This window comes from Trichoplax adhaerens, genomic scaffold (assembly GCF_000150275.1).
Source record: "Trichoplax adhaerens TRIADscaffold_2 genomic scaffold, whole genome shotgun sequence".
Lineage (NCBI taxonomy): Eukaryota > Metazoa > Placozoa > Uniplacotomia > Trichoplacea > Trichoplacidae > Trichoplax > Trichoplax adhaerens.
In genome coordinates, this window is record NW_002060944.1 from 3367762 (window position 1) to 3423947 (window position 56186).

Here is a 56186-nt window from a genome sequence, read left to right on the forward strand (position 1 = left end):
TAAAAAGAAAATATATCCAGCAATACCCAGTTCACTTTGCTGTCGCTTTCTTTTTATTCGCCTCCGCTTATTAATTATTCCAAGTGTGATAGACTTTCCGAAAATGCCTTAAAATTAAGTATAGTATACTGTATCATAAGCTTGGTACTACTTTCCAGTTCAAATGTACTACTGCATGCATCGCTATCATCATCTACTTGTAGAGTAGAAGTAAAAGTATGTTGTACCTGGGAAATCGTGCCATCGCTTTTCTTTCATTCGCCTCAACTGGTTATCCTAACTAAGATACACTATGCGAAAATAGCCTAAGCTACGTCTATAGCAAGGTTGGTATCTTACAAGTCAATAAAATTGTACGCGTACAATCATGATCTGCTTGTGAAGTAAATAAAAGTAGCACCGGCAAGCATGGACTACGGAAGAGAGAATACTGTATCATTTTACTTTGTTCATGTTAGCTTGCCATCTCAACTACTGCATTGTATAGTAGTATACGGCATGGATCATACTCGTCGAGATCTCGGATAGTGTATCCCGGCAGCAGATTGGCATCGTAATTGACCTAATTAGCTAGGCATCCATTGCAACCTTGAAACTTTGTTTAAGCCCATTCCTTCCCTATCATCCACCTGTAGATTAAACTATAGAATATAATACCTATTTAGGCAAATCCTATGCACTCATATACTATTGCGGTGGCCGTATGGATTCTAAGGATAATCAATTGATTCTAATATAATACTGATGCAACACAAATTAATTGTACTTACTGTAGACAACGTATCAAGCCGTAGCAGTCATAATATTTATTCATTCAAAATGGATTTACACTTGGTATAGAAAGATCGACTCATTAATTAATCCTATTATTAGTACGCTGAATTATTTGTCAAGATTCTAAATTCGTCTATTCTTGCATACAGCAGTAAGTTCATTCGATCAGAATGGGCTAATTAAGGATCTCCCTGGTCTGGTGAATCTTTGATTGGCTATCAGTATGGTTATTACGCAATTTGTCTTGACTTTATTCATTTAATTTCATATTTACTGATCTACCAGCCAGTAATTCAATTAATTTCATTATTATCAATTCACCATTGATGATGAATGATGAATACATACAGTATATTAACAATGAGTCGTTGAGGCTCAAGTCATGAAGACGGTCATTAAATGCAATCTATTGACTAGGATAGTGGATAATAATGCTGTAGTTTGGATGATGCTATAAATGAATAACTTAATACGATTGGAATTATACAAGGTGATGATCGACTTTCGACCAGATTTGTGTGTCCAAGTTATAGCACCTACACCAAGCTCGACCGCCATTAAAATACAGTACAATAGTCACTTTGTATGCGTGCCACTGTCATACTGTTACAGATGCCAATCGGGCTGACGTCAGTTTTCCATGGAAGATCAATCTCGGCCTGGAGTAGTCTATTTTATGAGCGCCGATGTGGCTACTCTCGCTATATCTATTCTTTCATAATCGAGGTATTTTGTGTACAGCAATACCCAAAATGAGAGCTCTTGCTCCCTCTTCAGAGTTGCTATACTAAAGATGACTATTTTCTATTTTATATCGGAAAAGTAAAAATGATCACGCTCAGCGATGATGAAGATGTTCATATTGAACACTATACAGAACTGTATACTATAGTCTATACTGTACGTCAGAAAGGCGGGGAACCTGACTGAGTTTTGTATCAAACTCGACGGATAACTATTGTACGCTACAGTGGCTACACTGTCACTGTAACACGTACTCCATGGTGTCAATACACTGTATAGCTTCAGATGCACTAAAACACTGAACCGTGACGATACAATGAACTTACTGCCTTAGTGAATTTCTACTCTACTCTACTACACTGTGCGCAGTCAAAACAAGTTCAAGGTAGAACGAAAGAGAATATTGATCCAGTGAAACTGGTGGGGAAAAATTGTCGGCCGCCTTGTTCATTAATTAATTAATGGTAGACACAGTCAACGCCCGAAGGAAACAGTGAGTAAAAATCGAGGATATAGGTATCATTTTGCACCAGTAGAAGATACAGTGGTCGCAAATGGACTTGTATCCAATCCATTTCTCTCTTTGTAGAATTAATCATATATCACTCAGTGTGTAGTCTGTCAACAACGAGTTGGCGTAGCGATGACTATACTATACTCTACAGTATAGTGCAAAATGTCGGCAATCAAGGGACTTCCTTCTTTGTACCTAGAATTAAACTTCTCTTCTTATCCTTGATAGGTTCTATACGACCAACAATGGTATTTGAAACACTCGTTGCCAACTTGTTGAACAAGTACTTGGGCGAATTTGTGGTCAACTTAGACAAATCTCAACTCAATATAGGAATCTGGGGAGGTTAGATTGATTCTTCAAGTCTACCGTCAATCATCTATTGCTAGTCAACACCAAAATAGAAACTACTTCTGTAGAGACAGTAGTCACTCCCAAAATAGGCCAAAGTATTTCTTCTTTCCGTTATGGATCGCTATGGGGAAAATCATAGCTGTACAAGAGTGAAAAATTGTTAAAATGCAATAAGAATGTCGTCAGTCATCTCCATTGCAAGAATTTCCTCACTCTTATGAAAGCCACTATTGATAGAATTGTATCGTATCACAGACTGTATGAAAGACTTAATCCATATTGTAAAGTTGATTTGATTTGAGGATGGTAATGCCCTTATTGACAACTAAAGCAGATATTTATATTACTTATTGTATACCAGTTGATTAATGCAAGTAGTACGTTGCAAGGTTGATAATGATCTAGAACAGTAGCTCTTCTTAACATGTAAAATAGCAGCATGTGACTAAAATGGAAGAAATATCTTGTCAACAACTTGCTGTATATGGATAGATGTGGAGGTTTTCTTAAATACAAAATACTGTACAGTAGGTGTCAAAGGTAGTTGTAGTGTGCAGTATAGCTGTGCATCTATCGACGCCATGCATTCTGCATACAACTGTAGATTACTCTCTTGATGATGCAGCCCCAATTTTTTTTTTTGGACCCTTATAGAATATCTTAGGCGTTTTGTACAGGATTATTCTTAAAGTAGTAGCCATTGACAAGCTTTAGTACTAAATCGATCGGTATTACTTTCCTATGTTATTTCATACTATCATCATGGGCGCTAGTAAACGGTACAATTTCTTCACTGAATAAATTCACGAATGCTGGCTGTATTTACCAATAATTATAAATCGTGGCATAGGTGTACCATGTACATACAGTCTTGATGATTTTTCTTACTAGTTCTAAAGAATGCTTTACCCCAATGTATTGAATCCTACCGACGTAATTCTATTTGTAGTAATCTTAAATTAAAGATGCTCAAGCATTGATATCACTACAGCGGCCTAATAATACTCTACGCTAGTAGGCTTAACGTACGTTTTATAAGTGGATGAATTCAATTAAAAAGAGAATCCCCAATTAATACTCTTTAAGGCGTTATACGACGTATTCTCATAATATCACAATTTTGGGGCACACTTACTATCCCATCACGTCTGAACCATTTATTCCTGATTTACTATTTTCGTATTTCGTATTTCACTTTCAAAATAATTCAGCAAATATCAGTCATTACTGCACAAAATACTATTTCCTCTTACAATCACGTAATAGTGTGCTATGACCTAGATGGCTAAGGTAAATAACATATATATTAATTATTTGCAGGCGATGTGGAATTGGAAAACTTGCAATTACGCGATGGAGCGCTTGTAAGTAATTTGTTAGATGGCAAGCTTTAGTTACGTATTACTTCACAGCACACCAACACTATTGAAGTATGCATCATCTACTGTACGTTGATGCACTTTTACATGGTAAAAGCTATCCCAGCAGGAAATCTAAACAATACCATAAATAGTTTTGATTATCATAAAAAAGAAACAGAACAATAATGCTTTTAGTTGGTACGATGTACCAAAATCTTACGATTGACTACAGCATTAAACTATGTGATTTATATCAATTAAAATGATTATGGCTATTACGAAATACAGAATAACCGGATGCAACACAGTGATTAGCACTTCTAGCGGTCAGAAATAATAGAAACTGATCTTACTTTTACAGTCGTTTCCTAAAATAGAAAAATTAATTTAGATTGCATTCTAAATACTAAATTCATCATTAACTTCGATGCCAATCATGTTATAATCTTGTCATGCAACTTTATAACGGTGCTATATGAATTATCAACAATAAAACAATCACTGTATAGCCTGATTAGGCCTAAATTCTGTGTATAATAGACAGTGCGTGATATCCACTATGCTCTGCTACTTAGTTGATACTGATATATGGTGCCGATATACATACAGTATGTCAAATTTTTAATCTCTACTGTAACCGTACTTACGTACGCGTATATCTTATAATAAATAGGATAAATTCAATTTGCCTATTCGTGTTCACAAGGGATTCTTACGTAAGTTTTGATAGATTTAATTATACCTCTTTCAGTTCTATGATAGCGTAAATTTGAAGATTTCATCGCCTATGGTTATAAAATGATCTTTATTTTAGTTAACTGCATTCTCTACTAGTATAGTATTATACATATCGCTATAAGAAATGACCTACTTATTATTTATTTATAATGGTCATTAGCTAATGGATTCTAATTTTTACTAATCTAGCTGTGTATAGTCGTACTCGGGTTTACGTCTTGTATTCTTTACTAACATTATTAAGCAAAATCTCTCGTGATATTTACTTTATGGCTCTCACAGATAAGTTGGTACTGAAAGTACCGTGGAAGAATTTATATTCTCAGGCTGCAACGGCTACTATTGATGGTCTTTATATACTCGCTGGGCCAAGAACTGGTAATGAATACAGCAGTCTAGCTATTACGATATTTTCTTTGCTGTTCAAAATACCCAAATTTCTATATACAACACCCATTTTTTTATCAAGATAAATTCCTACATACTTTTTTTAGATTTTGCATATGATAGCGAGCAAGAACGAAAAAATAAGCGTAAAGAAAAGCTTGCTCAACTTGAAAACCTAGAAAAAAGTCAAACTTCTAGTGAGTATACAGTATGCTATTCAAATTACCTTCAATATTACCTAATTCAATTTATAACCACTCTACCTGCAATATTTGGCAAAAATTAAAGCAGAACTACTAGATAAGTCTATTGGCGATATATTTTCACTATTAGCTGTAATTATTGTGTCCTAACGTTAAACTTAATATATTCGTATAATGTTGAAGGTCTAATGTACTAATACATATTATTAAATTAAATTAAATATAGAATCTGATGATAAAGAGTCCTTTGCTGAGAAGTTGGGTACTTTAGTTGTCAAAAATTTACAGGTATGCTCTTCGTAAGCTAGCATGACGCAATTATTACCATTTAAGAAACTATACACTGAATTCTTATGCTTTACTATCGACACTTTTTATCGCAGATCTTTATTCGTTCTGTACACATAAGATATGAAGATAATGTAAGAAAATTTATTATTACTGGCCGTAAAATTAAAATTTTTATTTGTTTCCAAGATTAATGCGCACTTCATACGTTATTATATTATAGATTAGCGACGTAGATGTTCCACTTGCTTTTGGAATCACTTTGGAAAATCTCTCTGCTGAGGTAAATTTTAATAATAAGATATCAAACGATAGAACCATCATCGTCTATATTATATATTTTACCTCTATGATCTATGTTTTAAAACAGAATCTTATAATTACACCTATTTTATTATACTGTACGCACATAATAGACAACAAATGATAATTGGAACCCTGCTTTTATGAACGATGATAATCCATTCATATTCAAGGTAATTAAATCTCGGTATGGTGCGATGACACTGTATAACCCGGTGATCACCCAGATTAGATATCATTTGTATATGAAAGGCAGTCTATACAAATTTACTTACGTGATGAAGGACTAAAATTGCAATTGTGCTTGTTTACAGTTTGTTCGATTGGATAATCTAGACATTTATTGGGATTTACATGCAAAGTCTTTTCAATCACTGAATGAATCGTCTTTTCTGGTAAAGGCATACACTATTGTGATTTATTTTGATGTAGCACTCAAAGTTAGATTTGTATAATTCCTTAAATGTGCTGCTACATCAACATACGAGTATTAAATAATAATATATATATGCTTGTAACATCGTGTAATTACTTAGAGCGAGATGAAAAACCGAATAATGCCAACAGGAAGTCTAGCTAGCGAAATTCAATACAGTTCGTATTTTATTTTGTATTTTTTCTGAAAATATGGACAAGTTTTCTATCTCTTATTAAGAAGTGTTTTTTATAATTACATAAAGTCATCCACCCAATTAATGCTCACTTAAAGCTGAAGATCAATTCTAAACCAAAAAAGAATGAAACCGTACCCAAAGTATGTTTAATTTTACCGGTTGTTTTCATTACAACTTAAAATTTGTTATCATTGACACAAATATCAAAAATAATAAGTAGAAGAGTTTATCACATACCTATATGCATATTAATTAGTCAAAATAATCTTTTTCTAAACGTAGATAACAAATTTATTGCACTGCTATTCTGTGGTTGTGTCTCTTACTAAGATGCAGGTATGTTAACAGTATGAAAGTAATATTATAACAGCAAAGTATGCTAGATTAAATATTGGATGGCTCTTATTTAAATTAGTACGAAAGTATATTGAAATGGCTACAGCTACAAGAGCTTTTAATGCAAAAACGAAAATACACTAAATACCGCCCAAATTACCCACTACACCGCAACGCATCAAAATGGTAAAAAACATGGAAAACGTTATGTTTTATGCCTTGCTAAATAACATTTATACTTTAACTACGTTTATTACTGCCTTGTGTATATTATTTTCATGGGAGTACAGGTGGAAATTTGCTTACAATTGCATTACAAATGAAGATTTACAGATAAGTTCAACTTATTCATGGAACAGAATCTTCGAATATAGGTATGTATATATATATCAAAGCCCTAGTACATTTTAGAAAGCTGCTATTTCGTTTTTACACATCTTAAGTTTGATAACATTCTCAAGTCTATTCATATATAATATCTTATACACTCTGTAGGCAGGCCAGAAAAGCTTACGAAAGAAAATATTTGGCGTCGTTATCGCAGAAGAAACCTCCCGAGAGTTTAGTGAAAGAGTTAGAGGTAAAATTCATGACACCTCCAAGATACCAATAAGATATACTCATATGGTAGACTTCGTTGAGTATGATGGCTTAATTCTAAGTCAATAACTATAAACTAATAATAACAGGAATTAGAGGATATCCTCGATATGGGCTGTATTGCAATTATTAGAAGAAAAATGGAAAGAAAGGTAACAAATCCTACAATATTGCGTTGAATATTATTGTAAAGTTAGGATACATTTTTTATAGTTATCGACCATGATTAAGTGTAATGTCATAACTGTCTAATTAGATGAATATATCGCGTGGAAGTAGTAAGCAAAAGAATTCTGGTTGGTTTTCGAGCATATTTGGTTCTTCAAGCAAAGATAATAAAGAGAAGAAGACGAATTCACTAGGTTAGCAGTGTAGATACTCTAGAAATTTTATGAGATATTCTTTTCTGATGTCATTCAACTGCTTTCACGGCTCAAAATATAATTATAGGATTATCAGATCAAGAATTACAGGAATTACGCCGAGCGATTGATTTCAACTCTAGTGAATCCACGGATCCTACATCGAAAGAGGTAGATATCGACACCGATTAATTAGTTTGTTGATACTGAGATTACTACTGTATTATCTTACTAACGAGTAATACGCAGCCAGATGACAATGTGCGACGCTATTAATCATTGAATGGAATCGTTTCTTATTTAAAACCTTTACAGTATATTGACTTTAAATTGACTCTAAGCCTCGAAAATTATAAAATGGACTTAAAAGACGGAAAAAGGTAGGACAAAATGATCATATCGATAAATAAATAGGATACTGTTCTGCTAACCCTTCTCGTCAGGAGCTAAGTAAAACTTTTAAAAAATTTGGCCCATTTAAAAGCTTGATTGCTTCCTATTACTGCATTTACAGAAATATTCTTAAAGTAGCCGTGACCGATATAGCTGCTGATGTGGCTAGGAGACCTGTTAAAAATGGAATTAGGTAAACCATTTGGAAGCCAAGCCTATCTACAAGTAGTTTGAAAACACTTTTAATACGTGCAAATATTTTCATCTAATGTTTCGTAAACATATTGGTTTCGTTAGTGTATGCGCTAGCCTTCAACATTTTAACGTTCTGGGATCCGAACGAAACGGTTTTGAGCCCTGTATTATCCAACCTCAGCCTGTTACCGATTCATCTACAGGTAATTGCAGTCTTGAAGCTAGATTTTGATAGCTTTAATCTGAAATTTATTTTTGAATTCTAGGTGGATGTTTTAGTGTCTTATTTGAAAAGTATCCATTAGAGAGTGTTGCAGACCAGAAGATTACCATTCAAGCGCCTTCCGTTGAAATCTGGTTCGATACTGTAAGATTAAATGAAATAAAACTGGTGTTTTCTTATCTAAAAATCTGCTAATAGTTAGATGATTTCTTTGCTGATAAACTTTATTACTTTCTGAAGATATCTGCCCTTGCCGTAAAAGAATTCTTCGTTAGACCACGAGATGTAGAAATTGAACAGTTCGTATTTGTAATAGATATACATATTTTTTAAATAGTGCACCTGCGATATACGATAGCACTATTTGTTAACGGTTATTATAAATTCATATCAGCCAATAGGTTATGAGTGATCATTTATCTATATCTTAATCTTCTACTGCAGGTTATCGCACGCAGCTAGCTATGCTATCCAAAAACTCAAAGATAATACCAAAAAGAGTATTACTGCTGCTGTAAAAGATAAAGCGGTAACGTCTATTTGCAATATATTTTATTGCATACCGCCAGCCACCTTGAGATAGCTATTCATTAATAATGAAATTTATCTAAACAATTACATCTTAATACTTACAATTATTATGTATCACTTTACAATATTCAGATTTTAGATATTGATGTAAAGATATCTTCAACTTATGTTGTTGTACCTTCCAATGTTGATCTTAGAAGGTAAGTAATCTAATTTTATATTTCGTAGATTAATTATGACTCATTTAGTCACATATTTAATTTTGGAATTCAGTCCTACTAACAATCTCTTGATCGCTGACCTTGGCTCACTACAAGTAAAGAGTGATTTATCACTTGTACATCAGGTAGACTCTTCATAGGTCTCTTTTTTAATTGTATAATCGTTCGTATCCTTACAATATTTTTATCCCATTAATTTCAAAGCCTGACAAGAACTGCGACAGATTCTCAGTTGGCATGCAGAATATTCAGATTTTGTTGGCGAATAAAGGTGATTATATTCGATTGTCCTACGAGATCTTGCGGTTAATACTGTTATTTCTTTTGAAGAGGATGACTGGAACAATATCCGTAAAGCTTCATTGGCAACAAAGTTGCATATACTATTTCCCTCAAATATAGCATTAACTATAGAGAAGTCGCTTCAGGAAGAATCTGCTGATATACCAGAGTAAGCAACAAAGTATAAATGCGACCCTATTGACTACATAACAATAACTAGCCGATTAATTGCTGCATTTGATTGATTATTTAATCATTATCGGATGTTACAGAGTGGAAATATCGGGCACTTTATCAAAATTAGCAGTATCAGTTTCAGATAAAAAGTTACTAACAATGTTAAAGGTACCTTTTTGGTTATAATGATGGCTTGTTCATATTTTAGTATTATACGGTATTGATCATCCTTAATTCCATCAAGCATTAATAATTATTGTATTTATTCAGCTCGCTGATAGCGTAAATGCCAGAATGCAACCAATTTTATCGGGAATGCCTGAGTCTAAGGTAAATGTCTATTTTAAAATGTTTCTTTCCTTAATTGCTGAAGATATGCTTTGTTATCGTACCTCTTAATTGACTGAAATTTTAACTCATGATAGTTCTTATTACAAAGGAATATGTTTTGTAAAATTCTGCCATCTAATTATTATGCTGTTAAAGGTAAAATTGTAATACTTATAAAAAATGCTTTAGAAAATATCACCTATAACATCCACAAAAAAGAAAGGTAATGCCTTAATACATGAACTTGGAAGCCATATTAAAGAAATCAAATCTTTTATGGAGGAAGACAAAGGTAGTCCGCAAATATAAGCGGTGCTATCACCAGCTATAAATTCCTAATGCTTTAATTAATTGTTAATTGTAATAGTTAGTGAAAACGAAGATGAATTTTATTCAGCTAGCGACTGTGAAGATAGTAGGTTAGTAGTTATTCGATCTTTGACTCTAAGTAAGGTGTGCTTATAATTTATCGTAAACTTTTCAATCGCATTAAATTTTTTAATTTTATTTACTGCAGTACTGAAATTTATCAAGATATAAATAAAACGAAAGTGCAGCTTCAGTTTGTAATTGAAGAGGTAATTTTATTAAATCTGTACCTCAACATTTAGTGAGTAACAGCGATGAAAAATATCACCACATCTGAAATAATATTGCTATTATGTGATTAAGATTACGTTAAAGTAACTATAAATCAACTTTGTATAGATACACTTAGACATATTTGAGACGAAAGAAGCAGTTGGTGAACTTCACGTTCTAGCGATACACTTTCAACAAATGGAAAGTGGTTTTACACTAAGAAAATACGATCTAAATGTGACTGGTGGATTAAAAGGATTTTCAATTATGGATCCGAACTTTAATGATGGTATGCAGAGCCATTCTTTAATTTAATATCATGTATTTAATAAAAGTATTACACTTATACGAAGACGTTGTCTCCGGTAGTGAGAACCGTGCAGGCCGTCTTTCGATATGACCAAATACAATCGTAATTATGAAATTTTTTCAGACAAAGGGTTACCGCTGCAGCTATTAGATGCATCAACGTGCACAGAAAATTCTAACCTCTTAAGTTTTAAATACATTAAGGTGAATTAAAAATTAATTTGTTTTTATGTAGGAATAAAATATACGATGTGATCTGCCACCCTAAATTTAGACTTATCTCCTATTCATTAATTAAAATTCAGCCTGCACTGCAAATTTTCTAAGAATACATCAATTTCTCTGATATTACCATTTTAGATTACGTCTCCTGCTTCGGAATTATACAAAAGAGATCAAATACGACAGTCTGTTGTCCTTGAACTTAATTGTGTAACTTCTAATTTACATTACGAAGAACTAGCCAGTGTTATCCACTTCTTTAACAATCTTGCTGAAGATAGGTAAAACTGATGGAAACGGGTATAAAAATATTCTTTTACGTAAACTGATGTTTGTATATTCAGCTCGCTTTTCCGACAATAATACTCATTATAGTCAAGAAATTATGGCTAAAAAAGGAAAAGAAATGGCCTATAATTCTAGCGAAAATGACACGAAATCGATAATTCCAAGTTAGTGCGATAGTATATTTATACTGTAAGATGCTGCTTTACAATGTTGGCCTTAATATTAGCAATTGTTCCTGAGATGCCTTACATAGTTTTACGTAACTAGACATGAAAACGAATACTTGAGTAGAATATTTTGGACAGCCTATTAAAACTGACAGATATCGTATTTATAATGTATTTGTAGGTGAAGATCAAGATATCATTAAAAAAACCGATCCATTTACTGAAACAGATTGCCGATTAAAAGTAAAAGCCAAACTACAACTGCTACAAGTTAATATTATAGGAAAGACAGGCATGATCGCTTCTATAAAAATTGCAGGTAAAATTATATCAATGATCGATTAATGATATTGCATAGAATTTAACTAAGTAAAGCAGACTTCGATTATTGGTTATCTAGACCACGATAGTAATAATAGTACTTTAAAAAATTAATTACTCCTTTGTTTCACCTATCTAATATATTTGCATGAATTAATTACGCTTATAATCGAAGATTTCAGCTGTAACATGGATGAAAGACTAGAAGCTACACGATTATACATCGGGTAATGACTTCTACTACTATTTTTTTAAAGATCTTTGGGTAGATTTTTAAAATGATTTGTCATATACTACCATAAAACAAATGCAATATATGATAAAATTTTACTCTACTTATAGCCTGGGCAATATACATGTTACCGACGAAATTTCAAAGCACCGATATCGCAAGGTACAACCTTTCATGATAAATGCCTTCAAGTCTGTAATCACAAAACTTACCAACATTCTTTATAGATTATTTCCATAGACGATGATGAGACGTTATTTGCTTTAAATTTAACGCTTTATAAACATGATCAAGAACAATACTTGAAACCTGAAACTGTAGATATTGATGTAACAACAACACTTGGTCAATCTAAAGTTGTTATTCTGCAAGGGTTCATTGTAGAAGTTGTGGTTAGTCTTTATATTACTTTAATATTTGATGGTATTACATAACGTTAAGCTTAAACCTCGCTTATTTTTGCATTTTTAAAAATACTAGAATTTTGTTAGTCACTTCCAATCGGCTATCTTGGCGCTAAAGGCCGCTAGAAAAAGGGCTCTCCAAACAGCCATGAAAACTGTAATCGACGAAAACTGTTTGCAAGATAATGTCTGTAATCTGGATTCTCAATCTACGTTTAATTTAATTGTTAGGTCAAGAATTTACGATCTCATGAAACCCGTCTTCGCTTAAATGTGTCAATGAAAGCGCCAATCTTGATTATTCCTCAATCATCGTCGAGTCATGATGCAGTCCTGATTGATCTTGGTCGTTTAACAATTAGGAATAGCTTTAAAATAGCGGATGATAGTAAAAATTACACTGACAGAATACCTATATTAGATGCTATGGAAATAAAGCTAACCGCTACAAAGTTATCCAGGTAGCAAAGCGTAAAATATTTGTATAAGCCACAACGTCTAAATTAATCGTAAAAATATTGATGCACTTAGTTTCTTGCGATCTTTTCATTAGTACCTGGCGCTTCAGTAACGAATATTGACAGTTACTTATTTTAACTTTTTGTTAGAGTATTCATGTCACTAGAGGGAGATTTTGATGTGCTTCACGAATGCAAAATTATTCCGCAAGCGGATTTAAAAATTTTAATTACTCGAAATCTATCTACCTCATGGTATGATGCTATAACTCCAATTACGATCAATGGTGAACTGGAAGAATTTGAGGTTTATAAGATTGTCAATTTCTTACTACTATATTGCCACTTCTCGCACAATATTTATAAGAAACTGGCTGTAGATCTTTCTAGGTGACAAAGATATTGCCTTAGCGCTTGCCATTCTGGAAAATAATGTAAAGGAAGGTGTATTTCATAAAGATCCTTCGCAAGCAGATCCCACTACTGATAACGAATCTGAAAGTTTTGATCAAATTGAGGGTGAAAAATATTGGTTTTGCATTTTACTTTTCTTACATGTATTAATCAAACTTTAATTTATTCAACAGACAAACCAGCGAAAGTCAATGAAATTGCATTAGACTTCAAAGCTACAAAAATAAATTTGACGTTATATAACGAAGTTAAAACCTTGGTAATCCAAAATATTCCTGAAAGATGACTGCTGTGTAGATTAGAGAGCTGTCATAGTTTTTCTTTACTTCATATTGTTTTGAGTAACACTACCGGTTATCTACCGTAAATTATGAACAATGCCGGTTCTATGGCGCAGTACGTTTATCATATTAATTCATTCTTTACCGAATATGAACTAATATTAGAATACTGGAGGACCGTCAGCATTTAAGCGATTATCAGAGTTTTGCTTGCTACGATTGGAATCATCTGGTTTTAGCTTACAGTTTACTGAGACTAAATCTGAAAGAATGTTAATACTCTCATTGAATAATTTTATGGTTGAAGATATGAGACCTGTACAATCAAACGGAGAAACAAGGTAAATGACAGAACAATAATTATTTCTTTCAATCTTCATCGTAAGATGGACTAAATTTTTTATTGTAATTATAGAATACTTGAGCGTTACAACGAGAAAACTGCAGCAAACGTCCCAGTTAAAGCATCAGATATGTTTAGGGTTACCTATATTAGTGATCGAGTAGAATGGACTAAAGGTAAGTCGTAACCAGTTTTTATGTGGTCCCAGAGAATTAAAAATTATCAACGCCTATAAAACATTATTTCTCTATTGTTTAAATCCTACAGTGGACGTTGTAGTTGATCATTTCTGTTTCCGGGTATGTGTCGATTTTATTATGAGCCTTAAATCGTATGCAGAGTCTCTTATCGACACTGCACTGAAATTACCACGAAAGCGATCTGCATCTGATATTGTGAAGCCCTCGGATGTAAAACCTACCAATATGGAATTTAAAGTCACTGTCATGATTGTAAAACCAGAGATAATGTTAGTGTCCGATCCCTTACGCAAAGATTCGCCATATGTTAAATGTTCTGTAAGTTGGAAATTGTAGTTAAGTTTATTTTTGTACAATAGATTTTTGACTATATAAAGTCTAATAATTCACCGAATTTATAAAAAAATTTAGAGTGAAATACAATTGAATCTGCTAAAAAATAATGAAAAGATACTTGTCGAAGCTGACATCAAAGATTCATATATGGTATCAGTTGCGTTTGGAGAAAAACGTCGACAGTATTCTATACAGGTTAAACCTGGTCTACTCTAAATTTTTTTTCTCTTTATTTCTTTACAACCTATATTTCACGTATAACCTATGTTTCCATCCTTAAAACAGGTCCTGCATCCATGCGATATAAAATGTAACGTTTTAATCCCATCAGATGGAAAAGGAAAAGAAATTAAAGTATCGACCGGAAAGATACTTTTTCATATATCCTCCTCGCTTATGCAAACGCTTATTGCAGTCTCAAAAGCTCTAAGACAAAATCAGGTTATTGGAAGTGGCATTGATTTCGAATATATATCATCCATAACTGAAATTGTTCAATCAATTTTACAGATTGAGGACGATGAGGTATCATTCCAAGAAGTTCCAGCTGATTTGTGGGAAGTAAAGAAAACTAACACAAATGATTTTGCTTATTTAATGTCAGGTACAGTATTTCGTATCGCGTAATAGAACTACACACAGACCGACTATAATGTTATTAGCGTAGCAATATTATATTTTATCAGTGATGATAATAGTATAATATTAGTAAATTTTATATTACTGTAACACATTAGAAGAAAAGACTGTTTGTCTAGTGCATGATATTGCCGATTCCAAAACATTGTCGTTTTGTCCTCTTACGCTGACGTTTATCTGAATATAGATGACGAAAAATCTCTCGTTTCTGTATCCAGCACAAATGATATTCAAACCTTAACAAATAAACCGGATGCCAGCCAAGTAAATGACGGTCTTAATTTTTCCGCGGTCTTTACAATTGAATGATGTGTTATAATGATTATTTCACTAACAGTTCGTATTCCAAAGTGAACAATTAAAAGTGGTTTTTGAGACATCCACTGAAGATGTTATTCTTCCACTTGTTTCGTGCTACATGACTGTAAACGCTTGTGCTAAAGACTGGGAAAATAATTTATGCTTCGACGCAGATTTAGCTCTTGAAAGTTACTACTATAACAATAGAGTTAGCGAGTGGGAACCACTAATCGAGCCTATAGAAGAAAATAGTGTCTTTAAACCGTGGACGTTGAAACTATCTGTAAGTACCTATTACAATTACATTAAGATTCTGGTAAAATAGTATGAACTAGTGTTTTTCCCTGGCTTCACTGCTGATTTTTTTTTAAATGACCAGGTTAGAAAGGGAGAAGCAAAAGCTGGTGTTGCTGATTCGACTGAAACGGATATGTATTCATATGAAACTGGTTCCCAATCTGAAATTAGTACTACAGAATCATTCTCTGGTATTGAAAATGATGCAAAGATGACTGTTACGTTATCTTCTACTAAGACTTTACAGTTCACGGTTACTAAAACCTGTTTATCTGTCCTGAAGACGCTAGCTGATGTAAGCTTGTTCATAAAATTCAATTCAGTTGAAGTAAATTAATACTTGAGTGATGTCTACGAGTATATTAGATAAGAAAACTTTATATTTATTTAGTGTACATTAAGCACACAAAGTGTATCACAAGTTACTGCATGCACAATGGTACGGTGTATTTATGAAACTATCACGATTAAAATAGGATCTAACAGGCTCAAAATCATGGGGAGCGTCTTTGGATGAAAATACCAGAAAACAAGCTGAAGGAATAGAATTAAGAAATCTGACGGGTTTCAATGCGACGATTACGCCTGGCTATGCATTTGATAGAAAATTTGAAAAATTTACTTTACTTGACAAAGGAAGCGAATTTCTATCACTTAGAGAATCATTTGTTAGAGTTGAAGGCGATAAAGTAATTAATCAAAGGACTGTTTATCTGCAACCAGAAAGAACAGTGTTCGCTGATAAAGTCATGCTTACTTGCAAGGTCATTTTAATGAAGATAATGCTACATATTTCAATATTTAACAGTAATAATAGGTCATAACTGAATAACTGTATATTTGTGGTAAATTATATAATTAGGTAAACAAGTATGCAGAATTATGCGACATCCCCGTAGCTAGGGCCGGTAAACAACTTTTTGGTATTAAACGGGTAAAAGATGGAATAATGTCCTTAGTACTAGATACGGAAGTTATTGGGAACCGAAAAATTGTTACAATCCGCTCTTCATTACAAGTAACTTATTTTGAAATTACTCTGAAAATTATACGGATAACGAGGTTGTTACGCCTCATTCTAACTGAAACAATGTGCGATTTAGGTTAAGAATTCTCTCGAATTTGCAATTCAATTATATTCGTCCGAAGATCGCCAACTTCACCACTTAGCGACTATTCATCCAAATGATATCGCAAGTGTTCCATTATCCGCTACATATGACAGTAAGCTATTCATAACACCTATAGTTGACGGCATTCTTTTCAATAGTCACAAAGAACCTGTAGACTGGAAAGTATTATATGCCATGAAAGCTCAAGATTCTAGTCGAAAAGCTAGTAAAGTTTATCTTTGCAAATCGGACAGTGGTCATCAATTTGTCTTTAAGGCAAGTAGTTTAACTCCTTAGTAAAATAGAAATGTACATATTGTAAGTGAATTCTTTACCGATCAGCCGCTGTAGGTCAATTAAATTTAGAGATAAACTGGTACAGTTAATCTAGTGCAGTCTCAAGCAATAATATTATAAAGCTATAGTTGTCAATGTATAGCTACGTTTTCAGTATATTATAATCTAGCACCTTTGCACAACGTTCACATTAAAGCAAGCCACTGCCAACAACGTTGTCTAATATGACCAGAGATATAGGCTATTCGAAGTTAACAACTTCATTTGTAGTACAATTACCATTGTTATGTTTACTGCGGCTTAAAATTGTATTACTTATGAGAGATACTAAGAGAAGGTCCTTTTTGTTACTTCATGTTCTGATGTATGCAAATTTGCGAGTAATAAACACTGTATAATGACTTGACTAATCATAGAGTCACCTGTAATTCTTAGGTCAAGATGCGTTCCGAAAATTATCATTCTGTTGATCGCATGAAACTTCCCGTTGAACGTTTACAAGATTCTACTCCACATTTCGTTCTTAATGTCACCCCTAGTATCGTATTGAGAAATGCACTGCCATATACTATTTCCTATCGATTAGAGGTTCGTATAGTGTATTAACTTCATTTTGATTTAATTCAAAAGCATGAATAAATCATTTCTACTGAAAGGGATCCGGCAAACATGAAGTACTTAAGGAGGGTAAGAAATGCTCTTTATACTCTGTGATCCCCACAGCAAAGCAAGTCATCCAAATTGAGGTATGATCAATCTTTATATATTGATTGTGATAATCTTCGTTCTCTGAACAATGAAGTTATGATAAACTCCAGAGGTTTTCATTTCAGTGTATATATATAGGGCATCTGAACTCAAATAGAATTTATATTTGTTACATACTACAATCCCTATTTTATATTTGTATACAGCTACTAGATTACCTAGGAATGAACTGGCATGGTAGCTTTGCAATAAATAATATCGTAATGGGTTCGACTGACAAACAAGGGCTAATACTGACTTCAAAGAACATTAAAGATAAGACTGTTGTAAGGCGATAATTAGATTTTATCTTCAAATCTGTAAACAATAGCTAGTTTATGCAATGTCTCGCCATATCTTTTCTTAGGAATTACAATTGATGCGCCTTTACGTGGAAAACTTAGAAATATCCATATCAGCCTCTCATTTAATGATAAATGATACGAATTTTCCTCTGTGCTACAAGGCAATAGCTAGATTTATTTGTGCATAATTCAGAGTATTCGATCTTTTGATACTTTCGTACTTAATATCAATAGCAATCGAAAATACTTTTACTAGTGTTATTATTATTATTTTTTAGGGAGTTGATGGGAGAACCGTTGTTGAGCATCCTCCTTCAGTCAATCCTATTATATTTTCAACAAATTCTAAAAACTTTTTTTCAAGTGGCAAGGTAACACTTCAGTAATTCGAATATCTGCACGTGTATCTTCTTGTAATTACTTTATAAAGCAACCAATTAACTGAGCCGTAGCAAGTTGGCTTTCAGAATTGTAATTACTATCTTTAACATTTTGAGCGACATTACTAGCGTTATTATATCTCTTGAAGTATGCGTGTTTGATATATTTTTTATGCTACACTGTATTATCATAAGCCATCTAGTGGTTGGACACAGGACGTGCACTACAACTTAACATATTTACTATTGGACATTAATAATCTAAAATTATTTTGATTGATGTTAGATATCCTGTAGTGTACCAGGCTTCACGAAATGGTCAGATGGATTTTCAATTGATGCAGTTGGTAATGCTGGTTGTATACAGTGTCATAATCTCAAGGACAAGAACTTATTTGAGATTGGCATAAGTTCATCTTTATCCAATTTCGGATTAACAAAATTTGTGAAGTTTTCTCCCTTCCATGTTATCTCTAACCAAACGAATGTAAGTCTTAATTCTACGTTCGCTTATATTGAAAAGCAATGGTAAAAGTTGGAGATGCAATCTGGCGAGTTTGATATTTAAGATGTTTTTATATCGCAGTATGCTATAACATGTATGGAAAGTGGTGTAAATAACCCATATTCAGTGATGGTTCCCGCAGGCAAGGTATGAAACGATATGGACGTAATGCACAATTATCATTTTTAGCAAGTTATCATTTGCCTATTCGTTAGCTGCCAAATCAGGCAAAAAGCTAACAGATATATATTACTGTATAGGTTATCCCGTTTTGGCCATCAAATGGAAAAGTAAAGATGCGAATTACAGCTGGCACTGGTCGAATTTATTCACCTCCTTTTAAGTTTAATGTAGACAACAGCTTTTTACTTAAATTAGACAACGAGGTAATAAACCCTTACATTATTATTTATACACCTCGAGGAAAACTTAATGATTATTCTTTAGTTTGCATTTCATTTATCTTGCATTTAATTTTCTATACCGTGATGAAAAAATTTCGTTAATAATTATAATGTTATTATTAGATTGGTGCTATCAACGCTAGCGTGCAGATCTTAGAGTCATCCAATATAATATCATTTTACCCATATACCAGTGGTTCTGTGCCTGCTCTACTTATTAACCGATTATCGAATTTGACCATTGAGTATCGGCAATCGTAAGTTGTTTGCGTTTATAATTCAAATGCCTTTAAATTGATTTAAAGTATTTAAAATTATTTCAGTCAGATTACAATAAATAGATTAAGAGTTTAAGGTATCAAAGTTTAAAAAATGCCATTCTAATTCTATCCTTAGCAATGAATCTTTAAACCATAAATTAGAACCTGGTACACATCGTTATTACGCGTTGGATTATCCCAGTGGGCCATCAAAGATATGTTGGTGGATTTCCGGACGAGAAAAAGAGACAGAAAGCAAGAAAGTCAATATTGTAGAGGTAATAGCTGAAGGCGAAAAATCTACCTTTTAAATAACTTCTGTCACATAAAATCACTTTCACCAGTCAGGTCATCCTTATTTGTTATTTTTATATTATAATTATTAGAATCAACTAGCTGATCATACAGTCAAAGGCCAAAAGATGTACTGTATATCCTTTTTGGATGGATTACAACGAGTTATACTTTTCACACCTGATGCCAGCATTGCCTCTAGAGCATTGAAGGCAAATTACATATTCTTCGTATTAGTACTGTTGTAGAATGTATGTTACAGATTCTCATCAATTATCTCTTACTAATAGGAAGTAAGGCTAGAACGTCGAGATATTGATGTACACATTAATGTCCATGGTATCGGTCTATCATTAGTCAACGATCGAATTGGTGTCGAAATAGCGTATATTTCCATGTCTTCGTAAGTACACGCACGGATGGATGAATAGACACAATAAAGGATTATAGTTGAGTGGAAATTTTTAAAGAAATTTTTACATTTTGCAGATCTACTTGTGAATGGAAATATAAAAACAAGAAGGGTCGTTGGCAAGAGTTAAAAGGGGAAATATCTCAACGCATTGAGAACGCCTGGTTAAACTATCAGCAAATGATCGCACGCGGTCAGGAAGTCTCGGAAGAAGTTATATTGAACGAAGACTTTAAGGTAATCTAACTTACATGAAACAGAGTTTTTTCTTAATGAATTATAATAAACTGTAAGCGATTGGCGTATTCGCTATTTAACTAGGTAAACTTTCGTAAAATGATTATGATACGAAATCATGATCATCCAATCAAACGTCTGTATAGTCCTGGTATAGCCATAGAATATGGTAAATCTCCCAGTCAACAATACTTTTCGGTTACAGTAAATAATATACAGGTAAATGGAAAAAACTTACTTAAATGAATGCATAATGCATAGAATACAGGGTTTTAGTGATAAAATAACTTTTTGAAAATATTTACGTAAGATTCGTGGTATTATATTTATGAAGATTTCGATGTCACAATAACTATTGTATATACTGCACATAGGTTGATAACCAGAGGTCATACCCGTATTTTCCAGTGGTATTTTGCCCAGTCCCTCCGCCAAAATATGCCAGTGAAGAAATTGGTAATAAATTAAAATTAAACTTTCCAACTGTAATTATTAATTGCAATCATAGCCTTGGATTAGTTGACAATAGAACTATATCTTTCTAATACACAAAGACACTCAATGTAATTATTGGAATATAAGTAAGAAATGCGTAATGCGATTGAAAATCAGTTAAAGAACGTATAAGTTCCCATAACGTATCATCACAGTTATTTAGAGTGCGAAACTTTAGTATCTACTTAATTAATATTGCATTACTGCGCTGCCTAAACTGCACGATTTTTTGGATCAATCTATTAGCCGCTCAACCTTTCATTCAACTGTGCGTTATTGTCAAAGAAGAAGAGCGAGCAGACTTTAAGCAAATCCAGTACGTTTATGAATTCTTATAAAAGACTTGCTTTAGCTTAATAGTAGAGAAATAGAGCTTTGTGTCTTTTATCAATCTAATAAGGTATCTAAGGCTCCTGATACAAGAAATGAAAATTCAAGTAGACAGAGGATTTATAATGGATATGATTGATATTTTTCAAGAGAGAATCATGCCAAATGAGGTATTCTATTTCATATGATGATCTCAATTATTAGTCAATATCGGAATCTAATTCGTGGAACTATTGTTGCCAATGCATTGGCATAATTATATCCAATTTAAGGATGATTTATTCAAAAAGGATCTGGACTATCTTAATTCTTCCGAAGTTCAGAGTGATACTGTGGTAGCAAGCCATTTTACGATTATGCTTAAGTGTTACCTTTTTTCCAGAAAGTGTTTCTGCGTTTCAATTAAATTTTGTGTCTTCTCAGTCTGTAGACGAAAAGTTGAAGGATTACTACCAAGATCTTCATTTATCACCTATAAAAGTATATCAAAATGGAATTTTGGTGTTTTATTAAATTTTACTGCGCTAATATATGCAATGTTACCTTACGAGGATACGTTTCTGTTTTCCTTTCTTAGTTGGATTTAAGCTTTTCAATCAACGAAGGAGCACAAACATCCACAAACCACACTGATGACTTTGTTATGAATAGTGCTATATTAGATGTAGCTATTAACACCGTTGGCTCAGCTGCGACATCAGTTCGTGATGCACAATTTAGGTTAGCAAAAGTGGCCTTAATGTGAATACATGATTGCATTTTTTACCGTTTCTTATTGGTGTTTGTAGTTTTAAAATACTTATCTACAACTTTCATTTCATAACATCAGATTAAGTTATTTCGAAAGAAGGAACATGTTTTACAGTAGAAAGCAGCTAATATCTCAGACTATTGAATATTACCGAAATCAAGTAACTAAATAAATACTGCATTAATTTATCAATGCAGGTATAAAAAATTTAATGCGTTGACTTCCAAACATTATTATTTATCAACCATAGTTTATTCAGCAAGCTTATATGGTTGTTTTTGGCCTTGACGCTCTTGGAAATCCATCACATCTATTTAATGACTTTAAGACCGGCATACAAGATTTCTTTTACGAGCCATATCAAGTACGAATTTTGTTTCGTGTTATACGTGTATAAAGTTTCGTATACTCCATGATATCATCTAAAAATTTATTTGATAATATTAATAACAAAGGGAGCAGTTACGGGACCGGCTGAATTTTTTGAAGGTCTTGGACATGGAGTCACTGGCCTACTAGGCCATACTATTGGTAAGGATATTTTATAATAAATCTATAGTACATTTTAAACGTTTCTTTTAATCGAAACGAGATTTATAACCGTTTCAGTATTATATGACTTAACTTTAGTGCAACTCTACTTTATCAATATCATATGAAAATTGTATCAATGCACGATTTATTTTAATTTACGATAAAGGTGGTACCTTCAGTGCCGCCTCGCGTATAACCGATACTGTCGGCAAAGGATTTGCTGCACTATCGATGGATAAGGAGTATCAACGTGAGCGACAGAAAGCCTCATCTTCAAAGCCAAGTGATCTTGGAGAAGGATTACTGCGTGGCGGTAAAGGATTTGCCAAAGTAAGCTCTAATAGATTTCTCAAAATTTTACATTGTTATACTGATAAATTCATAAAGGAGTAATTCTTGTCATGTGTGAAGGGTCTTTGGTCTGGCGTTAGCGGTATAGTTACCAAGCCCATCGAAGGTTTGATTAATTTATCTTTGCAAGCATCCTAATCTAAATCTTATACAATATTACATGTAATATTGCTGCTTTATCCAGTCGATTAAAAGTATTACTCCAGTGCCCGCTATTTATTCGTATCGCTAATTTTTGAGCTTAAAATTGAACACTAGGAGCAGAAAAGGAAGGTGTTTCTGGATTCTTTAAAGGAGTTGGCAAAGGTTTAATTGGTTCAATTGCTAAACCGACTGGTGGAGTGGTTGACATGGCAACGAGTACTTTTCAGGGCATCAAAAGGTTGGCATTTGAATTCGTTTTATGTACAAGACTGCAATTGCGCCCAAAGTGAAATATTTATAAATACTCATAAAATAAGAAATAACTCTTTCTTAGCATGTCAGGTATAGACAAGGAGCTGAATAGAATTCGTCCGGCCCGTTTTATTCATCGAGATAACGTAAGCAAATAAAGGTGTAGATGATAATTGAAATGAGATGTTCGTAATCCTCCAATAGCATCACGAATAAATAATTAATGAATTATTATGAAGGTAATCCGCGCATACGATAATCATGAAGCTCAAGGAAATCACATATTAAAGGTATTGTAATGAAAATTGTGTTTTTGTATTGAATCTATCCTTGTACTCAAGTCTTTAATTTTTATTACTATTGTGTTGTGGAATTATAGGGTATGTCTAAAGATGCATTTGGATATGACAATCTGCAAGAAGACGCATACGTTGCTCACGCTTTCGTGGATAGAATGAATAGGAAATTAATTATGATTACTACAAAGTGAGCTGACCCCTAATAAAGCGACAGTATATCTCGGATACAGAATACAAAGTAACACTAAGTTCTAAAATTGCTTTTTAATTGGTTTCAAATTAGGCGAATCTTGAAAGCAGAAATACTAACAGAAAATGAACTGTGGAAGTGTTCGTGGCAATGTAATTTTGATGATATGGAAGAATTGCCAACTTCGACTAAGGAAAATATCACTATTATGGTAAATATGCTATTATCATGTAATTTTTAAGAAGTATGGAATAAGTGAGCCCTTACTTTAATAGCGGCGTTTTACGATTAAATTATTATAATGTTATCTGGCCGATGGAATAGGAAAAGAAATCTGGTCTTTTTGGTGTCTCGACAGTGTCGACGAAGGTTATCGACTGTGGAACTTCAGAAATCGCTATGGTTAGAAGCTACTAATTACCATGATGTCCTAATGTATTAATTCTGGTTTATTCATAATGAAATTTTTATTAATTTATATTAGTGGCTTCTATTGAGGATAAAAACCGCTTTGGATTACTCAAAGCTGCAGTTTAGCTTTTAAAATTGAAAAGCTGATGTCCACAAAAATGTATTGGTTTCTTACTGAAAATGAAGACAAGGTGAAAACGATGGCCTAAAATGATCTCTTCTGGTTATGATTTTAAATAGGTAATGTTGTAATCTGATGCGGCCTAGAAGTGAATTTATTTAAGCTAGAAGTCTTGTACTGTAATAGTTATAATATTTATAAGGAAGCGGTATCGATACCGTATTACATATATTTCTAATTTTACTATACTATCACCTATGTTGTCATTGATATATCTTTATAAGCAATATCTACATTCGAAGTAAGGATGGAAGATGTCAAGATTAATTCTACTCAGTTCCATTTATGTTATCATGCTGTACTGTACCGTAGGATGAAATTACAGTAATTGATGTTAAAAACTGTCCGATATCAATAATACTGTACATGACCTGTTGCAGCCAATTTTTACAACACTTTGAGCGTGTTAAATAGTTTTAATCGTAAGTTGATGTGTTTTAAAATATTCGTATAGAATTATGTTGTATCCATTGAGTGTTGTTCTCTGCTAGTACTCTGATATTAAAGTAAAGTTTTTCATTTCTTAATTGTAAACACTCTTTGCGATTGAAAGGGTTATATATTATGTGTCTAGAGAGATATTTTCATACTTATTGTACCATTGATTTTAATATCGTAAGATATCTTGTATTTAAAACATATACTATTGTTTATGTGTTTAATTAATATTGTGTAGAAAGGGTGGACCGTACTGCAGTTAATGTTATCTAATTAATTGAAAGAAATTTTTCCTTTTTAGCTTATTTCTCATCGAAAATATTATCGGTATAATTCCTATTTTAATGTTGGGTAATTTAATAAAAAGATGACATACATGCCTCTTATTCATTATGAATAGTAGTTCGATATAGTATGCTACGTTTTCAAGTGATTCAATCTATCGGCGATGATTAATTATGAATCCTTCGATTGAAGGCTTTTATTGTAGACGTATTTTATTAGGGGAAACCGTGGCCGAGTTTTCAGGCTAATGAATGAAGAGTGTAGCAGAAATTATATTGAATTAGCGTTGAGCCAATCTAATCATAATTTTTCATCCTGGAATATAACATATAGCTAAGACGTCCATGAAGCTTATTAGATAATTGATAAGAAAATAATCTTACAAGAAATAATACAAATTCTTCTCTGAATCGCCGTGCTTCCATTGACTTATTATCTAAACAACAGCACCTTGTTTTATTGGCAAGATTTGATTTGATTAGAATTGGCTATCTCTACGCAATTCGAATTACTTCTTGCTTACTCCGATAGCGCTATTTTTGTCGGAATGCTTCAAGATTTAATTCGATTGAAAAAGATCACTTCCAGGTCATTCGATTTACTACTTCCTGCCTACGCAGCAGTGCCTTATTAATCTGAATAATTGAAGATTTGGTTCGATTAGAAATATATTTAAAGCAGAACTCGATTTATTTCTCGCATAAACAATATTAGTTTATTCATCACATTATTTTTATTGGATTGGAAACACATTACTCATACGAAATCTCATTTACATCCTGCTCACATAAATGCGTCTTGTTATCGAAATTATACTGTAACATTCGATTCGACCATCAATTAATCTTCTCTGGGTTACCCTTTCTTTTAAAATGACGATAGTATATATCGAACTGGTCCGTATTGTTTAATAGTTGTTTTAATTCATTAACACCTACGTGCAATTATACATTATAATCCTATAATAGCCGTCGTGATAGCAGTATACGCGTACGTAGAAGTTTAAAATGCATTTTATATTGGTTGTTGTTGAATGCAAAAGGCTTTTGAAGAAAAAGTAAACGTAATTTATCGCCAGACACTAATAGACCTGTACGATTTTAGAGTACCACCACGAAATAACCGCCCACTGTATCTTGTAACTCTATCTAGCTATTGAACTATGTTAGACTTTCAATTCTAAGTCATAAGTAAAATATATCTCGCATATTTATAGAGTTATAATAGGCTGAAAGATACTGTCTTATTGTTATTAAATGATAGGCAATAATTATAAAGTGATCAATTAATTATGCGATAATCTAGACGTCAAGCTGTCTACGAGTTTATATGATTATTTGGTCTCTACACGTAAAAATATTCTTATAAGACATGTCGAATGGAAGAGATACCCTATTCTAACGTGACAATGATCTAAATAGCGCACATTCTATACGCAGTGTTTAGTTATCCGGCCTTGTACATAAAAGTCCCGCATTCTTATAGTACACCATATACCAGGTAGAAGAGACACCCTATTCCACCCTCGCTAATACATAACATTTAAGCCTATATCTTGAAAAAATAATCATTGCCACGATGGTTTATAGAAATTGATTAAGCTTAAAGTACAAGAGGTTTAGTTATTAACAATTCTGAGAAACTACGACATTGAATCAGAAAGAATACTACTTTACGGTCTGCAAATAAAAGCAATAATTGCAAAGTAATCTAAATAGCGCACATTCTATATGTTGTATATGAACGAGACCTGATGCGAAATCGGTCTCGTTCATATATACCGTACGCGTAACTATCCGACCTGATATATAAAATGTCCCGTATTCTTATGTTATACAAAATATATCGACGGGTTGGAAAAGTAATCATCATTACGATGATTTATAACGATCGATTAAGCTTGTGGCACAAAGCCTGCTTATTATTCATAATTATCAGTTGCAGAGAAATTGTATGACCAATCCATTAATATGTTGCCGTTGGCTATAGAAACTAACCTTGCCTCTCTAGATATACGAGTAGATCAGATTCAATTTCTAATCCCCCAAAAATCACCCTATCTGATTCATTGTTGGCCATGATATTTTAAGTAGAGTTTCCTCCTGCTGCGCTTCTATTACATTATCAAAGCTGTCTTGATGTATCTATCGTATTAGTTAGTTCGGTTAATACACGGTAACACAGTTATCCTCTTCATACTTGCTCAATAAAGACTACTATTTTCACTCATGATTTCTCTTGTAATTGAATTGCAATTATACCAGACCCTCAATCTTCCGAAATATCACCGAAACTAAACAAAACTCTTGGATCTTCTCAGCCTAATTCTCTTAGCCTTCACAGTTATACCCATACGAAAGTATTATACCAATAACTGACTGAAGTCCATATTTCAATCTTGATCATTTGTACTCACGCCAATCCAATCATAGCATGAACATCCAGTTGTAAGGGATTGAAAAATAGGCGACGCCATCGTCTAATAAGAGTTCACTGTGAGTTGTGCTTTGAAGTTGGGGATTTTCCGATAGCTACATCGGTGATAGTTGTATTTTATCCTTCCACCGCATAATATTAGTGCGCTTTATAGAACCTTGCATTATTATTTATGATTAATGAAGATACGACTAAAGAAATATTTACAGTATAGTTTGCTCTCGAAAAGAATACCAGGTTAAGCACAGTGCCGCATCTTAGTAAGGTAGTACTGTAGTTTGCAACTCAATACTGGTCGTATTCCTGAGTGAGTATATTCAAGTATTCTACTCAATAAACAAAGTATGCAAAATTTACCGAGTATAACTGTAAATGTCAAAATAATCATGGACTCACTGGGTATTCTTCTCATGGTCCACGGAATAATACTCGATCTTCGTCACTGTTGCGCTATACTGGAAATATCGTGAACATGTGTAATAAATATGCATACAGTGGATAGTTCATTCTACGTGCTTAACTATTCTTGATTATGGACTACTCGATATACCGGTGGATCGAGTAGTCCAAGCTACAGAGCTGTCTATCACAATGAATTGGGAACGAATTCTACCATAGCATGGGCTGGACGCATGGTATTTCTTGTTCATGACCTTAGCTAATACAGTAGACATGAATTCTACACACGCATTTAGATTCGATTTTAGTAACGTTTTTCGCGATAACTAAGTAGTACAGCCCTAAATAAGCCTTAAGACTAAAATTATAATTGTATATCCACGGTGAATATTGCTGTCATAATTTGGATAGTCCAGTCGATTGCAGTTAGATATTCCTTGGTCGTTGTAAGACGAAGCTAATTTTATGAAATACTGTGCAGTAAAGTGAAGTTTACAAGAAACCGTAGTTCTTGATCTTCAACTATCCATGCTCTTGCAGACTGTCTACCGGGGCTCATCCAATATTCAAAATAGACTGTACTCAACATCGAGGCAGCATCATCGATACCCTAATAACGAGTTCGCTTTGGCCATTTTCGGTCTTCTTTATCGTTGTAAGGCGAAGCTAATTTTATGAAATACTGTGCAGTAAAGTGAAGTTTACAAGAAACTGTAGTTCTTGATTTATAGTTAAAGATCACTTTATCACAAACTACCAGCACTGCTGTGCTGGTAGTTTGTGATAAAGTGATCTTTAACTATCCATGCTCTTACTGACTGTCTACCGGGGCTCATCCAATATTCAAATAGACTGTACTCAACATCGAGGCAGCATCATCGACACCCTAAGAACGAGTTCGCTTTGGCCATTTTCGGTCTTCTATAAGAAGTCCACCCGTCGAAGTCTTTGCTGTCAGGAACTGCTTGATCCCTATTCACCCACTCAGCCAAGCCACTATTCATCCTACTCGATCCCCTCAGTCAAAAATGACAAAAAAGAAACCGGGACTACAGTACAAGCAATCCATTGCGACTTAGCAGTGAGTAAGTAAATATGGATCGAGTAGTTCCTCTGGTTTCTTTTTTACCATCGAGAAAATCTTCTTCATCTTTGAATGAAGAAGGAGGGAAGGAAGGAAGGAAGAGAGGACTGAAACGGTAACTTAGCAATGAGTGAAACTGCGCTGATGCCTATAACTGGAGTACGCATGACATCGCCACTCCGTCCGTCTCTCCCGTTTACAGTTTAAAGTACTGTACTAGAACTCGACTGCATTGTAGACTGTACATTGTAAACGTCATCATTTTTTTTTTTTTCTTTCAACTCTGCGATTCTTCAGTAGGCTAAAAATGGTGTGGATGATCGTTGGACTGGTCATTTCAACTATACCATCAGCTTGCCGTGGAACAGTCTACCGTCGGAGATGCTTTGTCTTGAAGAAGCTGTCAGGTGGATTTCCCATAGTAGAGTGTCCGCTTTCAGTGATAGAATAAAATAGAATGACCACAAAACCGACAAGGCTGGACGTTGTGGCCCGACCAACAGCCACTTCACTTGCCCCCTGTACAGTGTACAGTTCACATTACACCAAACTGTCTTGCACTGTACACTGTACACTATTGTACAGCACAGTACAAAAGTTTTTATCTATGAGTATTGTATTAAAGTAACCAATGAGATAGCGTTACGCTTATTGTCTTTTAGTTTGATACTAAATCATACTAGAAAAACAAAAAAAAAATTACGCCCCTAGGGCACTCTCTCGCGCTCACTCTCCATGATCGACATTAGGCTTGCTTAGCAGCCAGCATTCACTCACCATTTCTTTTTCAGTCGATGCTAACTTGGTGTTTGCCTTGATCGAATCCATTTCCCAGCCATGAAAATCATGCCAGGCAATCGTTTCTTTTGGGCATGCAGTTGTATCCTACTTGGATTGATTGTTCAATGTTTCGCCCATAGCCATGGCGACTCGACTGTCAAGCGACAAGTCAGCGGCAATGTTTGGATGGAGGCATTGCTATCGACGGCGTTGATTAGTGCTGCTCCGTTTCTGATTCTTTTTCTCATTCCTATTAGTGGTAAATCGAGTGAACAAGCACCACTGTTGAAGGTCTTGCTCAGTTTTGCTTCAGGAGGTTTACTAGGAGATGCATTTCTACACTTGATACCTCACGCTGTTTCGCCCCATCATTCCCATGATAGCGACGCCGGCCATGACCATCATCATCATCACGGTCACGATCATGCCGGACATGGTGGCCACGATCATGGACATGGTGGCCATGATCATGTCCATGCTATGCCATTATCGGTCGGATTATGGGTTTTAGCAGGGGTTTTAACCTTTTTTATCGTTGAAAAATTTGTACGCAATATTAAAGGTGGACATCATCATCATCATCAAAATGGAGCTCATGGTGGTCATGATCAAAATTCAGCCAGTAACACTTCTCAAAGTACCCAAAAGGAAAATAGCACGTTAAGAAAACGAAAAACCAATAAAGATGATGCAAAGGATGCAAGCAAATCAAAATCAGGTCATTTTTTTCTTCAAGCATAAACACACTTATTCTCATCCAGTCAACTATCCCCTCATCAATCAACTCAGTATGCAAATAATCTCCACTCGTCTTGTCTGTTACGCCATTGGCTTTTCTGTTTAGCGTCATTTTCAAAGTTGAGATATTCTACAGCACATTACTGTAAAGGCAGTCACAACGCTCTGTGATCAATGGATTAGTCTATCAGAACCACCTTTTACGCCACTAACTACACGTAGAAAAAAATCGTTTTCCTTTTTAACTGGAGCGTTGACTACTGATAAAATGGACATTGATATTGAGTCGACACAAAAATTCATTAGGAGACCTTACTACAGTACCATGCTCCAGTTTTGTATGTAGGTTTCACTCCCGTTAAAGGTTTAAACTATCCCAAATAGAATCGAAATCAACGGTATGCACTGGCCATTGATTACTGTACTGTGTACATCATCAATAGATTATCGGATAAAAAAGAGCTTTACTGTATGCTATGATGAGAAAATTCTCATCACTTTCTATATGCAATAACCTACGATGGTAATCGTTTAGAAATATGCTGTAATAGATGCATTCAAAGACACTTCGTGCGATTTTCAGCCTTGTAGTCTCAGTTATTCGAATAAATCACTACTGTTGCTTTTTGTAATCTTGAATCGTGCCCATCTCATTCATAATGTATTAGCCTTATGTTCTACTAAAATTGACCATGGTATACGCGTATTTCGATTTCAGTAAATTATTAATTCTTTCTTTTCTTTGCTGTCTATAGAATCGTCTAGTGATGAAAGCAGTAACGATAGTGACGAGGGCATGAAAGTATCTGGTTTCCTCAATTTGGCCGCAGATTTCACTCATAACTTTACCGATGGCTTAGCTATTGGTGCATCCTACTTAGCTGGCCAAAAGATTGGCATCATTACAACCATAACTATTTTATTTCATGAAGTGCCACATGAAATTGGCGATTTTGCTATTTTAGTTCAATCTGGTTGTTCCAAAAGGAAGGTTAGCAAATTTTAAATACATTTTTCATGTTGATTGATAATTGTGTAGCAGTCTTACAATAACATCAATTATGAATGACTGGATTGCATCATGCAAGTAGATGCAATCCTATCTGCACTATTTTCTTACAGTCGATATTCCATATATGATACCATTATTAGGCAATGTTTTTACAACTATCGACAGCAACTGGTGCTATGGCTGGTACTGTGGTAGGCTTATTGGCCGATGTCGTTGGAAATGCTGCAACCACTTGGATATTACCCTTTACCGCTGGTGGCTTTATCTACATTGCAACTGTAACAGTCATTCCAGAATTATTAGATGATTGTAAACCATGGCAAACTTTTAAAGAAGTGATAGCGCTATTGATTGGTATTGCTTTCATGATCGTCATTGCCCTATACGAGTAATTTATTATTATCAATTCCCATCATAAGTAGAGTTGATATCTAAAATCGTTTTCAGGGACTATTTTATTTCTTGAATTGAGAAAGTTTGCCCCCGCTATGGGCGTATAATAATTATTATTACTATTGGTAAATATTAAGAGAATCGAACAGTGGCATCGCCTCCTTCTGATGATAAGATTCCATTTAACATGTCCTACTTGCGCATCTATAGATAGTCATTAAATGTTGTTTTAACTTTCCTACATTATATGGCCGTAATCAACTACATACTGTCTGTATGCCTGCATTAAGATGCAGAGATGTGATCACAATTATTCAACATGGCAACTACCAATATCGAGCAAGTTTAGACAAAAGAAGGCGAAAAAAGCCATTTTTTAATCTGGTTTATTTAGTAAACATCATGACTTCTTACAACAAAGATTTGTGTTTAGAAAGAACAATCAACGAACTTAAATCTTTGTACTAGTTCAATTATTAGGCGCACCTGTGTCTTTAGTCCGCGTAATAATAATGCAATTATTCAGCATGCTGTCGAGACGGGGATACGCGTAGCTTTACATTGAACAAGGCCGAAATTGTTGAAAGCATACGTAATACCTCTATTGCAATAGATGGTTATGATAATGGTCAACGATTCAGAGTTTCCGCTGAACGAACATTGATTAAAAATATTACTAATTGGATAGAATCAGTCGAAATCGCAAGATCTTCTAACTCTAGCAATGATTTGTATTGGATGCAAGTAAAATTAAAGTGAAAATTTGCCATTCAATAGTTCTTGTGACATATCAATGTGAATATACTAGGTGTTAATAACTATCACTGTGAAGGAAAATATTAATGAAAGTTGCCAAAGACACAACTATTGTGCAAATATATATGTTCCAAAACAAGCATGATAGGTAATTTTCACCTTGTAGGATTTTTTATTTTATTTTCGACTCTCAGATGATACTCCATTTTTCCTGATCCAATGAAATAAAGTTTAAATTGAAAACTCAATTAATTGACTGTCAATTCTGAACAGTTGCACGAAGGTAAACAAACAATAAATCATACGGCTTTTTTTGCGTGAATATTATCACGCCTAGGATAAAGAGTTAATAAATTCATTTACACCGCATAAATCTGAATTCCGTTTGGTTACTAATCATTATACTGTACGTCTTTAAGACTCATTTAGCCATTCTAGGGTATTTAATTATACTGTATCATTATGACAATCACTAACGCCAATAGAGGCGCGGTGATTAGAATTCTTATACTACATCGATATTGGTACAGTGTGATATAAATATATATGCAGAATTGCAATCGCTGTCTATTTCTTTTGTCTTCTTCTCGTTTATACTGGTAATTATTCTTATACAAGGTACATTTTTTCAAAAAATTCAATCGGCGCCTTCTTACAATAGTATTGTCGGTACATACATATACGTATTCCAAAAATGAGAAGTAATAAAGTCGCAAACACGTAATTAATATCAATATGCTGAAATACCGCAAACTCAGCGTCAAATTATTTGATAAACATGCACCACTAGGGACTATATAGTTATAGGCAGCATCGAGACTATTCACCATATAAAGTAGGGTCCTCTACAGCATTGCCTTCTCTCGCATCAATAAAATCCCACAATCTAAAGGTATCACAAATATTAAAAGTCATAATCTATTAATGAAAAAGTATATGATTTATTCATTACATAGCAGCAATTGACTACATAAACATATAGCGTCATATTTTATTTACGTTGAATTCTTCGCTACTTTGACTTCTCCTTCGGAATTTTGCATTAAGCGCAATTTGACTTCGGCTATAGTCCCATCCTGGTATGCTACCAAACATGCATATACAATAAAAAAAATTATGCGAGATAATAAACACAGTATTTCTTTTCCACGATGAAACGATAAGCAGTTATTTGTATTAATTTCACCTACCATGTCTGTAAAAGCAATGCGATCCAAACCGACAAGTTCCATTCCCTTCATTGAAAAATCTACAAGGCTTTTGGCTGTTAATTAGTAAGAGCATAGGAGAATAAACTTGCTATCGGTACATTAGCTATTAATATAAATGGACACATTGTTGGTTGCCATACCTAGTACTGGTTTTATAATCTTCCATCAACCGGTTCTTTTCAGCAGTATCTTCAATCCATATTTCACTCTATGAAAGAAAAATATAAAATTACAATTGCAATGCCGTTCTGACTCAAGTATACCAGCAATTATAGTTATTGAATCTATAGCCATCATGAAATAAGGTTAACATGTATATACAGTTACCGGGATTACAAAAGGTGACGGTACTCGGCATATCGGGCAAGCCCTACAACATACAATTCAATCACCAAATTCGTTTAATGATTTTTAGAAATTAAGAGGGTGTCGAGGCGCACCCTTAACGATACAATGAATAATTGATTTTACCTTATTATCGTGTTATCGTAGCTTGTACTACTCCGCCACTGTCTTATGCAATTTATACAAAAAGGGTGATTACAATTTACTAGAGCAAACAAAAAGACTGTCATTAGAACAAAAAGCAAAAGAGATACTCTATCCATTGTTTGCTAGCTAATTTACATTAGCTTACCCAATATACCAAATCTACGCTCAGTCCTTGAAGACTTTGCAGTTACATCTTCCATACATATACTACAAGATACACCTTCGCTTCTGTGTCAATATAAAAGCATTACTATGAAAACTCATATGAAACAGAAATGATCATGAAATAGGATGTTCAATAGATTATTCAACCTCTGAACAGCAAAAGAGTATTCCATATTTTTTTCAAGTAACATTATACATTCATCTTTATGTTCTGCCAAATTTAAAAAATTCGAACGTTACTTATCAATTCTCCTTTGCTATAAATAATTCGGCATAACCCCCCAAAAAGCACTTTTCTAAATTTATGACCTACCCTTCCACTGTTCAGGCATATCCGGAATAAGACACTGCCGTCCACATATATCACACTGCAACCCATGTAGATATGGACAACTAGTGCAGATAACGTATAATATTATTATTAAAAATAACAGTAGCATGAACATAGGGCAACATGTCGATAGCATTAATAACTAAGAATGTGTCTCAAAATTGAAAACAGACTTACTTTTCAATGCTGCAAACGCCAACTTGTGCAAACGGGCATAACTGTAGATCGTTATAAAACAATGACAGAAATTTTGTATAAAAAACGGGTTAAAAAATTAAAGGTATATGCACATTGTACAATGACCTAAATATTAGAAGACAGCTTACTAGCAAGGCTGCAGCTTCATCATCTATTTCATCCATATATTCTACTGAAGTCTTTGCAACATCTGCATAAGAAGGCATTGCATGATTGGAATTTTCCGTAGTATCAAGCCTTTGTTTCTATAAATCATGTATTGAAACACACATTATAAAAAGACAATCTATCACATTTACGTGATGGTAATCTTTGTATACTGTATAAGATACAAGAAAATTGATGACGCAAGAAATTCTACAAACCAATATCTAACTTTGTCTACGATATATACAGTAAATCAAGATACTTACAGGAACAAATTCTGCAGCATGTAGCCACCTGTCCTTATAATTGTTGCTACTTGACCGAGAATTTTCTCCATTAGCTTTAGTCATCTAAGAAGCCAGTACGTTAATTTACTTTAAAACTGGTTCATTGCAAGATACCAACAATTTCACTAATCATATTCAATATAGCCATAAATGCCAATATGTACGTACCGCTTTCTCAGCTGCCAACGATACAGGTTTGATAATTCTAATTAAATTAAAAATAGAGTTACAAAATTATAGCTTTAGGCATTTTATAATTGAATGATGAACGTTATGATGCGGTGCAACGATTATTAAATATGACACATAGCTTAAAATGGATTATGACAAGAAAAAATTGGCTATCATTGTTACAATTAACTGACTGCATCTTAGTCGTAGGGTTAATGTACCGTTAACGATAACATTATTAAGAAAATTTCAAGAAATTATAGGAAAAATTTACATAAGGCCGTAGAATATCCATTGACACATGTATTTTAAAAGTATCTACTATTTGTTTGCGCAAAAAGTGAAATGGATGCGTTTCTTTTTCTGAGAATTATAAAAGAGTTTAAATGTATTGTCATAGAGAACCAACCTTTTGGCTGTAGGTTTACCATGACTAAGTTCACAACTGCTACCTTTAAAGCACAGTCCTTGTTTAAAATATTTGCAAATCTGTTTATAAATTTAATGGAAAGAATGAAATTGTCATTACGAATAAATAACATGATACAAACAATAACAAGAATGGTCTTCTACAAGTATAATTGATTGAAAATATCTATCCGTGGCCCATATCAATTAACATTGAAGCCTTGCCACACTGTTTATACTCTACGGTATCATGGAAATTCTCACAAGGTTATCATACTGTACAGTAATAAAGAAAGTTCCTTTACAATCGTAAAATTGGCTTGGGATAGAACGACTGTTAGGGCAAGCATACTAGCTAGTGCTGTACTAATGAACGCTGGACAAGATTTAAGACAATAGAAAGTTTGCACAAGTCATTTGTTGGTGACTACTTTGCACGATTCATGCTCAAACTGAGTGGAATTGCACACTATACTAGAAAATGATCCAATCCAACGGATTGGACTGTCTATCACCAGCTCCATGCATGCGTTTTATTGTACAGCAGTTCTAAATTAATCATTACTGCGAAAAGTCATTTCAATTTGCATGAAAACTACAAAGTGTCCATTCCTAATCATGTGTCTATGCTGCAAGCCAAGTGGCCAAGCGCTATTGATGTATTACTTATGAAGCACATTGGTCATCTATACAATACCATGGACAGTAGTAGTTCAATTAAAATCAATTGATTGACATTACATTATCCACTTCAGTACTCTTTTCCGTCGCGATATGCGAATAGGGGCAATTATTTCCTAGTTTGCAATATCCGCTAGCAAAGAATCTAGAATACAGGTTGAAAGAGAACAGCAATCGAACTCAATGCTAGACTAATAGTCACAATCAACTGCTTACAATGAATGAATTACAGGTATAAACAAAAGTTGTTTGAACATATTTGAAGTTGCAACATTCATCTGTGGCTCTGTCAAACTAACAAGAAAGAACAATTGTATGTAGGATAATGGCCGCTCGAGATGCATTAGTAGAGTAGAAGGGATAGCTTAAGCAACTGCGTCTGCATGATCGAGCCACCACGTCGCCATGCTGGCAACTTCTTGGGTCAGTATGATTGCGATGCATGGAATGCAGCAACCGGCATACTGTACAATCAAGCCATACAAGAGTTGAAAATTCAACCTCTCAGCAGTGTCATTTATTTACAACTGCAGTACTACAGCTAGCAGAAAAGATAATCTCGCTACTATTGGTAACCTGCAATTGGAAGTTGTCATTTTTCGCATTTCTTTTTAGCTCGATGATTTCGTGCAGCCGATCCAATCAAGGTCCATTGGCAGTAGAACTTGTCGTCGTGGAAATGGCGAGTGGCCGTCAAGGCCGGAGACTATTTGAGTACGGTCCAGTCCGGTCCGGTCCAGTACGGTACGGTACGGTACACTCGGTAGTCCCTACTGTACTGTACAATATGCTACAGTACAAACTAAACCGATCTACAGTACTTTACATTGTAATGTACCGTATGAACCGGACTTGCAGTACGCTTGCTCAATACGGTGTACTGCACTAAAATTCAAATCGTCTCCGCGAGCTCCAGACAAAAATGGCTGAAGACGCTCGAGTTTCTCATCTCACTTTTATGACATCGATGGTAAGCACAGTCGTCGTAGAATAATCATTCTTAGCCTTCATCAATTATTTAGACATGCAAGTAATAGAGTGTTTCTATCGTGGAATATCCAGATGATTAATCACTGCTGTTGATTACAGGGTAATTTCGTTGTGGAATTATATTGGAATCAGGCACCTAGAACATGTCGTAATTTTGCCGAGCTGGTAAGTTGAACTACATGGTCATTGCTCGATGCATGACATGATACCTTTATTATAGCGCATACAAAAAACTAGCAAGTATTCCTATGCTAGGATGGCGTATTTTATAACTGTTGTTTTAGTATTCCAATAAGATGGAATAGTTCATTAATCGTCTACTTTTGAATGGGTACATCTAGTCGAAGAGAGGCTATTACAACAACTGCAAGTTCCATCGAATCATACGGGTAAGTAGCTGATTGCAAACTAGCTCAATTTTTCTCAATGGAATCAAAGTCAATTATGCAATGTGATGGTAACTCTGCACTTTTCACAATCGTGTAGGATTTCATGATTCAGACTGGTGATCCTACAGCAACGGGTCGTGGCGGTGCATCCATCTATGGGTAATCATAATGCTATATTGTAGTAGAAAAGTAGAATCTTGACCATGGCGATCTAGCCATCAATCAATTTCTTACAAAAGAATAACAGTTAAAATGAAGTGGTTAAATTGCACATCCATTTCCATGGACTAGCCAAAAAGTTGCTATTGTGTTTGTTGATTTTACAGTTCTGTTAATGAAACTCTCATGTACTGCTTAGGCAAACATTTGAGGATGAACTCACGAAAGAACTGAAGCATACTGGTGCTGGCATTGTATCAATGGCAAACAGGTTGATTTCATTCCTAAACCAATCTGATAAATGTAATCTGATAAATGTGTCATAATGAAAATCATATGTTTAAAACATCACTTTTGTATTATTGTTATAAATTGTAGCGGCCCCAATACGAATGGTAGTCAATTTTTTATCACTTTAGCACCAACTCAATGGCTAGATGGTACGTCGTGTTATCATCATTTTAATCGTCGTACTCGTTTCCATATCAGTCACAGGTCTTGTAAGTGCCATTGTAAATCAATAAAACATTTCATGAAATTGTAGGAAAGCATACCGTATTTGGACGTATTTCTGACGGCATTTCAACGGTCAATAAAATTGGGCTAGTACCCACTGACAGCAACGATAGGTATTACACCAATGATAACATTTATCAATGTCAGATGTTTTGAAATATCAATTTACTAGCAATTTCTTAACATTGTTACGAAAAACTGAAAGTAATGACTATTGTAAATTAATTTTTGTATGAATTTTCTTAGGCCACAAGAAGATGTAATCATTCGCGATGTACAACCGATATACTGAAGGACTATCCTGTGTCGATACTTTATATATACATGGAAGGTAGTTAATGACTGAAATGTTGACACTGGTTAACATCTCTAATGACACTAGCAATGACCACGATCGTGCTTTGTAATATAGTTGCATCTTTTGCTTCTCTATAACATTACTATATTGACTTTACTCATGTATTATTCCAAAGAGAAATGGTACTTGCAACCATCTCTTGCTTGTTTAGAAAAGCTAATTTTGAAAATTTTTACTTATGGTTAACAAATATTGATCGCCATGTGTACTATGGCTTGGACTAGCGACTAATGGTGACTTTAATCTCACTTTACCCATAGCAGCTGTAAATTATTAATAAAAGTGACTGATTACAGCTTACATAGACATGTGCCAATGTTGTTAATATGATACTGTTAATCTAGCCATCCAAAACCCTCTCAATAAAATAAGAAGCCTTAAAATTTGTTCAGCAATTAATTTACAGTTCATTTATTATACGTACTAGCGTATAAGAAGTGTAAAATGATGTTTGCATGAATGATATCACTGTTCAAAATGGATAAAACTACTAGCAAGAACAGTGAATTATTCATTCGTGATGGAAGGACGAACAGGTTTGCTCACGATGTCCACAGCTTTATTTGTAATGTATCGATGATTACAGGATCAATTATATATCAACAATTCGTTAAGCTTCTAAGACAGAATAGATGTAATTCTTATCTGCTATTACTAAACCATTAATTATAGAACTTTTTATACGTTAATTACTTTCCGATTCATTCACGATAAATCTTTAGCGACACTTGAATTCGTAGTCCTTTTAATAACTCTAAACTGCTACATCTGAATTTAAGAGATTTTAAAATTCTATAACCTAAATGAAGTCTTCTCCATTAGGAAATATCAAGTACAGTCATTAGAGTACCTATCTACAATAACTATTAAAAGACTATCAGCGACAGTATTCATGCGTTGCGCATATATCTAAGAAAGAATATTTTAATTCAATGCTGAAATTTTAATTTGTATTGATAACAGACGATATTTTAACGTTATAGCGATCCTTCGCTATCACTCCTTTCAAATCGTCGATATCGCCTTCGAGCCCTAATTCGTCTACGGATTAAGCAAAATGCTACACTGATAGCTCCTAAGCCACCACCTCCGGCACCGCATACAATCAGGAGCGATGCCCAAAATGGTAATCCACCAATGGAAACTAAAATAAAATTCAAACATTATAGGAATGAAAAATTGCTTGATAAGAAAACATTCTATCATCATTGCAATGCTGTAGCAATGCATAAGAATGTTACTAGAATAACATTTGATTTTTAAAAGTTGTATGACTGTTATCGTTATTAAGAAGTCACATTGTTCTGTAAGCTTTTCATTTTTAAATTCTCATGGCCATTGCAAAATTGTTTGCGAGTACTAAAATTTCAAGATCATATGCCGCACAAAATAACATTCTCTATTAATATTCCAATTCATGCATCTTTAGTCTTAATTTATTCTCAAAATTCTCATTACTACTAAGAAATACCATTCTCAACTAATATTTAAACTTCGCCACTCTCAATGGTCATCAAAAATAAACTTTTTGGTTTAAAACTATCGTGGGCTATCCCAAATTAAAGTACTCTACAAATATTCGGTTCTTAACTTACATAATTCACATTTCACTTCTCTGCTAATAACTTCTGGTCCGCTATATCGATAAACAATTGTTGTCTTGGCCGTACAAGTCTGATTTTTATCGGTTATAACCTTCACCGTATTATTTGTAACTAGTAAAAGCAAATGATGCAATTTTACTTAATTAAATTCATCATATTTATTTCTGCCCGCAAAGACTGAAAAATTTATACATTAAAGATTATCAATAATTATTACATCATAAATTTTGTACCGTGGTTATAAAAATTTAGATATATTACTAGTTAATATTTCCTTCACTTCAGACTGTTCTAAGCGCCTAACTTAATAGAGCTTTATCAAGTAGATAAAGTGAAAAATATCGCAGAATCTGCTATTCTATATATAAAAATAATCTAGAATTTCTCTATTTCTATGCAAGCATTACTCATTCAATTTGTAGCTTCAAGGCAGGAGCACTTACTAAAATACTACACAACAATCTTACCTCCGATGTATATAAATTTAAAATTTCTTGACGGATTGAACTTTTCAATCTTGAATCGTACCAACATTTCATTATATTGCGTATCAAATTCATCTAATTTTGTATCGCATTTCTTAGCTAGTAGTTTATCCTTCTTGTCATAAAATCCGTTGTAGATTTCAATGTAATTATTTTCATCACAACCCTTCTTGAAAAGATCTTGGCCAAAACTTAACCAACGAACTCGATAGTAAGCTACTTGCGGACTTTTAATAGTAAATTGGCATTCAACATTAATACCGCTAGTTTGTGGTATAACTGGAATAGTTAAAGCTCCAGACGGAGTGCCATAGAACAATCCACATTTATTAGGAACACCTAATCGATTATAACGAAATAGAACAAACGGATGAGCTGGATCGCCATCGATTAATAAAAGTTATATTAACTACAGGTCAAATATGTTATAGTGTTACCCGAGTAATAAAATGCTCTGAAGCCAGTGTACAGCGCAAGTTGGGATTTTGCAGAATGTAATTTAATATGGACGATGTTACCACCAGTAGTAATAGGATGCGGTTTATAATATCCACAGTGTCTAAAATAACGATTTCGCTGACTGATTGCACCCTCATAGACTTCTACATAATCATCACAATCGTCCATTGCCATCTTATTGTTATTTCCTTTAACTGGCTTCAATGCAAATTCCGCAAATTCTAGTAGCATAACACGATCTTGATTTAATTTTATCGTGTATACACAGTCTAAATTTGCAGGATAAGCCATAGGAAAATGGGGACTAGCGATAGCTCCATAACCAGTTTTATAAATCATGTTTTTGCAGTGATGTGACACTAGAAATGGTAAAGAAATACAATTAAGGAGGAAAAATAAAGATTACATAGACTTTGCCACTTATGCAACCAAAAATCTCACGAATAAGCTAGATAGCCCTTACTTGATTTATAGGCAGCTTTAAAACCTCGATAAAAGCTCATTATATCGAATTCATCAGATGTGGAAGATAAAACAACAGTCATCATATTACCACTGGAAGTAATATCAAACGAATGATTACCGCACATTGGTGTATATAAATTATTAATGCCTATTTGGCGGCCGTCATAAACAACCACTGAGTCTGAAGATCCATGGCATAAACGATCGTGACCAGCTGGTAGATTGAAATCTTTCCATTGCAAGGAAATAACTTGACCCTTTTTAGCTTTAATAACGTATGTGCAACTGCTATTACTTGAAGAAAATGTCGGATAACCAAGGCTTGTGATTTGACCTTGATCTTTGTCGAAAACCTGATGGCAATTGTTTTCGGAAACTAAGGTACATAAGCAATTTACACTAAGTTAATGCCGTCCTTAAGGAAACTCAAACTTTGTGCTTAATATTTAGCTAATCAGGTATGATTTATTCTATTTAAAATTTCATTAGGAATAATTCAGGCAATTAGAGGCTAAAATCTTGCAAGTAAAGTTATTATAGATATAGAATAAGTTTGTTCATCCACCAGCAAAGAGATGAAAGATATAGATCAAATGTTAATAAAATATAATTGGACATTCCAGAAGGTAGCTATTCCTTACCAATTAAAATTTCCGAATTTATCTCGCCCTTTATGAGAGCCAAGCAGAACACAATTATCGCAATAATTTCTTTCATTGTCGTTTGATTGCTATGTGGCCATTTACCAAGTAATTAGTGAGTTTAAATATAAAAACATAATTAGTTAACCCTTGTTCAATATAAAATATCATTTCATAAAGCGCAAGTAACTATCGAAAGTAAATTAGGACTAAGTAAGCGAAATACACGGACGAAATTGAGTTACATTTTATTTTACGACCTAGCAATACAATATTACGATAAGTATAAAATTGCTTTACTCCGTGGATTATTTAATATTGAAGTTAACTATCCTAGATGAAAGCATGTCTGAAGGTGTGCAGCTTAAAGTCATTTTGCAATCAGCACTGTTTATTTATACAAGCGGAATTGAACGATTTTCTATACTAATATTTTTATACAGGTGCTTTGCTTACATCATTGAAATATATAAGCATAAGTAATTCAGCTATATTAATGATGATTATACAAATATACGGCCATTACTACAAGCCCTCGAAAGTTGATTATCCTTTCCATACATACAATTAATTAGGAGCCGATAGAAATCAATAAAACGTAGGCATACACATTTACACTCTCAGGTTTTGCTACTTTTTTTAACTAAAGAACTTTTCACAGGAAAACTAGTCTTAGTTAAACTGAGACTCATTGAAATTCACATAAGCAATCAGTAATAAATCTACAATATTTCTGTTTAGAGCTTTTACACTTTGCTATTATAAGGCAGCAGAATAGTAAAATAGTTTAATTGGGGTTATTAGATAGCAAAATGAAAGCAGAACTCGGTAACAGATCCGTGATCATTTCCGTCACTCATTTTTACACTTTCTACAAGAGAAATAGTCAGGCAACAAAAGTAAGGTAGTTAAAATTTTATATTAAACAAGCAGTAGTGAACCTAGGATGAATTTTTTTCACAGCTTTCTACATTGTATCTACGAACATAAGCGCTGCAGCTAATGTGACCCAAGTTTAGCGATATGAGATGCCCAGAATAAATTCAAGCAGGCGAAGCTAGAAATCCATTTACTTACTATTAAGGCATCATATTAACACTTATGACACTACTAGGCTGCATTTTAACACTATGGATGAGTAGAAAGTCGAGAAAATGATACCTGTAGTTCTTGCTATTCGTTTTTACAAGCCATTTCTCCGGAGGTGGATATGAGGTGAAATTGATCTATTGCCTAAACGACAGGTCGAATTACTTTTGGTATAGCCTGTTCCAGCACCCCTAGTAAGAAAAAATCATTACGGTACGGAATGGCATAATAACATATTCAATCTAAAATCTATATCGAAATTTAAGTAGCGTACTATACACTAGTATTTTTCATCTACTTCTCTATTGAACACTATATCGTATTAACATTACTATAAACTCTTAATGAAGTCCATACTTAATTAGATTACGTCAACATTTTGCATTATGTATGCAGTATGATTATCCATAATGATAGAGGTTAAGCTGATGGAAGAATCTCTTACAAATGTGTTATAGCTATTGATTAAGCTCTCTACTGTATTGATTAACTGAAACAAAATGATTGTAAACAAATGAATTAATAGCAGGGGTTTCTACAGCAGTCATTGATCAAAGGGCAACTTGATCGATAATTGCAGTTTCTTCATGATTGCTTTAGCTAAGGCATACTGTATAAGCCTTCGAATTCAATTATGCCAATCCTTTTTTCACATTAATGTATTTAGAAATAACAACCGCACAAATTAGACAATTAAATACATACTGGTATAAATTGATTGATATTGAATGGTAGACCGAAAATGATTGGTTGAATCTTTTCCTTCCACTTGGCTATATCAATATGCTCTAGGATTATCTAATTAAGATCAATTAAACGAGATGTACTAGACGCAAGCTGGTTAAAATAAATTTTTTTTCTATTCGATTGCATCTTTCCTTACAGAAAGGATTATTAACCGATCTGAAAGTATGCTAGTAGTAGATCAGGAGACAGCTCAATTTCTACGATAGATTTAGAATATTAATACCATCTTGCTTTTCATTCTAGTCAATACGCTATAGCAGAATAGGTCGATAACTGAACTAAAAGTATGGATATACTACTAGATCTAGACGTTGCTCAATTTCAACGATAGAAATGAAATATCAGTATCGTTTTGCTTTTTATTCAAGCCGATATGCTGTAGCAGAATGAGTTACTAACTGATCTACAGGAAAATACGGGTATACTGGTAGATCGAGATGTAGCTCAATTTCAGTGCTAGAAATGAAATATTAATATCATCTTGCTTTTCATTCAAGCCCATATGTTATAGAATTGACCTAATTATGAAGACAAAATCATACGCAATGTGCTAAACGCAAACGAGCTAAAATGAATTCTTTTTCAATTCACTTGCATCCTTCCTAGCAAAAGTGTTATTAACCCAACTGAAAGCATGCTAGTCGATCAGAAGGCAGTTCTATTTCGATGAGAGAAATGAAATATCAGTATCATCTTGCTTTTCATTCAAGCTATTATGCTATAGCAGAATGTGTTACTAAATGATCAAAAAGTATAGGTATACTAGTAGATCAAGAGGTAGCTCAATTCTAATAATAGAAATGATATATTATGCACTTTATATATAGTGATATATTATATAGTTTTCAGGTTTTTTTGCCCAAATCTATAGTAAGAATCATCGATATAACGTAAGTACCTCACTCAAAATCTCAAACAACTGCTATTATTTTCCTTCCTCATTTATTTATTTATCTATTCCATCTTATTTGACAAACTTCATGTTCCTTCTTTAATAAGTAAAATACGAGCTTTAAAAGCCATCAAATCGCGCATGCTATCACTTTTCTAAACAACTATCGCTATTTTTCTTAATCATTTATCTGTCTCATGCTATTGATCTAACTTCATCTCGCTTCTCTAAGTAAAAATCAAACTCATTGAAAAACCATTAGCTCAGATAAGTAACTATCGCTATTTCCTTAAACATTTATCTGCTGACTTCATATTTCTTCTCTAGGTGAAATATAGTATTAACTCTTTAAAAAACATCAATTCACACATGCTAACGTTTTCTACTTGAATAGAACCATTTTCAATCCAATGTAATATAGGATAAAGTCATTAACTCATCATTAATATCTAAATTCAATATTAAAAAATCTCATTTTCACTATCAGAGATGTGCTTGATTTATTGCAATTTGATAACGCTTGATTTTACTAAATAGATCAGTAGTATTTCTATTTTAAATAAAGTTAACAAACATTTAGGTATTAGCTACACTTCTTCAATTGTATACACTAGGAATTATCATAGATAGATGGTAACCGAACCCAAAAAATCGAGTAAATAAGCTATGCTGAACTTATTATTCGTATCTATACGCTATTAAGAGATATAGATGCGCAGATGAGAAATCTCGAAACGTATCCAACTAAAATATATTATAGAATTGCTATGAAATCGAAAAATTGGGCAATTAACTTGCATACAGCTCATCATTTATATTCATGCACCCTTGTAAGTGGCTTATAGATAAATAGATGAAAAAATTGGATGTGGTATGCACGCTTTCCTTCCAAATAAGATCGGGAACACACTGAAGGCAACGAGGGCCATCAAAAAACTTTAAGAAGAATTTTAGTAAAAAGTTGCAATATACTGACATGGCTCTCTGCAGTCATCATGAATTATTTAAATGATTTTGGACTTGGAAATAAAAGGAGAAATATACTTATAATACAGTATCTAGCAGTTTGAATATGTAACTATCGATCTTCAAGTAAGAGTTTTCTTTCTTGGTTAAAGTATATAAGCTGTTGGTTGTCAGATATTTTTCGGCGGGTGAATAAGATTGATGAAGCCTGATCAATAGGATGCAGCCAGTTACTCTTTTATAGATTGAATTATTACATTTGAAGCATTTCTTCGAATCTTGGTGGATATCATGGTATTATAACGATGGATAAATTGGTCTAAGAAATTCAGGCTAAAAATTGTCCTCATACCAAGATTACACAGCAGCAGAAGCCTCCTTTCTTTCTGTTCTCTATTCTTCAAAGGCAGTAAAAATGGCCGTTATTAACAATTTGAAAGTTTTATATGCAAAGTAACGTCTAAATATCGTCTTTATATAGAAATAGCGTTTTGGGAAAAATATTCAATCGAATGGCTGTTTATATTGGTAAGAAATGAGGACTCTACAGGACTATTTCAAACCTTCTTCAGCATCAGAATCTTCGTCATCGGGATCTTGCCTGTTCTCAGGAACTCTCATAACTGTTCTTCTTACACGCCTTACTTGTGGACTAGGCATGGGGCTACTCTAATGATTTCAAATAATTAAAGCATAGGGTTACGACAATGAATGAGGGCGATATTGATCTTGGTAGTTTACTTGACCTCTATCCCGACTAAGTAGTTTATAGTTGATGATATCGATTTTTACTACTTTCTGCTTTTTACAGCTTTTAGACATAGTAGAGCGAAAGTTCATTCTAACCAAGTCATTTATACTTGATGAGTATCTATTTTACATTGTAGATCAAATTGAGCATATACTGTACTGCATAATACTTTTTACAGTTCTATAGACATGATAGAACGGTAAGCAGTCTATTCTAACTAAATCATTCATACGAGTTTTGATGAGCATCCATTTTTATATCGTCGATCAAATTGATTTAATACTACATGTTACTTACAAATATTAGATATGGTATAACGGTAATCTATCGTGATAGGTAAGATTTACGTCAAGAAACTTACACTCTGTCTTTCGGAGATTTCATCACCATCAATCTCATCTCGATTTATAATGGAATCATTGCTAGAACCATCAGTACTGAAATCGCTACTGTATTGGTCGAATTCTTTCACAGGATACATCCTTTCTACAGTTTCTACATCAGGCACATTCGTTTTCCACTATGATAGTAAAATTGGACAGTATTAATCTATTTCTCTATCTTATACAGCAGCTAATTCAAGCAAAATACAGTACCAACTTGCAATCATTGCTAATTCTATCTCATAAACTCTCTATCAATTCACTAAACTCACTTTATTTCCAAATAAATTGACATAACTACGCGCAAGATTAGTTAGCCACGTAGCCATTTCAGAATAGCCTAAACTTTCGGCATATTCTAATGGGGTCTTATTTTCCTGCAAGTAGTGATCAATCCATTATGCAATGACAATGAATCTTTCTGGAGAAGAAATGAAGAGATTTTTATTCACATTTACCTTTCGACAGGCAATATCTAAATCTGCACCATGGTAGAATAAAATTTGGACCATGAGAATATTCCCTTCTTTAACAGCGTAATGCACTGATGTCATGCCCCATTTCTAAAATAAGCGCATTAATAATTCATTAGTCAAGGAAGACTATCTTGCTGTTCTCCAATTTGATATTAAAATATTTTAAAATGACACTTTATCAACCTATTTTAAGCTCTAATGTAACGTAATGATTCTGTTAATAGCAAAGTAATAAGTAGAGGAAAAATAGCGCAGAACGGAAAGAGGCTATCAATCCCAATACAATATCCGTTCTACCAGTATATACTATTTTCGCACTTTTTAAACATGCTAGTTAGAGAAAATTGACAAAGCTATACTACAATTCACAAATAAATATGCTATTATCATTTATATACTAAATTGACCACTTTAAGTAATCTTATCAACACATTATAGCTAATTATTTAACAAAAGTACGCGAACAGAACTGTCTATTTTTATTTGGAGCATTGATAAGTACTTTAATAGCTACCATATTTTTGCCAATCATGTATTAATGATCCATATGAAAATGAAATTTCAAGATAAATGCAGTTGATAGATTGAAGATTACTGTCTTTTCATAATTTTATTAGCGTATTTAATGACGAATTCAATTGCAGTAGACTTACATTTGGTAAATTAGGATTAGCACCATAATATAATAAAACTTTTAGAGCATTCAGATCGTTACGAGCTGCCGCATAGTGCAATGCAGTACCATGTGGCTTCTCATTTCTATGCAAAGCAACCTGAAATTCAAATGAACAATCATACGGATTCATTAAAATCATTATAGGAACTTTTGTAACAGCTGCCAAACTATTAAAAAAGGCGTAAGGTTAAATTGGTCTTTTAATCCATACGTATTTAGGTCCAAAAATATCAATTTCATGAGGATGGCTATTTAAAAACTTATCATCAATACTACGTGCTGCCTCATAAATTTCTCTTCTTGTTACTATGTTCTAATACAGGTAGGGAAAAAATGAAAAAATAAAGTGAGCATTTCGAGATTCCTCTTTCATGAGTAATTACTAGTCAAGAGAAACTTTCGTACTATAGTAAAATATATTCTGTTTATTAATAAAGACCGAACTATAATCTCAGTACAAATGATTACAGTAATATCTCCCTCTCTCTACTGACCTTTTTCTTAAAGAAAGAAAACATGGTTCAAGTCCTTCTCTATCTTCAAATTAACTACCTGTAAAATAAATAATACTTGCCATGACTTATCCTGTTATAATAGACCTTTACGCTCATTAACTCTATTAATATTGAAGAATACAAACTTACCAAACTATTTTAGAATTGGATAAATATTGTCCGTATTTATATCAATTTACTTTCTTTCTATTAAGTCCTATAGCAACATCAAAAATCGTAAGCAGCAATTTAATACTACTGTATTTATATATTATGGTTTATTCCTGATGGCTCTAAATGATAGTTAGCTAGTAAGATTTTGACACGTCCATTAATACTAGTGATATTAGTTGAATGTCATAACATTAATGTCAAAGTATATTTAGAGATGAAACTGCAGGAATAATCATGTTGTCAGACAAAAAGATTCTTTATATTTTATTGCTGTTTTCCTTTACAATACGAAAGGAAATTCTTGGTAAGGAAATCCAGATTTACGTCAAATTTCCCAATTTAGAATTGACCGGCATTTAAAAAATTAATAATGGAAGAAAGAATGGAGAAGTACCGTCTTAAAATAAAAAGGTTTCTTTGGTACTGGTATACCTAACATAAGAAAATGGTAATATTGATTTTGTCTCACAAGGAACTGGGTTCTGGTAACTTGCTGTATTTCTTTACAAAGGCCAACCCATAGCTACTTAAAAGTTAGAATGGATTCTTATGTACAAATGATAAATATGGAATCTGCTTTTGCTTTGCCTAAACTACTTTAATCCCCTTCCGTAGCACCATAAATTAGAAACTGCGGTACAGAATTATCGCTACCGAAAACACTGCCGTTCTATACTTTTTGTCGTAGAATAATAAGCATTTGAAAGCAATAGAATGATAAACGTTGTATAGAATTTTGAATTGGCCAAACCATTATATGTTAGGAAGTTATATCGTAGCCGAAAAACACCACCAAAATGTTTTATTCTGACACGAAATAGTAAACATCCGAAAGGCTGTCAACAATCCTTAATTCACAAATTATTCTGAAAGGCCATTAATTGTTATTACATACGAAAGATCGATTGAGAAGAGCTAGAACTAGCCTGCATTATGTCTTGACATTATGTCATTAGTGAAATTGCTAAATATCCACAACATCCTAATATGCCACGCTGTCATTTAAATAAAACTCTCAGACCGAAATTTTTATTCTTGGAGATGCTTATGATAGACTAACAAAGTAAACAATATTTATGAAACTATTTTAAATTAGCAAATTATAGCTTAACTATAAAGAAGTTGAAGTTTAACCGGTATTTTTAATTGATATTAATAGAATCGTCAAATATCACAGTATACTAGGCCGCTTTCATAGTATAGTACATGAATAGCTGTACTATTATGGCCATAAGGAAAGGTCCAGTTAAGATTTCGATGAAATGAAAAATTTCAGATCGGAATTTTCAGTCTAGGAGAAGTTTGTGATAGACCAGCAAAGTAAACAGTAAAATAATACTAGTTTGACTTGCAAGTCGACGTCAGATGTTTACAATATCGAGAGTACAATCAGTTTAAAGCAATAATTAATATTTCGAATGGTAATAAAGGACGGAAGTTGACAGTTAAAAACTCCTTTCTAATAGCATAGTCGTCCAATTTCTGCACTTATTTATATTGCATTTCTGCACTTATTTATATTGCTTCAACATATGACTTGCACTTAAAGAATGGATAAACTAATTGATTCTACCACTGTAACGCAGGAAAGAATCTGGAGTATAGTCCTACTTATTGTATGAATTCATTTCTTTAAGTAACTTTGATCAGTACTTTCAACATGATGATCATTTTCTCCGTGAGAAAAATATTATGCTTCCGATTTCGGAACGAATTCGTATCTTAACAGGTAGTTGCAAATGGATACGTTAATTCTGTCGTCAATGCCTGACGTCTTCTCCCAAGACAAATATAGTTAAAGACTAATTGTAATAACATAGTTAGTCATACTTTAATTATCAACTTTAGATTCTCGGTGTTTCTTCGGATAGATATGTTTAGATAGGCCAATGTGCACATACATAACACTTAGTTGTTAACGTAAACCCCGCTATGATAGGTCCGACACTTTCTAACCAAGATAAACATCGCTAGCAAGTGATCGTAATAATGGGACTAGTCTAGAACACTTTGTATATATAAAATTCAGCTTTTTCCCCGTTAAACAAACTATAGAATTAAACAAGATCACGCCAAACAGAATCCTGTAACGTGATATTTACACAATAACTAGATCCTGGTTATGTTCATAGAAATCAAAGCCAGTTAACATTGATAGAGGTATATCAGTGTATTTCTACGAGGACTATGAACGTAAAATTAACCTAAGGTGAGATATTTAAACTCTAATTCCAAATGTTAAAGCAGTAAAGGTGTCCACCAAACTATGGCAACTATAGTCATTCTAATAAATTTTTAAAGCTTTACTCATCTAAGATAATTAATATATCGGAAGTGGACCGTCTCTATGAGGCCGGACTTTTTTACCAGTAGAGTTAATCAATGCGATCAGTTACCGTATCCTAAATGCTACCGGCATTAAATTAGAAATAAAAACTGCGGCGTCCCAACTATTAAATTATACATTATGGCTACATCGAATAAAAGAAACAGAATCTCGATTTCACTTCATAAAACCTGTTAAATTTTAAATCCAATGCTTAATAAAAACAATTATATCCTAGTTACCAGCGGTTTTTCAAACGTCCAACTTGTAACTACTTGTTGATCTTCAGGATTAATTCCATAGGAAATCCAAATTACCTTCCAATTTTAGATAATAATGTCAAACTAGATTTTTTCTGTCAAGCTATAGTAATCTCATTTCCTTTAAGGATAAAGAAATGTAATTTTATTTCCCTTGGTGATTTAGTTTGCTTCGCTTAATCTCGGGCCTTTATTCAATATCAGTGCCCCTATAACCAAGTGCATCATCTGATCATATCCTATATTCTATACTCGTATATCTACGCAAATAAAACATTGGATAATTAATGCATACCAGTCACACTAAATGGAATTCTTCGTTGGGATTCTTTTAATTAACAAATTAAACAAAACGCTTTTCATTAACGGTAACTTGACTATATTAATTCCATATTTATATCGCCAATCACCGTGCGGCCGATGACAATCGAAATTTAAATGATAAATAAACCTAGCCAACTCGTCCAAATGACAATAAAAACTCAAATAATATTCTATTATCAAACTTTGTCGATTTTGTAGACGTCATCTTGGGTTTCCTGATTCATCATTATAATGATTTCATTATAATCTAATGCGTATATTTTATATAGAAACGTGACGATGATTTAAGAACTATCTTGTTAACTTACTGTTTCAGTATTATTACCTGCTGTCTCTCTCTGTATTGTCTAGTTATGATGCATTATACTCAATCCTATGGTATGTAATTATTCTGATAACAGCAACTTTATAGCTAGCAACCTATTGCTTTCACTATTTTAAGTTGCATGTAAGCAACATTATACCTTCTGCATATGTCTATAGATTTGGTGTGTAAGTTTGACGTATAGATGCAGATGTCATATGGAGTTAATTAGCTAAATCTAGATATAAAGTGCTTTGTATTCTTTAAAGAAGTAAAAAACAATTTGTAAGTAAAGCATAAGCAGAATATCGCGGACTTAATATTTTATTGACCTGCAAACTATAGTCTAATATTAAAATTGGCTCCTATTGTATTTTACCCTACGTCAAAGGTGTCAAGTAATTTACTCTTGCATATCTAGAAATCTATATTCAGATAATTTAGACGTGAAATTTCTTTTAATTTATTTATTAATTCGTCTATTATGTTTCTGTTCATTTGAACGGATTATTTACTAGTACTGTATTGCCAATAAACACATGCGACATACCATGTCTCGTATAATAATTTTATTCTACTTCTATCCAGTATGGATGCTATCGTCATCATATGCGTATATCGGCAAAAAATCATTAATTTCGTAATACCTTCTGATTTGCTATAAAAACAACTCTAAGCGCACCTTAATACTGTCATGTTAAGTAATCTTGTAGCATCTTTTTCTATCACACAGATTCAGTACATTAGGAGAATTGCTCGTAAAAAATAATCAATAGCAACTCGAGGTACAGCTCTATAGCTCTTTAGTATCTCCATGCAGACGGTATGAGGCAATTTATTTCTATTTATAAAAGCAATTCGATATAGCAGACCTAGATGTAAATTTAATGCCGTAAGTCGCGTGATAATATTTCGTCCTTTGATCTAGTCTATTCTTTATGGCAGATAATGGTATCGCTTTCTACATGTCAGTTATACCTTGTTAAAATCCCAATATTTCAGGCTACGAATATACATCCATGGATACCAGTGGATGTGCATACAATAAGTGCATAAGGTAATTTACTCATACCTATTGCGATAACTCGAGAAACAGCTTAAAGCATACCGGCACCTTCTATGTTATGAAATGACATGTATTAAAAAATCTCTCCTAGGATAATAATGATTTTTGAGCTTATACGTATGCGTTGAAACTACAGGGACGGAAGTACCATAATTTTTTTTACACACTATGCTATCGAAATATGAAGGAGAAAATTTTTACGATCTGATGCTACTTAGTACACATTATATTTACATTTTGGACTTAGTAAAGGCCAGTAAACTAGCAGAGTTAATTAACGGTCTATATAAATTAATTATCTACAGTGTTCCAGCTGAGCATTTACCTACCTAGAGTTATACTGTACCACTTTAAAACTAGCTTGCTCGTATTAATGAATAGCCCAGCCCGTCTTGTGACTTATTGCTAAGAATACATTTGCATTGCCTTGATGTGCTATTAAATTTCGTCTATTAGTACCAGTATCTATCCATTACGGAGAATGCAATCACTTTCATGATATCTAATACAAAAAGTAACCAATATGTTCCAATCATGTGATAATATTATAGTAGTTATTGTTAAGTATAATAAGAAACAATAATCTTGACAATTGGGGAGCTAGCCAATGTCTCCATAAATTATAAATAGTAAATCATCAAAGTTTCCTTCAAGAAATTGGTTTCCTCAAAATTAAAGTAGGATAGAACACGTAATTTTTCCTAGCTTATATCCGATACGGGATTTGAAGCTGAAGTTCTACTGTAGTTAGATGACAATTTATAATTGAATTAAGAATTATAATCAGCAATTATTGCCTCTATTTTTCTATTGAAATTTATGCATACTTTATTAACATTATAACAACGGATAGGCTGTAAGACTATTGTTTCAATTTTATCCGTTATTAACCCTATATGACCTATACTGGTACTGAGCTATACAATTTGTAATTTTGCTGCTACTCCTAAACGATTTAATATTAGATCGCGTATCCTACCTACCATCATATGATGGCACTATGATCAATATTGCTAATTATGATATAATTTGCATTTAATATACGGCATGCATACATAAAATCGTAGGTGTAATAAACACTAAATCTCGCTTAGCATAGGAAATATCTGTTAATCTATGCTTGAAATAGATAGAAATAATAAAATCTATTTCTCAAGATATATCGAAGTAGCAAGAGGAACGCTTTAGGAACGATTGGTATGTAAATTTCCATTACTTTCTGTGCTACATACGATATTCCATGAAATTTATCTCAATAAATACTTTCGGTAATCGATGCGGCCATTGTATGCTATTTTTATCTTTATACATTATCTAAGCTCTTGGCAATTTTAATAAATGTTACATGAGGCATTATCGACATAGAGAAGATTTCATTTCTTATGATGAAACCAAGATTTAGTTATTTTAGGACTCTGAAAAACTACTACTAGATGCTCAGTAGCAATCGAAAGATATTGTTTTAGTTATCAATAGAGCAATTTTTACTTCTTCCTTAGAGGGGACCATAACATGCAAGTTTACACCAAGGCTAATAAAATAGTCTCTGATCGCACTGCTTTATTTTTATTTTTATGTTATTTAGTGTACTACTTCCTGAAACAGATTTAGACATTTACAGTTTAATTTATCAAGCAAGGTTAATCGTGTAAAGAAATGTACTTGCATATTTAATGACTACACTTACGTTTATATTATATTAGCTACTTTATTTTATACTATGCATGAGCTTTGAGCAATACTAAGTAAGGTTAGAAATTGTATTTCCCCACTAGTAATATGGAGAACACTTTAACTATCGTAATAATACGGCATATTCAGTCATTTTTAAATACTGAAACGTTATTGACGGATGTCTAGCAGTAACTTAAATGCTGCTCCACTCACTTAATTTAATTACATTCCAAGCCTTCTATGCCAGAGATTATAACTCGAAAAATTTTCCAATGATTATTAAGGGTAACTTTTAGTCACTTCTTTAGTTGCTATTGCTCCATTATTAATCATGCCGTATTCTTAAAATAGATTTTGACTCCTACATTTTAAACTTTCAAGCAGAATTGATCACGCAACACTTGCAAACTTAAGGCTATTATTATGTTTAGCTCAATACTCTAATTATATAGATATAGGTATTCTAAATCAAACCACGCAGAAAATACGTCA

The 56186-nt window shown here is 33.4% G+C and overlaps 7 protein-coding genes across 7 annotated transcripts; 4 read left to right on the top strand and 3 right to left on the bottom strand.

Moving 5' to 3' along the window:
• Nucleotides 1-2277: 2277 nt before the first annotated feature.
• On the top strand, nucleotides 2278-4958 carry TRIADDRAFT_21612 (uncharacterized protein; the record flags this gene model as incomplete). Its single annotated transcript, XM_002109309.1, has 4 exons — nucleotides 2278-2377; nucleotides 3707-3750; nucleotides 4421-4463; nucleotides 4768-4958. The coding sequence occupies 4 exons, from the start codon at nucleotides 2278-2280 to the stop codon at nucleotides 4956-4958; spliced, it is 378 nt and encodes a 125-aa protein (XP_002109345.1).
• A 12615-nt stretch (nucleotides 4959-17573) lies between these two features.
• On the top strand, nucleotides 17574-25407 carry TRIADDRAFT_53268 (uncharacterized protein; the record flags this gene model as incomplete). Its single annotated transcript, XM_002109310.1, has 27 exons — nucleotides 17574-17720; nucleotides 17789-17878; nucleotides 18463-18555; nucleotides 18851-19051; nucleotides 19151-19216; nucleotides 19330-19455; nucleotides 19597-19730; nucleotides 19870-20011; nucleotides 20318-20430; nucleotides 20517-20676; nucleotides 20761-20895; nucleotides 21051-21132; nucleotides 21418-21487; nucleotides 21572-21671; nucleotides 22079-22221; nucleotides 22331-22412; nucleotides 22503-22616; nucleotides 22708-22783; nucleotides 22953-23116; nucleotides 23198-23243; nucleotides 23396-23519; nucleotides 23616-23679; nucleotides 23773-23823; nucleotides 23913-24019; nucleotides 24116-24233; nucleotides 24347-24424; nucleotides 25354-25407. The coding sequence occupies 27 exons, from the start codon at nucleotides 17574-17576 to the stop codon at nucleotides 25405-25407; spliced, it is 2880 nt and encodes a 959-aa protein (XP_002109346.1).
• A 4695-nt stretch (nucleotides 25408-30102) lies between these two features.
• On the top strand, nucleotides 30103-32178 carry TRIADDRAFT_20426 (uncharacterized protein; the record flags this gene model as incomplete). The annotated part of the gene is made up of 3 exons (XM_002109311.1): nucleotides 30103-30754; nucleotides 31578-31765; nucleotides 31927-32178. 3 exons carry the CDS (start codon nucleotides 30103-30105, stop codon nucleotides 32176-32178), a joined length of 1092 nt encoding a protein of 363 aa, XP_002109347.1.
• Nucleotides 32179-34117: 1939 nt separating this feature from the next.
• TRIADDRAFT_20748 (uncharacterized protein) lies at nucleotides 34118-35243 on the bottom strand (the record flags this gene model as incomplete). The annotated part of the gene is made up of 7 exons (XM_002109861.1): nucleotides 34118-34199; nucleotides 34287-34354; nucleotides 34474-34516; nucleotides 34618-34696; nucleotides 34784-34866; nucleotides 34951-35014; nucleotides 35117-35243. 7 exons carry the CDS (start codon nucleotides 35241-35243, stop codon nucleotides 34118-34120), a joined length of 546 nt encoding a protein of 181 aa, XP_002109897.1.
• A 2705-nt stretch (nucleotides 35244-37948) lies between these two features.
• TRIADDRAFT_53271 (uncharacterized protein) lies at nucleotides 37949-39372 on the top strand (the record flags this gene model as incomplete). Its single annotated transcript, XM_002109312.1, has 8 exons — nucleotides 37949-37996; nucleotides 38116-38181; nucleotides 38358-38405; nucleotides 38503-38564; nucleotides 38764-38835; nucleotides 38943-39004; nucleotides 39109-39193; nucleotides 39327-39372. The coding sequence occupies 8 exons, from the start codon at nucleotides 37949-37951 to the stop codon at nucleotides 39370-39372; spliced, it is 489 nt and encodes a 162-aa protein (XP_002109348.1).
• A 1043-nt stretch (nucleotides 39373-40415) lies between these two features.
• On the bottom strand, nucleotides 40416-43168 carry TRIADDRAFT_53272 (uncharacterized protein; the record flags this gene model as incomplete). The annotated part of the gene is made up of 6 exons (XM_002109862.1): nucleotides 40416-40582; nucleotides 41034-41153; nucleotides 41510-41866; nucleotides 41965-42345; nucleotides 42450-42827; nucleotides 43093-43168. 6 exons carry the CDS (start codon nucleotides 43166-43168, stop codon nucleotides 40416-40418), a joined length of 1479 nt encoding a protein of 492 aa, XP_002109898.1.
• Nucleotides 43169-46015: 2847 nt separating this feature from the next.
• TRIADDRAFT_53273 (uncharacterized protein) lies at nucleotides 46016-49590 on the bottom strand (the record flags this gene model as incomplete). Its single annotated transcript, XM_002109863.1, has 8 exons — nucleotides 46016-46047; nucleotides 47350-47455; nucleotides 47899-48057; nucleotides 48193-48297; nucleotides 48379-48483; nucleotides 49050-49169; nucleotides 49284-49385; nucleotides 49567-49590. The coding sequence occupies 8 exons, from the start codon at nucleotides 49588-49590 to the stop codon at nucleotides 46016-46018; spliced, it is 753 nt and encodes a 250-aa protein (XP_002109899.1).
• Between the last annotated feature and the right edge of the window lie 6596 nt (nucleotides 49591-56186).